This window comes from Bidens hawaiensis, unplaced genomic scaffold (assembly GCF_021521415.1).
Source record: "Bidens hawaiensis isolate Kalapana, Puna unplaced genomic scaffold, B.hawaiensis_p1.1 tig00018812_1, whole genome shotgun sequence".
Classification (NCBI taxonomy): Eukaryota; Viridiplantae; Streptophyta; class Magnoliopsida; order Asterales; family Asteraceae; genus Bidens; species Bidens hawaiensis.
This window is the reverse complement of record NW_027492858.1, coordinates 220104-292192: the sequence shown is the minus strand read 5'-3', so window position 1 is coordinate 292192 and position 72089 is coordinate 220104. Positions and strand designations below refer to the sequence as shown.

Genomic DNA, 72089 nt, shown 5'->3' with positions numbered 1-72089 from the left:
CATAGTTTCTGATGACGAAGATGAAAATGAGGATGACTTTGATGATGAAGCAGAAGAGATATTTGATTCGGTTTGTGCATTCTGTGACAATGGCGGTGAAGTTCTCCCGTATGCATCTAATTCCTTTTATAGTGACTTATTTTAGAACAAGTTTATGTATATCCATAGTGTAAGGTTTTTGGAAGGGTGTCTTTGAATCAGTAGCAAGAGTTGTGAATTTCCTAATGCTTTTAACATTTAGTTACTAAATCTTTTATATTAATCCACATGTGACAGTTGTGAAGGACAATGTATGCGATCCTTCCATCCAACCGTAGAGGCGGGAGTTGACACCTGCTGCGAGTCCCTTGGCTTTTTAAATGCAGCTCAATATGAGGTATGAACCCATATGTAACATATTTGTATTTTTTACTTGTTTTATGCATAATCATCTTTGAATTATGTATGCAGGCAATTGCAACTTTTCTTTGTGATAACTGTAAACACCAGAAACATCAGTGCTTTGCTTGTGGATTGTTGGGCTCCTCTGATAAGTCTTCTTCTGCTGAGGTATAGTCAACCTCATAACAAATAGAATATTATATGTATGGTCAATGGTGTTTGTCAAATATAATTAACTGACTGTTACAATGATGCACAACATTACCCAACATAATTGCCTACTACCAATACCTGAACAAATGAATGGTAATACAATGCCAATATTCTGCAGTTGTTATTGTTGATTTTAACATAAAAACTATTTCAGGTATTCCCTTGTGTTTCTGCAACTTGCAGGCACTTTTATCACCCTAAATGTGTAGCAAAGTTGCTCTACCCATCTGATGAAGCCTTAGCTAGTCAACTTGAAGGCCAAATAGCTACAGGAATATCGTTCACCTGTCCCATTCATAGGTGCCATCGGTGCGAACAAGGAGAAAATAAAGATGTCCATGAATTACAGTTTGCAGTCTGCAGGCGATGCCCAAAGTCATATCATCGGAAATGCTTACCCAAGTAATAAAGATTTTCCCTTTTAAGTTTATATTTCCAACAAAGCACCTGATACTAACTGATTAATAATACTACCCAGACAAATTGCCTTCAAGGCTAGTGATGATGGAACTATCCCGCAAAGAGCATGGGATGATCTCTTGCCAAAACGCATCTTGATGTATTGCAAGTGAGTGTTATAATGTTGTACTTTTTACTTCATTATCTAATTAATATGCACATATAATATGAAGTATTAAATAATACACTGCCAGGAAGCACATTATCATTCCAAATCTCGCGACACCAAGAAGAGACCATATTCTCTTTCCTTCTGTTGTTTGGAAAAGAGATCAGGAAGGGAGAATAAAAGAGATGCCAGAAAGAAGGAGCAACACTTTAGGAAATTTTAAAGCAATCGAGACTGAAATAATGCCAAAAGTTGTTGAAAGACAAGTTAAAACAGTTACTCGCTATGAAACTACATTAGATAAAGCCAGATCTTCTACCATGCACAAAATGACAACTTCCTTTGAGGTAAACAAACCAGTTCCTAGAAATTTGGAGCGGCCTTCAAACATTCTCAGAGTCAAGATACCTAAAAAAGATGTGCACCGAGAACCACAAACTACTTCTAAACCAGTGGAAAAGAAGGAAGTGGCTTCACCTCCAAAAGGAGATGCCGAAATGAAAGCTAAGTATGTTTTTTTTTAATTGTGTTTTAATGTTTTGTATCTTGCCACCATTCACGTGTCAACGATACTATATTGATGTGCAGGATTTTGAAATTGGTGGAAGATGTTAATTCTTCATTTGATGTTGAGGAATTTATTAAAGAGCAGAAAAGGCGATGCACCCATGAGATATACGCCCCACAACATGGATTGGAGAAGACAATTACCATGGGAAAGGTGGAGGGTTCTGTAAAGGTACTAAACTAACCAGACAATTCTTTAGGGATCACTGTAGCTAAATATATTTGAACTCACAAGGTGTGTTTTTTACCTCCACAGGCAGTAAAAGCAGCATTAAGGAAATTGGAGGATGGTGGCAGTATAGACGATGCAAAAGCTGTTTGTGAACCAGATGTTCTGCATCAACTGGTCAGATGGAAGGTATGATGAAACATTTATTTATATAAAAACTACTTGTAACACACATCATATGACATCCTTGTTTGAAAGGTGCATCTCTAAGCTGCAAAACAGTTTAGGATTTAAACTTAACATACCCTGCCCATTTTAAGTTTTTTATGATTTATAAAGGATTTATTGTGACCTTTTTTTGTTGCTATGCAGAAAAAGCTAAGTGTCTATCTTGCACCTTTTCTCATTGGGCCGCGTTATACCTCCTTTGGGCGTCATTTTACAAAAGTAGACAAGCTTAAAGAGGTATGATCCCCGTGTTTCTTACTTTCTTATATATTTTAATTGGACGGTTGTCACATTCTGGTACACAAATGGTTATTCATTATATAAGTCTGCTTTAATCCAAAATTAGTATTGATGGAAATTGGATCTATTTAGAAGGGATTAAACGATAATAATCCCTTGATCAGATGCATAGATATGTTGCTTGTCTAACGAAAAGCACAATCGGTCTCACTTACTCCTTCCATTAAGCAAGTTATTATGACAATTATTTATATTCTGTGGTGATAAAAACAATGTTAATGTGTTGATAGTAAAGATAATATATATTTAAGCAACTAAGCTTAGGGTGATGCTTTTGGTTTTGCTTTTATTATGCAGATGGTTGATAGACTCCATTTATATTCTGTGGTGATAAAAACAATGTTAATGTGTTGATAGTAAAGATAATATATATTTAAGCAACTAAGCTTAGGGTGATGCTTTTGGTTTTGCTTTTATTATGCAGATAGTTGATAGACTCCATTGGTATGTTGAAGACGGTGATACGGTAAGTATGCTACTCTGCTTCAACATGACTGAAAACAAATATTTTTCCAAATTAATACAATAAATGTTGACTTCAAAAGTTTAAAAAGCTGGTTTTGGTGGCTCCTTTTGCTATTTTTTTCTTTATTCTATCAGTTTGTAACAATTATAATTGTTAAAAGATGTCACAGTTTGCATTCTCATACGTACTAGGCACTTATACTTTCCCATCCTCTGTTATCAGATAGTGGACTTCTGTTGCGGTTCGAATGATTTCAGTTGCTTTATGAAGGAAAAGCTCGACAGCACGGGGAAGAAATGCAACTTTAAGAACTATGATCTTATCACCCCAAAGGTAGTCTAACTTCTCCATTACTTCTAACTAAATTTATATCAACTTTACTAGATAACAAATATAATTCTGTCTTTCCTTTCAGAACACATTTAACTTTGAAAAAAGAGATTGGTTTAGCGTCCATAAAGACGCACTATCTCGTGGTTCTCGTCTGGTAATAGGACTAAATCCTCCATTTGGAGTCAAAGCATCCCTAGCCAACAAATTTATCGACAAGGCTCTCAAATTCAGGCCAAAGCTCCTTATCCTAATTGTTCCAGAAGAAACTAAAAGGTATAATAACATAGATTATTTTCATGCTTGGATTTATTTTACATTAACTTTTTCTGTGTTGCTATAACAGGCTTGACTGTAAAAGGACCCCTTATGACTTAATCTGGGAGGAACATGACATGTTGTCTGGCAAGGTCTTATTATTACTACTCTAGTAACAACTAAATCTAATTACCTTATGTAATATTACTAATATACTTCCTCTTGGTCCTTTCAGTCATTCTACATACCTGGATCAGGGCACAAAAGCAACCAACCGTTGGAGGATTGGAATGTGAAACCGCCACCACTGTCACTCTGGAGTCGGCCTGACTGGACCGCCAAGTACAAAGAAGTAGCCCAGGAACATGGCCACATAGAACAAAGGCAAACCACACCAGACCAACAAGCTGAAAAAGTACTCTCCAATGACCTAATGGAAGAAAACCTTGACTGTTTTAATGATCTATCGAATATCATGACTCGCTATCCCGAACTGCTGGGTGCTGCTGAACCTAACTCTGAACACACAAATCTGACAACACATACCCTTCATGACATGGCTGACATGGACCTGTCAAGTCCAGTAGCTTCCTCAAGCAACTCGAGATCCGAACCGATAAGAGTCGACCCGTCGTGCATCCAGCATGAACCGCACCCAGGTTTTGGTCCACCACTCTATGCATATACAAGTGATCCATATGGGACAGGTGTTGGGTTTGGGTACCATCAGTCCGGTCATCATGCTAGCTATGGTTACCCTTATGGTCAATTTAGCCATGCTCAACCGGATATCACTAGTCATCATGGTCAATTTAGTTACCCTGGCAGCTCTAGCAACTATGGTCACCCAGATTCCACTAGTGAGGCGAATATTCGTCCACCGGGTACCACCCCTCCTGATTTTATGTTTAATTAGATATTGTTCTATCCTAACTTATGTTAAACATGTTAACTGCTCATTTTGTAAGAAAGAACTAGAACTACCATCTCAGAAGACTTAAAACGATATAGTTTTTAAATTTAGAAAAAAACTGGAAATTTAGTTGCATTTCACACTTTCAACCTTTGGAACACACTTTTTGTTTGGTTCAATGAAGCACCAGATTCTCTCCTAGGAACTATGGTCACCCAGATTCCACTAGTGAGGCGAATATTCGTCCACCGGGTACCACCCCTCCTGATTTTTTGTTTAATTAGATATTGTTCTATCCTAACTTATGTTAAACATGTTAACTGCTCATTTTGTAAGAAAGAACTAGAACTACCATCTCAGAAGACTTAAAACGATATAGTTTTTAAATTTAGAAAAAAACTGGAAATTTAGTTGCATTTCACACTTTCAACCTTTGGAACACACTTTTTGTTTGGTTCAATGAAGCACCAGATTCTCTCCTAGGAACTATGGTCACCCAGATTCCACTAGTGAGGCGAATATTCGTCCACCGGGTACCACCCCTCCTGATTTTTTGTTTAATTAGATATTGTTCTATCCTAACTTATGTTAAACATGTTAACTGCTCATTTTGTAAGAAAGAACTAGAACTACCATCTCAGAAGACTTAAAACGATATAGTTTTTAAATTTAGAAAAAAACTGGAAATTTAGTTGCATTTCACACTTTCAACCTTTGGAACACACTTTTTGTTTGGTTCAATGAAGCACCAGATTCTCTCCTAGGAACACAAAAAACAACTCACGGGGCTTTTTCCAGCCCTCGGCGAAGCGTAAGACAACGTTTCCACATATACTAATCTTACATCACAGGTATTAACTAGTGACACTTAATTTACTCGTGTTTAGTCGCCTTAGTCTTTGATCAAGTTCTGCCATTACCACCGTTTCTTGCTTCTTCCTTTGCTTCGATAAATTTGTTGTCATAAAGCTGTTGTTTTCAAAGGCAACCTGCAGTTAGTCATAAATGAAGGTCAGCAACTAGAATGAAACGACGGTATATAAGTACAACTTTATATATAAGGCGTTGACTTACAGTCAACAAGTCGTCGGGATCGAATAGATGATGGGTGGTATTCTGTATTATCCTGATTGCATCCCCAACATGATGTGCCATTAGCAACTCTTCTTCCTTCATCTGCGACATCAACATAACCCTTTAAAATAACCCATTTTTGAACCGAACCTGTTTACCAGGATTAAGTTAAATGTTTATATTCATTACCTTGAAAACAGCTAAAGCTACATTAAACAAGACTTTTGCCCCTTCATAAAAGAGAACATCCCACACTCTCATAGTTTTCTGCACAAGTATCACACATTGCAAACGGTTAAAGAAAGATGTACCGGGCTTTGACAAACATGATTATTATTAGTATAAGTTAACCTCTGAAGGTAAGCTCTTAGAAAACAGGCAAAGAAACCACTCGGTAGCTACAAGGGAAACATCGAACCCGATAGCTTCAAAATGAGCAGATAACCTGCAGTGTTTCAAAACCATTTAGTGTATGAGCATTGAAGAATTCATGACCATAAATACATTATTAGAAATTTAAAACCAAGAATCCATGAACATAAATACATTATTAGAAATTTAGAACCATAAATATACCTTGGGCATTTCTTTGTTACCATATCTTTAAACACCCTTTGATCAACGTGGCCACCTGATAAATTATCTGTGTAGCAATCATTGACCAATACGTTTTCTAGGAGAATCCAGAAAGCTTCTTCTTCAGTTTTCATCACGAGTAACAACAATGCTGCCACGTAATTTAAACCCTGTATGCAAATATACAATAGTCTATTGGTTCTAAAAAGAAAGGAACTAATTTCATGGAGGGATGGCCCAAAACCAGATAAGTATGAGACTTGGTTAGGGTTGTTTAACGAGCTCGGCTCAAAGCTCTTAATGAGCTGAAATTTGAGCTCGAGCTCAGTTTGAATAAAGCTCGAGCCAGCATGCGGTCCAACAAGGCAGTTTGCTTGCTTATATTTGAAATATTCAAAAAGTTTTAAAAAAATAATTTATTATTATTAATATTATTTTTTGCAGTGTGATTGAATATAGAAACAAAAAAAATAGTATTTCTGCCTATAAAAAGTTAGTTTTTTTTTCCCGCCAATAAAATATTGAGCTCCTTAAATGACCTACTTATTTAAACGAGTCAACTCGTCTTGGCTCGTTTATTTGCACGTTGATTTCAACTGGACCTTTTTCAATCTATTTTCAAGCCACAAGCTATTCAAAAAGCCCTAGACCGGGCATTCAATACAGTTTGAAAACCCCCGTCCCAAACCAGATCAATTGGCATCTTGATCAATATAATTTATGACACAACAAACCAACCAACCTGACAATAACCAACATCAGAATCCCGAAAAGAGTACCCGACAAGAACACGTCTCACCGCAGCATGTCCCTCCGGGGTGTCCAACCACGGATGACCAGGGAACGTCCGTGGCAGGTCCTGCATCAACATCAATATTCAAAACTACAATTTGGTTCCAAATTTCAACAAATTTAACAAAAATCAAAACAACAAACCTACATGATCAATCTGCTTGGTGGCAGGGGTGACCTTATCTTGAACCGCAGCGGTCAGATCATTATAATAGCTATCAGGCACGGTGGATTTCTTCTTAGCAGCCCCGGATAACGAAAACCAAACTTTGGGCCTCAAAGCGGGAGGGATACCCTTCCTAATAAGCTTCTTCAAGGCCATAGCATTAACCAAAACCGAAAAGCGTGGCGTAAGTCTGTAAATACCAATTGACCCCTTTGCTTGCTTCCATTGCCCACCAAACCTTATCCTGTTCCCTCATCTTTTCCCTCACATCATTCAATATATTAACATCATCAACATTACCTTCTACCATAAACCCATAAGGATCTTGAAACTTTAAAACAATATTTGCCCTTCTGGCATGAATACTTGGCCTCAGAATCAGGGGCAATTTTGTGCATCTTTGATGGTAGATATCAGGGTGGGTTCAAAAAGTGGAAGAAGAAACCATGAAGTTGTTTGTTAATCTTGAAAAATTCAAGAAACTGGAGGAAAAAGAAACAAGAACAGAATAATTGGTTGTTTAAATTCCAAATCATTTTTTTTGAGGGTTTCTTCAAATGGGTGTTTGGGAAAACTTGAATTTGAAACCATTAAAAAACACCATGTAACGTTAGATAGTGGCAAGCATAAACAACAAACAAAACAGAAGGTGGCATTTTTTTTATTTTTTAGTTCTTTGGAAAATTAATATTTTATTTGGGTTTGGAAAATAGTTGAAGAATGGGTCCGGTCCGCTATGCCGTTTCTCATTGGGTGAAGGCCCGCGTTTTTCTTTTACAAAATTAATTATTTCGATATATGTAAAGAGATGACCGTTACTCGTATATCTCAAAAATACTTTCCATTTTTCAAACTTAATAATTTTACAAATAAATAGTTAGTTTTAATAATAATTTGTTTAAAGCATTGGTTATATCTTAAAAGACTAGCGAGACAGTAGGCCAAAAAACAAGTTACACAAGAAGCCGAGAAGCAACATTATCCTGAATAATTAAAAGTACATAACTGAACTCTTTTATGACACAATTGAACAATATAAGCATGTGCCGTCTGGTGTTTTCATTGATGAACAAAGATTCCATGAATTCCTGTCTTTCCAAATTTGCCACATGGTCGTGCAAATCAAATCCGCCTTTAGCTTGTTTCATTTCTTCGGCCCCAAGGAATTTTGATGCAAATCAATACAATTAAGAGTGTTTGTTAAGAGGCGAGATAGACATGCCACACCATAACATAACCAGTTTCAAATCACAGCTGAGAAATTAAACCCGAAAAACAGATGATCCACTTCCCTTCTTCCTATATACCATAAAAGGGCATGAAGTAGTCGACACGGTCATAATACCCTTGAATCTTGATCAATGGATTCTGAGAAATATAAGTTATATTTGAAATCATTGTTTAAACAAAACCATTCATCTTAACAACTATATGTATTTTTAAGATGACATTAAAGAATAAATAATTTAAATTTATTACATTATTTTAATTTTTATATAGTAATTTTTATATAGTATATTTATGTAAAATACTATATTATTCTAGATATTAGTATATTACATAATTTGAAAATTTAAAACCCAAGTGGCATAAAAATAAATATAATACTTTATAAGACAAGGTGTAGTGAGGCGACAAATATGAGGTTTTTAGGCGATATGAAGCTACAACACCGCCCCGGAGCTACAAAAAGGGCGATTTGTGTGTGTGTGTGTTTTTTTTTGGGGGGGGGGCAACAAATGCATGTCGGCTGATTGTGTGTGTAATAATATTATATTATTTATGTGGACTACATATCGCCCCCTTTCTGACGTGGCTGGCACGTGCCAAAAATCCCTTCTTTTTTAAAATCATCCACCACACATAGCCTAGCAAAATTATAGTATCTGCTAATGATAGTATTAAAATCTATGCAAAACTATTTACAAATTGTACCCCAAATATTCATTTATTACACAATTAATCCACAAATTTTTTATATGTGTAAAGCCGGACAATAGATTGAAACAATAAGCCATCAAACCAACTGAACCTATCAAATTACTTTGGTATATGTGAGTGGTGGGTTTCCTTCTTGACTCTGTGTGACACCCCGTAAAAATTAGGTTATTATCCGTATGACATTAAATAATAATTAAATAAGAAAAAAAAAACAAAAGCATTTATGATTAGCTTGATTATAAGAAATTATGTTATCTTATGCATTAAAAAGTCCACATTTGATTAGATGTCTTGTATCGGTAATCATTTGAGGATTACTAGGTCACAGTAGTCTGTCTGACACACGATCGTTGGTGATAAAATATTTAATAGTAGCAGAATATAAAAAAATGAAAAGAATATATACACATTATTATTTATATAATTTAGACGGAACACAAAATAAAATATAAGTTCGAAATACGAATGCCTATTTTAAGAAATGACTTCTTGAGAAATTTGACCGACATATATAAGTTTATATTGAGTAATGAATGGACATAAGCAAGTATTTTATACACTAGTGAACTAGTGTTCCTCTATTTTTTAAAATATCAAATAATGTCGAACCGCGCCAATATATTATACATACATATATATATATATGTATGTATATATACATACATAATTACTCACGTCCATTGATGTAAATCTAATTAAAAAAATCTAAATAGCTAGAGATTTTAAAAACTTAAATAAGTTAGTTATGATTTTGTTATTCAAATTATTAAGACCTAAGCTTTTATGAAATTAAAACACACACATATGTAAATGGGCAATCTTAAATACTATTAATTAGCAATTATTACCCCTCAAATTTTATACCCAATATTGGCCGATGGTTATGTAAGCCCTCTTCAAAACCAATTTTCATTTTTTTTACATTATTCAAAATGTAGTGCAATCCAATCTGAATATATTATAAGTCAAAGATTTAGAATCAAACACCATCATCACAATATATATCTATTCATCACCAACTATTCTCATCCCTTCCTTTTTTTTCTACGTAAGTACACCACCTCCACTCTCTTTGATTTTATTTTGTTTACTTACATACTCCATCACTTATTTCATGTCAAGAATTATTACAATGAATGCTCCTCATTTCATATTTTTATATAACAAATTTCCTTGGTGCAATAATCACACACCAAACAAGTAATACACACTCACACCTGAACTCTTTTTCTCGGCTCTCTCTTGGCGACCATATATATCTCACACACATTTTTTATTTAAAACAATTCAAGCTCAAGTGTTTTCAAGGATGCCTAAATTGGTGTTGCAACCATTTCAAGTTCAAGTTTCTCTTCCTGGTTATTCGTCTAACTATCCTTGTTAAAGTGAGTATTTAACATACCACATGTTATTTTTATAAAAGTTTACAAATTGTTTATGCCTAAATTCTCACCCAAGTAGTTATGGTTTGTTTAATACTTGATAAATTTTGGAAACTAGCGTATTAATGAACTTGCTTTATTTTAGAATACACGACGTTAACTTAGGAACTCATTAAAAGTATTGCTTAAAACTAGCGTTGGTACTCTATATGCTATTCAAGTTATTTTATTAAAATAAACTAGTTGATGTGCTACTCTTTAAATATATATAATGCATCACACCCCAACCTAAGGCGGAAATGCCGGGGCGTAATCTGATTGCTTACAGCTCGAAGATACTATCATAATTATAAATGACAATATCTAATTAATTATTTTATTCAAATAATACACACAATAATCAAATACAACAAAACCATTCAAATAAACAAGTACAATCATTTAAATTCAAGTTTGTCTTCAATATAACACTAAGGTATTTTTAAGTGTTCATCCTTCAACTCAGGTAACCTACATATGCGTAGAAAATGAACTGTTGTCAACAAACATGTTGAGTGAGATGATCATCAATTTTGACACAACAAATAATAATATATATAAATAGATAATTGATAAATGTTAAATGCGCAAACCAATCTATGTGGTAATAATCAATCAAACCTTAACAAACCAAAACCAAGTTGTACTTGTGTGCTAATGAATCATTGCCAAGCGAATCGGGTATTGATTACAATGACTAAATTGTCGGTTTACCTTCGCCGAGCGAATCGGGCTCCGGTTACTAAGACGGTCGTATGATCATACTAATGAGAACCTTCTACAAGGGGATATGTTGAACCTCTCCGAAAGTTATCAAGTAAACAATTAAACATGTAGCAAATAGCAAATAGTATTCAACTGATATTCACACAATAATTATGTTCGCGATTTTGAGTATATATATAGAATAGAAAATATGAGTAAGTACGCATATGTCCCCAAAACGTTAGAAAACAGTGTATAAAAAGGGGAATGATCAAACTCACCTTGGATTAAAGGCAAGTGGGTATAATTAAGAATAAACGAGTCAACGGATAATCGAGTCGTCCAATACGCGCCAAACGAGATAACTGATCAGAACCTGAAACTTTGTGATATGAAACTATAAATAAAAACGAACTTAATGCCGCTGGAATCAATCCAAACGGATGAGTAGAACTCTAGTTATGTTGATTTTAATGTTTAAACGAGTCGAGTCTGACCAGAATCTGAACTATGAGTCGGGAGTTGGGTTTTGGGCAGAACCCTTAAAATTTAATTACGAGAAGAAAAGTCTTCTGAACCGAACATTGAATCCGACCAGAAGTATGATAAAACGAGAAGTCAAAGTTGTTGACTGTTTTACCCTTCATCGGGTTTTAAAGCAATTGACTAGTCAATACCCTTCAATCTCAGAGATTGATTGAAGGTTATTGACTAGGGAATGTTTATGAACGATTTTACAGTTTACAACTTACCCGGAAAGTGAAAGGATTGATGAGAAACGGAAGTCAAAGGTCCTTGAGTTTGCAAAGTCAACTAACAAGTCTTGAATCTTTAACGAACATGAAAAAACCGAAGGATTGGAGTATGAACAGAGGTAAGGGACGGCTGGAGGATGTTATTTAGGGTTAGATTAAAGTTTACAGCAGATGGTTATGACTTGTTTATATAGAAAAACATAAGACGAACTAATTATGGGCTTTTGGCCCGTTTAGGTAAGAATATATGATTTTAATGAAAGAATCACTGAAATAATCAAAGAGATTTGATCTTGACCTAGGGAAAACGAATTAGGAATGATATTTTAGTTATAGGATTGTTTCTTGGGGCTTAATTCACTCAATTATGTTTTTAAATAAACGATTTCATGCCTTAAACGAGTTTAGAAACGAACTAAAGTTAACAAATCTGTACAGGGATGCCACCACGCTGCGCGACCAACATGGGGGTGGCCGCTGTGCGGCGCTTCGGAGGGTAATGGTGGTGGGTTTTACAAAATGTCAATATTAGTCCCTGATGTTTGTTATTTGATCATTTTATGAACTATTTAGGTTATAATTAGGATTTAACCATACATTAGAGTATAAGGGCCTAAAGTGAACATATGAAAACTAAATATTTATTTTGGTTAATAATAAAGGTCCAAATTATTCCCGAGTAGGGTTAAATGTTAACGAATACGGGTTTGAAAAATCCAAAATGTTACATAATGCGAGTATGCTAAATCTTTTTAAACACAAGTATGCTTAAATGTTATTCGATCTTAGGTAAAAGCTACATGTTTAAAGAATTTTGCGTTGTCAAGATGTAGAGTATGTATTATTTTTAAGATATATATTTTTAAGATATAGTTTTCGATCTTAGGTAAAAGCTACATGTTTAAAGAATGGCCCCTTTTTAATTAAATTATTTTGAAACTTTGAGGGAGAATGCATGGAAAAACACATGTTCGGAAACGAGTAGAAACGCGGTCTCATTTTGTTACATGGGTTGAATCAATAATGCGGTCAAAGTCCCCTAGAATCTGTGATCATTAACTATTGTAGACGTGGTCGATAAGAATAGTACTATTTGGGAGTAACACGCCCCACCCGTGGTTAGTCGCACTAACTTAGATTGGAGGTCTAGCGGGTGATATTTGTCCATAGTTGTCTTCGATATTTTTCGCATTAGAACATAAAGAGGGGCGATAACAGAAACGCTGTTAAGTCTTGATCATAGAGCTCATGGTAACTGTTTGAGAAATTGGTTGACTCGTTGTCTAAGAAACACATATTTTTAGATGTCATATAACTCACCAACAATTTTTGTTGACGTTTTTATGCATGCATTCTCAGGTAATTGAAGCATTGGAAACACATATGGAGTCACACGCATGTAGAAGCATTTTTATGAAGTATTTATGGTATACTCTAAGAACAGTGACTATGATCCATGACGTCATCACACCCCTGCGTTTCGGGGTGTGACACTCTGTTCCTGGGTGAGTAGGTCTGGAGCGTCAAAATCAGTTTGGACGGTTGACATTCCATTATCCCGTCTCAAGAAGGCTCACTCGGGTATTGGGAATAGTTCTAAACGATGTTAAAAAACTAATAAAATTATTTAGCTTGAAATACAGTGTTGGAGCAGGTATATGATGTGACTATAGGTGGCAATCTTGACCGAAAGCATATCATACGAGTCAGTCTTAGTTGCTTTAAAAATTATATGGGTTGGTTTGGGTAAGATATTTTAAATAAACTAGTCAAAATGAATCACTTAAAATTCCACCTTGTTATTTTGGGTCAAAATGGTCGACAAATTTAAATAAATAGGTCGATCTGGATTAGTAACCTAAGGAAATGTGGCAGGTATCCTCCACTTGTGGCCTAGTGGTAGAAGGCTTGGGTTCTCCAGTGAAGACTCAAGTTCGACTCTCACTTGTGTCACTTTTGGGTGGATACTGGCAATGAAGGATTTGAGGTATGCCTTATGCAAAGGTTGTCAGTTCGAACCCTGAGCCTACCCAGGTTTTCGTCTCACCCTGTGTTACGCCAGAGAGTTCTGCTCTTGTGGTGGCACAACGGCTGTCAAGTGGCAGTCGGCGGTTTGGTTTCCCGGGGAACGCCTAAGCCAAACTCTGAAGCCAGTGTGGGCCCGGTTAAGACAACATAGTCTGACCAGAGTGGGGCATTGGGGCTCTACAAATCTGAAGAGTCTAGTAGCCAAAATACAAGAAAGTCGTCGTTCTAAAAAAAGGAAATGTGGTAGGTTTCAGATCGGAATAGGTTCGATTCAAAATGGGTTTCGGAGTGGCACAGATTTCTGTACCAGACAAGTTTCGGATTGGAACGGGTTCGGTTCAGGTTTTGGCTTAAATTAGGTTTCTAGTTGACACGAATTTTCGCACGGAACGGGTTGGGTTTCGATTTCTCCTTTTTTTATCCAGGACGACGGAGGAAGCATTTTAGTTTTTTTTTTTACTTTTTCGTTATTGATTTATATTTTGAGTTATGATTTTTTTTTTATTTTTTAATCTTTTAGGGGTTTTTATTTCAACCTACTTCAACCCAAACAAGTTCTGACCCGAACCAAAATAACATTTTTTTTAAAATTGACTCGTTCTGACCAAACCCATTTCAATCCATGACCTTTTTGATCTAACTCGGCCCATTTGTCACCCCTAGATGTGACAAAGTTCTTTGAATATCATCCCGGTGACAATGGCGTTTTGTTGTTTGCTACATCACCATTCATTTTGTGTTTACATTTCAAAATTGCAAGTTAACAACACATAAGTATAAATGACAATTAACAATTATGAGAAAATGATTATATTATATATTTAACCCATCTGTTATACTTGATTCTAACATGGTTTTTAAATATGCATGCATAATGCACACAGTAAAAATTGCCACCAATAGCAAGCTATTAGTAGGGTTTGAGAATGGTGAGATATAGGCAAACCGTATCTCTATCTCGAAAAATAAGAAGATTGCTTTCGGATAGACTCTTGGCTCGAAACTCATATGTATAAAACCAAATAGAAGATACACAAAGTTCAAACACTAGACCTCTAGACAACAGAGTAAGAAACAAACTATTACAGTAAATAAATAAAATATATAAACAAAAATAGTGCTGATAGTAATGAATAATAGGAAATCTATCTACATATCTACCTATTCTAATAAAATAAAATAAATGTGGACACTTGTTATGTTTTGGTTAATTCTCACAATTTTTTCCCTCCAAAACTAATATATGTAATAAATCAATAATTATTCACTTTTCTTTTACACTATATTTATATAGTATCTATATATTTTTATAAATATAAATGTTAACATATTATTTTACTATATATTTCAAAATACTTGGTGAATTCTAAAAATCAACAACAAATCATGTTTTTCAAATGAAAATTGTTTTGGGGTTTTTGTGGAACTTAAATTTGATTTTATGGGTCAAAAGTTGGTAAATAAATTGTTTGGTACAAGTTAACTACATTTAGGTCAAAATTTGTTACGAGTCAAAAATGAAAATTTTGAGTACTTTTAAAAGTTTGAGAATGCAAAAGAGATTTATCGTCAAAGTTGTTATGGGTTCAAAGTGTTGAATTTAAATTGTCGAAAGTATGAAAGTTAGAATTTTAAACATGATTCGGGTTTCAAATTTAAGGGCATTTTTTGAAATAATCAAAAGGCTCAGGAATTGGCAAATTGACTATTTTTCCCTCAACTATTAAAATTTAAGAAAAAATTGCGAACACTTTCGACATGCCAACCCCATGCCTATCAATGCTTCTAACTTTTATCAATTTGAAATATTTATGTCAACATTAATTTATATACACATTGGTATAGATATAAGCATAGATGTAATACATTTTTTTTTCATATACGCTATGTAATTATTTTTTTACTTATAATTTTATAATTTGAATTATCCCGTGTGTGACACGGGCTATAAAACTAATATTCTAATGAAGTAAAATCACTGTGAACACGCGTCAGTTTGTGGTTAAACCCCACAACTTTTTTTCCTCCAAACTAGTAACTATGTCTTAAATCAATAATTATTCACTTTCCTTTTACACTTTATTTATATTATTTCTATAACATGATTAAACTATTCAATTTCCTTTAAAGTCTATTATATATATATATATATATATAGGGGTGGGATATAGTGAAAACTACTCTTAAAGAGAAAACTTAAAAACTCTTAAAAAACAATTTTTAACTTTTTTTTAATTTTTTTTTGAAGTTTCTTTTTTTCCCATTATTCTTATATGTTGTTATTGGTTCAAAAAAAAAAAACCTTGTCAGTAACCTCGTCGGTATAGTGTGCATTGCATATATGCAAAAGTGTTTGTATTGCATAGAATACAACACTATTGCACATATTTGATACACACTATTGTATATATGCAATATAAGACTAATACACACATCGAATACACATTAGTACGTATGTGTAATACAACATTAACTCACATGTGCACCATATCGACTTTTATTTTATTATTTTTTTTCATATAATACAACACTACTACACATATACAATACACAAATATTGAATATATGCAATAAAACACTATTAAACTCAAAAATACATAGTAATACACATGTGTAATACAACGGTATCGCACAGTAATACGTATGTGCATTACAACGGTTTTATTTATTTATTTATTTATTTATTTTTATTTTTTTTCGAGTGAAATATAAAAAAATATAAGAATAATGGCTAAAACAGAATTTTGAAAATATTTTTTTATTTTTAATTAAAAATAATTCTTTAAGAGTTTTTAAGTTTTCTCTATAAAGGTGAGTTTTCTCTTGATCCTCTATATATACACACACACACACACACTATACGTTTTTATAAAAATAAATATTCTTATAAATTATTAATATATGCTTTAAATCTATCCATTTATTTTTTCAGTTAATTACTAAACTATATATATGTTAAAATGTAATAATATATATCATTCATTTTCATATATAATAAAGTTTATTATAGTCAGTTTCTTAGTTTTTTTATCAATGATTGTTTCAGGTTTTTTATGAGACTTAAATTTGATTGTTACGGATCAAACGGTGGTAAATAGATTGTGTGGTACAAGTTAACTACATTTGGCTCAAAATTTGTTACGGGTCAAAAAGGGATAATATAAGTATTTTTAAAGTTTGAGAATACAAGTAGATTTATTATCAAATTTGTTACGGGTTCAAAATTTTGACTCCAAAATGTCATGTAAGGCCCCTGACCCGGGTGCCCTACTTTCTCGCTGGTTGGCTTTACTCATTCACATAATTCGGAAAATCAGAGTTAATTAAAAATATTTCGCGGAATAAAAGTCAACCATTCTTACATAACATCAATACTTTGTCTTAAACGGAAATAACATAAGGCTTAAACATTAAATATAAATAACACGTGACTCCTTTTTTTCTTCGATGTCAATCTTTCTTTATTTGCCACGTGTCTCCCTCAAGCCACTTGTCTCATCCTACTCACCTGTGTGCATACTAAAAGTCAGTTACGCTGAGTGAGTTCTAGTTAATTAACATACATTGCATTCACCTGCTTACTAATACGCGTCCCAAGATACGTATTAATACTTACTTGTTCCTTTATTAATAAAACATGCATTCATACATTTATACTTCTTACTGACCACATACCTCGGATACTATAAAGATCCGGTCCTTACTTACCTTGGATATTATAAGGGTCCAGACCCTACATACCTCGGAATAATAAGGATTCGGTGTCCTACATACCTTAGATATCCTCAGATTCCAGTCCCTACTTACCTTGGATATTATAAGGGTCCAGTCCCTACATACCTCGGTTATTATTAGGGCTCGGTGCCCTCTAACATTCCATACCTTTCTACCTTCGTTACATTTCCTTTCTATTTCTTTCAATCATAACTAATATAACATTACATGCATACTAGTTAATCAATCCATAACATTCACATTCATACGCAAACATATATCTAATATACACTTACCATTCAAGTTAAGTGTATAAATCTAAACACATCGTAATATGCACACAGCCCCGAAAACATAACAAATAAAATGGGCTAGAACTCACCTAAATCCTGTTATGTTCACCGTTAATGGTAATTCTCCTCCTGAGTTGCGCGCGGCTAACTGTTTAACAACGCACACGTATTAGTTCTCTATATTTTTTATTATTTATTTTCTTGAGTTAACGTGGTTAACCCGTTAAATTAACCGAACCGACGGGTAATCTTCTCAAACTGTTCATGTTAATTTAATTACGCTTATATATATATATATATGATTTTCCCCTCGCTCGTACGTTCTTTTCAATTCATTCATTTATAACGAGCTCTTACGTTTAGGTGCTTCCAAGCGGGTCCCATAAATTATTGACTTGGCATGAGGCGGGTTATGGGTTGTTAGACGAGTCGGGTGATGTGCCTAAAGTGGTATATAAAAATAATGCTATAAATCAACCTAGCACAACAAGTAATAAAAACCTAGAATACCCTAAACCAAACCACTAGCAACAGGCAAGTGAACCTATAAGGTGTAGAATAGCTATGGGAAGTCCGGGAATATCGAACCCTAGAGACACTAATTAAATTAAAGAACTTAGATTCTAAAAGCTAAGTAAATTAATAATAAATAAAAAGATTCTTTTTGGATTTTTATTTATTTATATTATAAGACTAATTATTACTTAGACTAATTTAACCTAATAAATTAAACTTAAAATTCTAAGACTTAGACGAAAACACTAATGAGAAAGGCGTTACCTAGGCAAGGAATCCGAATTGTGATGACTCGGGCTTTTATCGGTTACGGGAAAATGCTATTGGAACCGGGAATCTAAAAATATGAACCCTAGGAAACCTAATGGATCCCTAATCACTCTCAAGGTGTCATCTAAGAGGAAATCCTAAAGATCATGTAAAAGTTATTAGCTCACCTGTCAGTTCACCAATTATGATTAATTACCCTAAAAAACAGCTAACCCGTCGGTTTCACTATCTCAATGCACCTAAGTACACGGGGTGGTCTAGAAGAGATCTAAAGGACACGGGTAAGCAGTGAAACTAAGGAAAACTAGGCAAACTTCCTGTCAGACAGTTTAACCTAAAACCCTAATAACAAAGACAAACCCGACAACTTATCACCCGTCGGGTATCTAAGCAAGTAAGAATATAAACTTCTAATAATATGCTAAAAAATCAGTTTCTATGGTGAATGAGCTCAATAAACCATAACAAGTTGCAAACACACAGTAAACAACCCTAACATGCACCTATAATCGAAAGACATTCAATCAAGCAACATGTGAAACATTCATTCAAGCACAAATCAGAAGTAAATACGCATAAATAACATCCAATAAATCTGATCAAAACTTTTAATTAACCAAAATCCAATAAACAATCCCCGAAAACCGTTTAAACCCTTAATCAATCACAAAACATCAATCCAAACCTAGATAACTAAAGAGGTTTAGCCAATAATCATGTTCAAGAAACTAAAATAAATAATTTTAACACCAAAGTTCATAATAAAAATTAATAGAATTAAAAACAAGATAACCGTGTTTGCCTGAGTAGGTATAACCCGAACCCCTCCAAAATAATTGAATTGCTACTGCCCTTTCTTGATTCTTATCTTCACCGAACAATAATATTTTTGTACTCTCCACAATGTATAAAGACAAAGAATAATAACAAGGGAATCAAGTGGATGTTGACTTTCCTCCACCCTTCTTCTGTTTCCACTGACCATGAAAAGAATTCTGTATGTGCTGATGATGGCGGCTCCTTCAAGACTGAATAATAATAATCCTCTGATCTCTCTCCAATCTGTTATATATATTGCACCTGCTAGGTTTTTTTCTTTTGTCTCCAATCCCCACGTGATGTGGGCCTGCCCAATACAAACCAACATCATAAACATAAGAATCATCAAACATTATTATTATTATTATTATTATTATCATTATTATTATGTTACGTAACCCCTTTTTTTTCTTTTTTTTAAATGCTATATATAATAGTTAATTTAATAATAGAAATTAGTAATATATAATATTTGCTTGACTTTTTGTTTGTCCGTTTCAAGTTTAGTAAACGTGTACCCTTTTAGCTTATAGTCTCAAAAAACCATTTAACTCACACATGAACCAATTATTAATAATATTCAATAAAAACTTGGCTCAAAAGTATCTAAAAATGTAAGAAATATTCATATATTTATATATATTTTTTAGACTACATCATCGGGTCTCGGGTTCGTTTAATTCTTCAAATCCATAAAACTCTTCATTATTATTATATTTACTATTACCATTATTATTATTATTATTAATACTTAATTCTTATTATTATTATTAATACTTAATTCTTATTATTATTACCCCCCAACCCCAACACACACACACACCCCCCAAACAACCCTACCCTACCCTACCCTACCCTACCCTACCCTACCCTACCCCTTATAAACCGTACCCCCTCCCCTCACCCACTTCTTATCTTCTTCTTTCTTTTCTTATTTCATGGCCAACAACCGCCGCCACCTTTGCTGCTTCAGGCGACCTTGGCCGACGACGAAGGAGGCTGGGGAATCAAACGTGACCCTACACCGGCTTTGCTTCCCATCCTTGCAAGCCGAGCCATCCTCCTTCCCATGTCTTCTCCAGCGAGCACGGTGGTGTGCACCGGAGGTCTAATTTCACAAAGATACAAATCTAATCGCATGAGGGTTCGGATTCAAGTCGCACGCATTCTAGTCGCATCAGAGGAATTTCGCACGGAGATTTCTCACGGAGATTTCTCATCGGGTTTCGCACACCGTGCGAAATTTCGCTTCGGGTTTCGCACACCAGTTCTTCAGATCTGGGTTTGTTTCGGGTTTTTCGTATGGAGAACCGGGAGCGAGCTGGGTTTGTTCATATTTGTATGTTTATGTGTGTATATGTGCAAATGTTGTTCAATCGTTTAACTCAAGTTCATATATTTTTCAGATTTGGTTCGCTTAGGGTTTACTCGTGTCGGCTCGTTTGTTACAGACTTTCCAATTTCGCTTATTGTTTATCGTAACAAGAAATGAGCATAAAATGTTTACCTTTTTTGTGTGATTGAATGAAATCTTGGATGGATGAGATTGGATTAGAAATGTTTGGTACAAAGATTTATGTTTGTTGGACTCGGTCTGCCCCAAGACACGTATTATAATTGATGTGGCTAGTACGTTATGATCCAAGTAGGGTCATACCCAATAAGCTAGACAAACACCAATTATATTTGTTTATATATGATATGATCATAAGTAAATAAATATTGACGCTTATGTTATTTGGAAAAGGGCTTCTAAATACAATAGACTTGTGAAATGAATAAATCATATGGATGATTTATATTTTGAGAGAGAACATTCCATAGTGTTATTTAAGATGATTAAAAAACAATATGTGAAAATGGTTACCTAGAATGTTGTCTATATGTTGTGTTACACTTATAAGTAATAAGTTTTATAAATGGAAGGTTTAAAAAATAATAATAATAATAATAATAATAATAATAATAATAACAAGGAAGGAATCTCTCTCTCTTATTATTTTATTGTTATTTCAAATGTTAGTGGAGACATGCAAGGTTTCTAATTGGTGTCATGGGTGGTGCCAAAAGAAACACACTTACTTCCTCTTTCACTCTCATTTTTTGCAAGTAACAAAAAAGTTTTCTACTCTCTAATTTTCGTCCAAGAGGAGGAGCCAATGGAGGAAGAAAATTTTTGAGTGCAAATCCTAGCTACAAGGTGTTTGCTTGAAGGCTTGAAGGGTATACAAGCTTGAGGAACTCCTATCTTGAAGTTCTAGCCTACCATTCATCATCCCTTTCACATTTTCTTGGTTTTGAAAGGTAGTCTTAACATGCATGGACTTATAGTGACATGCATGTGTTTGATAGTATGTATTTCGTATTTGAATCCGGGTTTGGGTTTATGTATAAAATTGGTTTTATACACTATAAACTAACAAGATTTAAAACATTTATCCGCTGCGTTTTTGATAAAAGTAAGGTTTTATCACTTTGATAATCTTGTTAAAACCCAACAATGTTGTGTGTAGGTGTGCCAATGATTGGAATGATGATGGTGGAATGATAAGGATTTAGGGTTTAGGGGTTTAAATAGGCTAAGCCCAAAGGCTTTTAGGCCCATAATTATTTCCAAGTCCATTAGCATCTCCTAATCCTATCCATATTCCACATATTATTTAATTAACTAAATTGACACATCTCGACACGTCCACTAAAATAAATCCAGAATATTTTATTTATTTATTTATAAAACGAGGACGTTACATGTCAAAAAAATGAAATTTAGAATTTTAAACGTGATTTAGGTTTCAAATTTGTTTTCATGGCGTATTTGGAAATAATGAAAAGATTCGGGATTTGACTGATTGACTATTTTTCCCAAAAATATTAAAATATAAGAAAAGACGGCGAACACTTTCGACATGCTACCTCCAGGTCTATCAATGCTTATAACTTTTATCAAATTTGAAACATTTGTGTCAGCATTGACTTTCCTTTAATGGTGATTAAAATGTAGTGTGTGAAACATGTCATACAAAATTATGTTCAAGCGAAGCAAAACATTCCCAAAATTGAACAGGTTAACGTGTTATTGTTATGTGTTGTCATTATGGCGAAGTCGAGAACCCCCTCAAAATTATAAAAAATCATTTTCATGGTATAGCTCTGAACTATTATTGTATGAAAAGTCTTTTTTGAAATTGGTTCATAACCAAAATTCTTTCAGTTATATATATATATATATATATATATATATATATAAACAATTTGTAAACTTTTATAAAAATACTTGGGTGAGAATTTAGGCATAAACAATTTGTAAACTTTTATAAAAATAACATGTGGTATCCTAAGAGAACCATTGGCAAATTGAGAACTTTGAGAACCATTTTTTACCACAAAAAAATTTAGACATAACTACTTGGGTGAGAACAATTTGTAAACCATAACTACTTGGGTGAGAATTTAGGCATAAACAATTTGTAAATTTTTATAAAAATAACATGTGGTATCCTAAGAGAACCATTGTAACATTTAAGAGAACAATTTGTAAACCATAACTACTTGGGTGAGAATTTAGGCATAAACAATTTGTAAACTTTTATAAAAATAACATGTGGTATCATAAGAGAGCCATTGGCAAATTGAGAACTTTGAGAACCATTTTTACATAAAAAAAGCCTCTAAAAATATTTAAAAAAATTATAAAACAAAAAACAAAAATTTTAAAAATGTAAAAAAACCAAAATTCTTATATTTCATTGCGGTTTCATTAAAAAAAACAATTTTTTTTTCTTTTTAATTCGTGTTATACCTATACACATATGTATACTTTCATTTAATCTCTTGTTACGTAATGTACACATATGTACATTATCATTTACCTTAAATTATACATATGTGTATAGGAAAAAACATGTGTGTACGTATTATACATATATGTATAATAAAAAAAACTGATTTTTTTTTCTTTTTAATTCGTATTATACCTATACATATATGTGTACTTTCATTTAATCTCTAGTTACGTAATGTACACATATGTACGTTATCAATTACCTTAAATTATACATATGTGTATAGGAAAAAAACATGTGTGTACATATATATACATATTATACATATATGTATAATTTAGCTAAATCAAGAAATTTTTTTTTACGTTTTTTTTAGAAATCAGGATGATAAATAAGAACTTTGGTTTTTTTACTTTTTTTATTTTTGTGTTTTTTTTTGTTTTATGATTTTTTTTATTTTTGGGTTTTTTTGTGGTCCAAAATGGTTTTTAAAGTTCTCAATTCCCAAAAAGTTCTCACATGATCCTGATCCTATATATATATATATATATATATATGAAATGGTTCTCAAAGTTCTCAATTTGTCAATGGTTCTCTTAGGATCCTTACCCTATATATATATATATATATGATCAAATATATTTTATTCTTAATATGAAAAAAGTGAGAACCAATTTGCTGTTATTATTAGGTTTATTTTTATAGGTGTTTGCTGTTAAATTTTGTTCGTATTTGCTAATTTTCGATTATGAGACGTTATAAATATTTGCTGATTTATATTTTGTTGTTATTATTAGATTTTTTCTTTTGCTGTTATAAGTATTTGCTGGTATTATTTTGTTCTTGATTTTGATTATTTTGTTGTAATTTTTAGGTTTTTTTCTTTGTTATTATAAATTATTGTTCATGTAGATTGGTATTGTTTCTTACGTTCTCATTTTTTTTATAAATTGGTATTTTTTCTTACGTTATCATGTTAAGATTAAAATGCACATGAACCTTCTCCTATATACACACACACGGAGAATCAAATTTACAATAGATGGACCGTTTTCAGGTATGTTGTTGCACTTGCGTTATTATTATTAGGAAAATTGGATTTTAATAATCCCAACTTTGTTTATTCCCACCAGTGGTCCCAAATTTAAAAAAGTTGGTTTTCAATGGTCCCCCGTTAAAAAAAACCTAACGGCGTTAAGTTTTTTCCAAATTTCAAACTGCTTTTTTAGGGCTTTTGATCGGAAGAAAAATACGAGTCGATTGATATAAAACTTAGCTCGAAACGATACTCCAAAGAACTTAATTTTTGTTAATTTTAATTAAAACACCCGATTTGAAGCACTAATCAAGCCATTTGAAGCATCATTTCGAGTTAAGTTTTACGCTAATCGACTCGTATCCTCCTTCCGATCAAAAGCCCTAATAAATCAGTTTGAAATTCGGAAAAAACTTAACACCGTTAGGTTTTTTTTAACAGGGGACCATTGAGAGCCAACTTTTTTAAATTTTGGACCACTGGTGAGAATAAACAAAATTGTGGTTATTATTGGCCAATAACAGAAAGTTGGGATTATTAAATTCCAATTTTCCTTATTATTATTATTAGTTTTTATTAAATTCATTTTTTTTGAAAAAAAATTATTTTATGATATAAATAAAATCAATTTGTGTACATATAGTATAGATATAAGTATAGATGTAATCATTTTTCCATATGCAATATATATGTACTTATTTGCTTTATTTATAACCTTATTATTTGAATCATCTCGTGTGTTACACAGGCTCTAAAGTTAGTATAGTAATAATTAAAAAAAATGTTACAATAATATATAGCATTAAAAAAAGATAAAGCAAAATTCCTAACTAGAGCTAGTAAACAGTTGTAACCAAAAACTATACATTTTCCTAAAATTCTTAACTTTAATTCTACATTTCCTCTAAAAATCCTTAACATAGGACATAAGAGCATTCTCATTCTGTTCCTTACTCTATATCCATATATATCATATAATTACATTAAAAAATACTGTATTTTCTCTCTCATGTTTAATTAAATAATATTTTTTATACCTTTATTATCATATTTTCTCTATCTTTCACTCACAACTACTTTAAGAAAATATTAAAAAATTATATAGTATCTACAGTAAAACCTCAAATTTAACTTTCTCATATAAATTTTCTCTCTCCTCTACTCACAACCACTCACAATCCTACCCTATAATTTACAAACCCTACTCACATAATTTTGAAGAATGGGTTGGAAATGCTCTAAGTGTTCTAAGCATTTATTGATATTTAATTATTTATCATTGCATGTGCTAAACAACTATTTAGTAAAATATATACGTTAAACTTCTTTAATATACGGACAGAAAGAATAACATCCTATTATACAGAAGTATATATAGAACATTCAATAGGGTGTTTCTCTAATTCTCTCGTAGGTCGTGCACAACACTAAAAATCGCCTCAAAATGAGAAAAGTCAAACTCTTTTAATATTAAAATATATTGTTAATTTATTTTAGTGCATGATCGATCTCAACTAATATACGTTGTGTCAAACCTCTAGTATAAGTTACTTCTCAAAAAAAACTCTAGTATAAGTTATATAGGGAAAATTCCCTAAATGGTACATTTTTAAATAAAGAAATCTCAAATGGTCTAAATTATTGAAATATGTTATAATTGTCCATCTAAAATCGTCAGAAAAGATAAGTTTTGAATCAAATCCGTCTTTGTCGACGGGTTTCGTTTGAGCCTATCAAAACCAGTCACATGTTCCAAATCCGTCAGCTCATGTAAGTTTTGAACCAAACCCGTCGTTTTTGAAATCCGTGGAAGACAAAGTTTGCACCAAATCCATCTTGTGAAAACTTGTCTCCCTCAACCCCCACCAACTCTCCACCATTCAGCTTCAAGCTCCTCCAACGGCACCATTTTTTCTGACCACCTGCAAATTTCGGCGAAGACCATAAAACATTGAGTATGGTGCTTCTGAATCTGAAGTTACGTGTGTTTCAACCGGTTAGATCAGTATAAAACGTTGAGTTGAGTATACGTCCTGGTGCTTCTGAATATGAGGTTGCGTGTATCAACCAGTCCGGAACATGTTAGATCCGTATAAAACTTTGAGTATACCACCTGGTGCTTCTGAATATGAAGTTAAATGGTGTCGGGAAAAATGGTGTCGCCAGAAGTTGTAGGCGGTCGGAAAAAATGATGTCGCTGAAAGAGCTTGGAGAGGAATATTGGTGATAGTTGGTGGTGTTGAGGGAGACAAGTTTTCACAAGACGGATTTGGTGCAAACTTTGTCTTTCACAGATTTCAAAAACGACGAGTGTGGTTTAAAAGTTGTCTGAGCCGACATGTTTGGTTCAAAAGTTATCATTATCTGAGCCGATGGATAGAACACGTGACTGGTTTTGATTGGCTTGATGGATAGAACACGTGACTGGTTTTGATTGGCTTAAACAAGCCCGTCGGCGAAGACAGGTTTACTTATAATAGTTGTCTTTTCTGACGATTTTGAATAGACATTTATAAAATATTTGAATACTTTAGTTCATTTGGGGTTTCTTTCTCAGATGGACAATTAAACGAATTTTCCCTATTATATACAGTAACTAACACAAGAGAATATGGATCCAATCTCAAAAACAAAGTATTGTTATTCATGACCCTAATAATAAGACATAGTAACTTAACTTCATCTTACAAACGTAGATTCATCACAATATCATATCATATAACATCACACACTGCGTACATTAATTAAAACTAAAAATAGCTCACTCCACTTAATTATTTCACATGCATGCATGCACACACAACCCTAAATCTTCACTTTATGCATGTCCCTCCACCTTTTGCTCCTTTACCTCCTCCTTTTGCTTCTGTTCCTTTTGTTGCTCCATCCGCGGCGGACAACCACTGCATCCGCCAGGAACGCCCACTCCCGGCTGACCACCACCCCATCCAGGCATACCGCCACCAATTCCAGGGCCACCGCCACCCCATCCAGGGCCACCACCCCATCCGCCTCCAGGGCCACTACCACCACCCCAACCAGGGACGAGACCACCCAATCCACCACCACCAAGCCACCCAGGACTACCACCACCACCCCACCCACCTCCACTAGTACCACCACCACCAGGACCACCAAATCCACCAACACCACCAGGACCAACTCCACCAAATCCACCACCTTCACCACCACCACCTCCTGGACCACCACCATATCCACCACCCGCACCCCTAGCCCTATTACCTAACCCACCTCCCCTACCCACCCCCCATCCTGCTCCAAAACCAGCAACACCTATTTGCTCCGGCTTTGAACCTCCACCACTTTCTGAAAAAGAAAAAAAAACCAGTAATTTAATCCAATTTATCGAAATATTTATATTTGCATTCAGTGTTGTAAAAATCAGTCTAGGCGTCCAAGTACTCAACAAGTATTCCCGCCTAAGCTGAGTACTCGCAGCTGACTGACTTGGCAATGCATCGTGACTTTTGACTTTCGAAACCATAAATTAAGTTAAAACAAAATAAATAAAACCAAAAACATACTTTTAACCGGATCTAGGGTTTCTTTATTCTGAACATCAGAAGAAACAACAACAGCTGCAAACAAAATAGCCAAGAAGACAAAAAGACCTTTGGAAACCGCCATTTCAATCCAAGTTTGGATTTGGATATGTTTTCATCATTCTTGTGTATTCTGGCCATGCTTTTATATCAATTTGGCGTGCAAGAAAGCCAAAACCGCATTGAAGAAGCCATTAATGGAAGGTTCAGAAACAGTGGTGAGTACATGAATTAGGGTTTTGACTTTTGACGGAGTGATCTATGTTAGCACAGGTGGCACGCATGCAAGCTATGTGAATACATGGAAATCATGCCACGTCTGTTTGTAGATCATGATGATATATGGTTTGTGGGTGTGTATCTAAATCTATACGTGATGAGTTTGCATAGCCATTTATGAGTATCTGCAACGATGCAAACACAATTATGAACTTTTGACGATGACAGATGAAAACTTAGGGTTGGATTGAAGCGGTAGTTTTAATGTTTTCATCTAGTATATACTGGTTTCAAGTCCGTAGAATTGGATGTGTGTAGTGTATGTGTGTATTAATTTCGAATGAACTGGATATATATAAAGTACTACTGTTAAGTGTAAAGTTGTATTATAAGTTTCACAGTATTGTGTTATTCGTATAGCTTTCAAATGATAAACATGGTACATCATTTGGTTAAAGGTATTGTGGGAAGGAATATTTCAGACTTTCAGTTATACTTATTATTTTTGTAATCTTTTAACGTGAATTATGATCAAACGAAGTAAATCATGTTTTTAAATGGAACGAGGATTAATAAGATATCGATGCTTAAGGTGATTAATTTGAAATAAAAAGAGTGTGAGAAACTAGGTGGGAACTTGTCCTACATGAGTAAACTGGAATATCACAACGAGATATAAGTTTTTTTAACGGCTAACGCACATTAATCCTACTCCTAAATCAACATTACAAGACTCGAACCTCATTATAGACACGTTTAACACACATTGATACCACTAAACTATAATTAACCATTTGACCACCACGAAGGAGTATTCCTTCAATATTTAATTAGCCATCTTAGGAGTACTCCTAACACGGAACACCCAAGCACCGATATATATCGAGCGTTAATATGTCTGGGTCAAGTTATTCTATAAAGGGGGGCGAAAATAAGAAATATGAGAATGATTTATAGCCACACGAAAAAACGTCTTAAAAGAATTAATAAAAAAAACCATAACTGGAAATTTAATAAAACTAAAAAAAGTAAAAACACAAAAATGTTTGCACCGGCTTTCTCGTTCTAAAAAAAACAAACAATATTGAGTGAAAAACATCATTGTGCCTTTTGTTTTTCATTGTGTTTTGTGTTTATTTTCGTCATTGATTGTGTCTTTTTTTCCTTGTGATTTGCTTTTGTTCATTTTCGTCATTGTGTCTTTGATCTCGGTATTGTGTCTTTTCGTCGGGTTTTTTTTCTTTTAACGGGAATGATGGGGGAAGCATTTTAGTTTTTTAAATTTTTTCGTTTTTTATTTATATTTTGAGTTATGATTTTTTATTGTTTGTTTTGAATTTATTTTTAAGGGGGTTTTTTGTGTGGTCACAAATCCTTCTTAAACTTTTCATTTTTGTCTCCCTTTGTATTTTAACTTTACCCTAATATTTCTTACTATGTGTTAAATAAGTTTTCTTCTATTATACTAATCATTTTAGGTGTTAATGACTGAGGTTTAATGATACATTCACTAGGGGGTGTTGATCGGATTCATGTTCGGGCTTTGGATAGTTCTGTCAGGTTATTATTATTATTATTATTATTTTTGTGATGATATTGTATTCGATAACCTATGCGTATCACAATCAGGATCGTGGGGTTTGGATTGTTTGGTTATCACGTTCATCAAGTCGGGTTGTTCAAGTTTCTATATATTTGTTACTTTTATTTATTTTTTTATTCTTTTTTTTTGCATACTCCACCTTTGGTACGAAAAATTCCAGCCTTCTTGTTGCATGTTTGGAAAGTTAATTAATTCAAACAAGAACATAACATAATCCTTATACTATTTAAAAAGTTAATGTGTATTCACAGATTGTTGATAACATGCCAAAATTTGAACCGGTGTAGTTTGGGTTAAATAGGGTTAATTGCGTTTTGGGTAAATCATTTTGATGTTTAAAAGTCTACCTGACCCCAATAACAATCGGTTTAATTGGTTTTTGGGTATTCGTGTAACAAATATGTTGGGTCAGGTCGGATTGGCCGATTAGGTTCATCGGGTATACAAGTAAATTTGGCATGCCTAACGTTCACTAATTCACCTGCACGAGCCTTAATAGGCCTTATTATCTGTTAAGGTGTTATTTTTATGTTACACCAAGTCATTTTGAGTGTTAATGCTTGATGAAACGTCAACTAATTTAAGTTATGGGCCTTCCTGGACCTTTTATGTGTTAACGGGTTATTTATGTTGCATCAAGCATTTTAGAAGTTCATGACTTATGTTTGATGATGTGTCAACCAATACATTTTAATAAGCCTTATTATGTGTTATGTACACTAAGTCATAGCACCTGCTAATACGTGACGTTTGATGATAAGTTCAGTAAATCACCATTATGGGTCTTAATAGGCTTAGTATGTGTTAAATACTTAAATGCTAATGAGTTGTTTTATAGTTTACACCAAGTCACTTTAGAATGACTAATATTTGGAGGCATGCCTATTAATTCAATTTGAGGGCTTTGTTATATGCGATGAGTCTTAATGGGATATTATGCATTAATAAGTTATATATTAGGTTATGCTAGATTATACTAGGTCATCTTTGGTGTTATTGACTATTGAGTTATGTTTGATGATAAGTCAACTAAGTCATCGTTATGGGCATTATTTTATGTTAATGTGTTAGGTTATACCAAGTCAGTTTATGTTACGTTAAATCATGTTATGTATTAATAAGAAATGCTTTATAAGATTATGTGTAGCAAAGGGGCTACATTAGAGGACGATTTTTGACACGTGACGCCACATCAACAAGGAGGGCAATTTTCATTTTAACGTGTAGTGGTTTGTAATCCAATAATGTCCCATCACACACGGTCACACCCACCCACACACACATAATAATAATAAAATAATATTATTTTCATTTTCAAACCAGGCGACAAATGCATGTCTAACTTTTATATCTAAGTTTGGGCATATTGAACCTTTAAAACACTGTTACGGGTCATATTGTGCTAATGATTCATCAGTAACGGATCATATTAAGCATAAATAAACTAAGTTTGGGGACTTTGAAAAGAGTTTATTACTCAAGGATCCATATTGCAAAGGGGAGGAATTGTGATCATGAGCCAGATGACTAACCATCAAAACATATACATATATCGACTTGCAACAGAAAAACACGTGCTGTTGCAGGGTTTGATGAGTTATCATGCACCAAGAATGAAATCAATAGCAGATGACCACATTCAAACCTGAACAATCCAACTCTTAATTTTGTATTATTGTACATATTTCAATTCATATCCAATTATACATCACAAGTAGCAATTAATATGCATACAGATGGGATGCAGTCACACCACCGCCACGTTTTATATCATGAAATATAATTACCACCCACATTTGGAATAATCATGACTTAGCAAAAAGATAAAAGAATGGTGGTCATTGCAATTTGCAACCCTTCAAAGTTCGACCAATCACATATCTTTGGCAAATGACAAGCCCATCGTGTACGGCCTACTGAATCTTGATTTAGATTTATCTTGATCTTTGCTTACCTTGGTGCTGACTTTGGTCAACACGGGCTCTTTTAAGCCTGAGTCGCTAGCATCTGTAAGAAACTGAAGACCCTGAACAAGTGAAGTGCAAAGCGTTAACCACGAAAAAATTATGTACAACTAGAATGAGAATAAAAAATACATTCAAGCACGCATCGCAAACCTTTAAAGATGTCTCCTCAAATGTAATTTTTGATTGTTCTCCTATATTAGCTTCAATATCCTAATGTCCGTTAAAACAAGATATGAGATTAATTTATTTATCAAACCTAATCACTAGATAATAATAACAATAATAATATAAATTATAATATCTGACCTTAAAGAGTTTAGCGTTTATCCCATCTTTAATACCTCCGGCTACTTGCATCAAGTAGTATAGACCTGAATTGGTCATATCCTATTGATAAAAATTAAAAACATTAGCCTATAGATCGTCCATGAAATAAATATAACAGAACAAGATACATTCATGGTTGAAAATTTTAAAATTCTCACCTGTTTTCCTTCAATAAGATCAAGTTTTCCTTCCTGTTGAGTAATAAAGAACAACATAAGAGCAAAGTTACAGATTTGTTAATATATTAGAACAAAAATGAGAAAACTTACCAAACCAGCCATCATTTGATGAATCATATCGATGTCATAACTTATCTGATTAAGATTTGACTTCACGTCATTTACCTAAAATAAAATCGGAATAACAAGCAATACTTTCAAAAAGGAATAAATTTAAAGGTGAACGCATATCATAAACACCTAAAAAGGAAGTAACTATCTTACATCATCTGCAATATGATTACTTATTTCCTTCTGTTCATCTAATTTCCAGTCCAAGTTTTCAAGTCTTTTTGATAGATGTCTCTTTGTAGACTGTATATTTCAATGAGAAACGACAAAGTGTCACAATATAATAATAATAATAATAAGGCAAATTGGAAATAAATAATCCCATCTTTTGTGTATTGGCCGATAATAATCCCACCTTTAAAAATCACTATCAGTGGTCCCAGCTTTCAACTATTTTTCTCACAATGGTACTTTGTTAAAAAATACTTAACGTCGTTAAGTTTTTTCCTAGTTTCAAATCGATGTTTTAGAGCTTTTGAACGGTAGAAGGATACGAGTCGACCAATGTAAAACATATCTCGAAATAGTGATCCAAAGTCCAAACGACAAAATAATGTTTCAATTCGGGTGCTTGAATTTCCCATTAACAAAAATCAAGTCATTTGAATCACTGTTTCGAGATAAATTTTACATCGACTCGTATCGTTCTTCCGATCAAAAGCCCTAATACATCGGTTTGATACTAGGGAAAAAACATAGCGACGTTAAGTATTTTTTAACGGAGGACCATTGAGACAAAAATAGTTGAAAGGTGGGACCGTTGCTAGTGATTTTTAAAGGTGGGATTATTATCAGCCAATACACAAAAGGTGGGATTATTTATTTCCAATTATCCTAATAATAATAATAATAATAATAAGCCAGGAATAAATAAAGGAAAGAGACTGCAATCTATAAATGAGGAGTTACTCACAGCTAAGGCATCAGATACGTTCTCTAATTGCTTTGAGACTGTTGATACAGCATTTGCCATATTGTGCTTAGTTACAAACATAACATCAGATAAAGACAAACCCTGAAAAAAACATCAAAAATTGAAATTAAATGTGACAAAGCATTCGTCAATGTGGTTATAAAGGAATACATCCAGTCAAACAATTTGTTAACTTTTGTAAGCAGTACTAATCACTTAATGTTACCTTCCACCACATATAGCAATATCCCATTGCTCCTATTGCTGCAGCTGGCATTAAGTAAGATGATAGGCCTGCCAAATTTACAAGTAAAGTTTATTTACAAGCATATGGAAAGTTCAGAAAAAAGAGATCAAACTCAAAATGCACATAATCAGTGAGTGTCATTGCGGTTTAATTAACAATATTTTAGCTCAACTGCTGAGGCAAATGGTTTTTTTATATTTCACAAGTTGGCAGTTACATGTGAAATATCATGGATCTTGGTTTCAAACATATACCAAGTAAAAAACATGTATCACATAACATTGTTTTGTTCACATTACAGTTTTATTTATCTTCATCACAGCTTTTATAACATAAATGTTTAATTTCATGCACATTAGAACTGATAGTAACAAGAATGCAGACAGTAAGTAAATATTCAACCACATAGATATAAAGAGTTTAGGTGTTGAAATAACTAAAAACAAGTCAAGTATCCATTACTTAAGGGGTGTTTTGTTTGTTGTAATAAGAAAACTATGGTTACATATTTGATTGCAAGGTGTGAAATGCAGACGAGTATGAAAACTTCAAAACTGTTGTTTGGTACTTTGGCTTATAAGTTGTGTGTGATGTTATTCTAATATTTTGAATTTTGATTTACCTAATCATTAAACACATACGAACAATATCAAGCTATAAGCAGTGAGAAAAGATCAACATTTTTATCATATGTGTTCTTACATGTTAGGCATTATCCAGTAATAATGTTCTATTATATCATACCAAGAAAGCAAATTCAACGACAAAAACTAAACAACTCCAAACTAAAAAGATATCAATCCATATATATATTCTTTTGGATTATATTTTATTCGTCATCACCATCCTCAACTTTAAACAGGAAGTAAAAAAAATGCATAAAAAACTAATACAAAAGAGTTCTATTCCAAGAAGGCAAGAATGAGAACTTTGGAGCGCAGATAATTGAAATAGAAATCTGGGCTTATTCTGTTACATGCATCAAAATTATTAATTTATCATGAAATATAGTGATTATGTATTGATGTATACCTCAGCAAGGATTAAGAACACAAAAGTAACATTGTAAATATCTATCAAGAACATCTTATATAAAGCATAAAACAAGGCTAGAGTATAAGCCCAAAGAGGTATAAAAAGAATTCAAATGTCTTACCACTAGAACTAGAATTTCCTTTAAAAATGGTAACAGGCCGGGAGAGGGACAACTCCCGGATTTCTTGTGCCAACTGTCGAATCTGAAGTGAAACCAAAAATAAAATGAGAAAGAAGTAGGCACATAATGTATAGCTCGGTACACTTTATAAGCAGTACATATTATTAACAACAATACAGCACAGTATTCTTAATTCTCTAAATAGCTTTTCAAATACCTGTGCTGAAAGAGCGGCACTATCGTACTTTCCAGGTTGAATTTCAATTTCATTAACGCCCGTCATTAACTCCTGGAGCTCTGATAATATATCTGAGAGTTTTCCACTCCTTAATATAACAGAACTTGTCAGACCTAATCAGCACAAAGAACATCATTAAATACAAAAATGAAAACATAGGCTACAAACAATACTTCAAGAGCCTCTATATGGCATGCTAAATCAATAAGCCAAGATTAGTATTAAGTTAAAAGTGTTTTCAGCGGATTGAAAAACAAATACAAACTTATCATACTTGTTTTCAATCCTAGCCTCTAATAGCATAGCTGCAGCATATAACACTATAAGTGAATCAAACAAGACACTTAGAAAGTTGTAATTTTGGTTTCTGAAGGCTATTATACCAAAAGCCCTTCGGGCGTGCACCTAGGGCCTCAGGCAAGGCGCTTTCCCTCATCTAGGCAAGATTTCGGCCAAATCCTAAAAGTTAAGAAAACTGGTCCGTAACATAAAAATATGACCTGGAATCACCCTAAACTAGCTCTAAAAAATCCTAAAACCTGGTATTATAACTACACTATGTGCCTTGCTTATTATCTCAAGTTTTGAAATTGCATTTGAATCTTGACTATTTTAGACCTTTTGGTACTAATTAGATTATATTAAATGTTATTTTTCATATAAATAATAATATATATTTGCATTAAGTGCATTTTTCTTCTCATGCCCTTGCTTTTTTTGCGCCTGGCGCATTGGATAACTATGACTCGTCTGAAACATTAAAAAAAATAAGACCTGTAATCAACCTATAAAATATAAAAACCCCAAAAACAGGTATAACATTAACTGCGGTATGCGCCTTGCTTATTATCTCAAGCCCTCGGTGGCTAATTGCACCTAGGCTCAAACTTTGACAAGGATGTGTTATACAGTCATGACCTCTGACTGAACAGAATTTATATTATAACCATTAGCAGCAGCAGCAGCAAATTCTTGATAAGGATTGATAAAGACGCTTAATAATTAGGATAAACCCTAAATCTTGAAGGGAACAAATTGGAATCATATGAATTTAGGGTTTACCTGCTCCGACGAGGATGAGAACTTTGGAGGTGCTAACTCCGGTTTGCATCGCCATCTTTCACGTTCGATCGATCGGAGATGTGTTGAATCAAGAATTACCAATATATTATTATTTTTATATTTTTATTACAGACGATATCTGCCGAGGTGCCCTCTAATTTACTTTTTAAAGGGTTCCACGTAATTTGTTTGACTGCGGTTTGATGTTTGTGGAAAAGAACTAGTACATAGCGGGTCCGGTTCACGTTTCTAGTTTGACGGGGGAAGTAAAGGTGTCGGGATTCCTTTGGATAAAGAATACATCAAGTATAGGCGTGTTACGTTTTGGTAGTTGTATCGATGTGTCTAGTTTTTTGCTAGTTCTATTAATAAGAACTTTAAAGATGGTTTTAAATAAAAGTATTTCACTTTCATTTTTTAAGTTATAAGTGTTTCTTTTGTTTATTCTTTTAAGGGAAATCTAGTGCTACTCCATAGACTAAACCATGATGGTACCATCAGACATAAACCTTATCCAGTAATACTGTTAGGTTTCGAACCCTATGATCTTTTCTTTTATTGATGCATCATGTTATAAGACTAATAGTCTAATAGCATTCACAATAGACTTACATCTTTATCAGTTCTATAAAATTCTAAGATTTCATTATTTTACATCTCCAATATCTTCATCTCAATGTTTAAATGATTATCCAAATATAAAGACTCATTATTCATCGTCATCACAAAAAATGTGAGTATCTAAAAAAAACAACTGACATAGAGATGGAGAATGAGATGTGGTAAGGTTAAAAATAGATCAAACCTTAAACTTTTAAGGATTAAAGAGTTATTAAATTTTGAAAGATAAAATAGTACGGAATCGATTAAATTACTAATATATACATATCGTAATTAAATGTATTTATACGTATTATAATTGTTTAATTTCAATAAGTGATAAAAGTTATATTATTTATTAAAGCTATATTATTTTTTCAAATCTCGTAATTAAATGTATTTATACGTATTATTTTTTCAAACCATAAGCTGAACCATAAAAACCAGGTTTTCGAAACCATAAATCGATATGGTTCACTACTAACTCTGCCTAGCCGGCATATTTAGTTTGGTTTAAGCTAGTTTTTTTTACCCGGCGCGTTGCACCGGGCAATTGTCAAAACCCGAGCGTTACGTTGGTGAATCGTCACGAATTGAAATCGTTGGTAAAATTTGAGCGTTAAAACTCAAAAAATTAATGCGTCAAATAACATATAAAAAGAACAAAAATATTTAAAACGATGTTTATTTGGTCGGCAAACCCGGGCGGTGGTAAAATCCAAGCGTTATCGGTCCTAGGCATTGAGGCGATAACTCGACACGAGTTCAGTCGGTTTCAATTACGTTTGTAACTAAAAAGGAGCTAAAAATGGAAAAAAATATTAAAAAAATTGAGGTGGACAAGTGGCCAATTGGAGGGAGGGGGGGTGTCGGCCGGCAAACTTGTGCGTTGGTAAAACCTTAGCGTTGTTGGTCACACGCATTGAGGTGGTGAGTCAATGCCAATTCGGTCGGTTTTCGTCTTGTTCGTTTTGGTACCAAAAGTAAAAATAAATTGACTTTTTCCTCTATTATGTTTGATGCTATCTGAACTAAATAAAAAAAAATTCACGGATTAATATGATGCCATCAAGTGGCCCAATAGGGCAGTTGCACCCCAATGGTGGATGCCTTCGGGGGGGGGGGGGACGCTAGTCGGTAAATTTGCATGTTGTTAAAATCCGAGCGTTGTCGGTCACGGACATTGAGGCGGTGCGTCTAGGCAAATTCGGTCGGTTTCCGCCATGTTCGTTATGGTGCCGAAATAAAAAAAATGAGTTTTCATCGGTTTTCAATACGTTAGTGATGGTAACTCAACTAAATAAAACAAATAAAAAATAATAACAAAATTCATGAACTTATAAGGTGCCGTCAAGGGCCACTTGCGAGGACATCAATTCGGTTGGTTTCGGCTACATTTGTTACGGTATCTGAGCTAAGGAAAGGATAAAATATGAAAATTAAGTGGACCAATGGGGTGACGTCGGTTGGTAAACTCGGGCAATGGTAAACCGAGCATTGTCATTCCCGGGCGTTGAGTGGACCAATGGAGTGGCGATGGTCGGTAAACCGAGGCATTGGTAAAGCCCGAACGTTGTTGGTCCCGGGCGTTAAGACGGTGAGTCTATTCGAATACAGTCGGTTTCCGTCACGTTCATTACGATATCAGAATTAAAACAAAAGAAAAACATAATTGGCGTTCGATTAGCTTCCGTTGTGTTCATTACGATACAAAAAACGAAAAAAAAAACAAAAATACAAGGACAAGTTAGGTGCCGCCAAATGGCCCAACGGCGGCTTTACGTCACCAAACTCCTTATTTATATATAAATATAATAGATAATAGATAACGGTTCTAACCGTTTCAACAAATATTAACACATCATTTGGATTAGATTTAAACTTATAGACATATATATATATATATAGAGTAATGAGAAAGCATCATTGGATAATTGGATTTGTGTTAGTCAATAGTCAACAATTCGTTAAACCGACATAAAGGGTATGTTTGGCAAGGAGCTTTTAGGGGCTTCAAGCTTCAAGCTTTTAAGAAAAAGCTCATACCCAACAAAAATACTTGTTTGGTTTAATGGGCTTGAAGCTTTTATATTAGGAGAAAAAACTCTTTTTCTAAACGCTACTACTAGCGTTTGAGAAAAAGCTAGAAGCTTTTACAATTGAATTTATAGTTTTGGTACCTGAACTTTCATCAACTTTTGTTAATTTATATAATAGTTACATATTTTACTCTTATTCAAAACTAACTACCCCCATGACTCTTTAAAAGTCCATAACTTTTTCACACGTTAATATTTTTTTAAACACATTACATCATAAAAAAGAGCATTTTATTCTCTTTAATTTATTATGATATTGATATACTTCTTTACCGGTTATGATTAGCAACAGGTCGAGTCAGACGAGCTCGAGTCATGTGTAAGACTAAATTAGGGTCGGAACGAGTCAATAAAAATGGTTAATTTACTTCGGTTCATGTCGGTACGGTTTTGAGTCGAAAGGGGTCAGGTCAAAACATGTTTCAGATTAAAACGGTGTTGGGTCGGAAAGGGTTTCAGATCAAAAGAGGTTGGTTTAAAAAATTATTTATTTGAAATTACTGTATATTTTAGCTTTATTTCTTAATTTTCGCCACCGATTACACGCTTACTGCCTTTGCACGAAGTACACGTCTGCATTCGGGTTATGCGTGCACTAATATCAAGTGAATCACGTACCGACATTAATTATGCGGTTGATGTCATGTTGCGCGCGCACTCCGCCGCACCGCTCTGGCACCTGATGCTAGACTGTCGCTATCTAGTAAAAAACTATTAATTCAGTATTCCTAATCACCTAAGCAAGCTAAGGTAAGTAGGGTGTCGAACCACGAGGAGTATGTGGTCAGTGTGCAGTGAAACTGATTCCTAACATTATGAAGTAGTTCAAGTAAAGTGCTGATCACACTAGCAAACAGTTTGGTTTTATAGTAAAACGAACAAGTAATCAAGTATTCAATCAATCAGACAAAGCAAATCACACCCGGGAATCCAAGTACGTAACCTAACAGCAAACTCATGCACCTTAACAGATAAACTATCCTGTGTCAACTACAGACTGACTAACCGGCTAAACCTTAGGCATCCACGCTCGCTAACACACGGCACTGGTTATCAAACGGTCTCTGCCAGTGTGACTCAACTAAGGGCAAACGTATGCTTTCTTGCAATTAACAGGTCAAAACAATCCTACAAGCAATTATCATAGCAACTGGCACACTAATCGTTCTGATCGAAATAAACCTAAACTGACGTTGTGCATAATCATACTAGACATCAATACTTATAGATTAACATCAACGATAGTTACAATCAATTCGTTCTTAATACATGAGAAAAACTGAAAGATACAATACTCTACATCCCGGGTATGACTCGAAGGAACTAGCCGCGCATCGGCATCTCTCGGGCTTCGGTTATGATGTAATAGGACATGGATGATGCCTAGAGATGATTAGAAGTGATGATGGCTCTCCTTGCTGCTCTAAAAATCGCCTGGAAGGTGATGAATGGCGTCTAGGGTCGTCCCAATGTGATATCACCATTAATACTAGTAAGGTTTAAGGTCATACCCAGTTTCTCAGACTGACACATTCTAGATTGACAACCCACAAATAAAGTTAATTCTACCATAAAACTATAGGATCGCCCAGACAAGTGTACTTTGTTTCCGGTTAGGGCATACATGTTCACACCCCTCACACTATCAACACTCCACTCGGTTTAATATCTGGAGTGACAAAAGATATGCCAGTATATGTCTCTGCCCTCAAAAGACCTAATATGAGTTACAACTTAATATGCTTGCAGGTCAGTCTTATCTCCACCCATTAACCACCGGTTGCATAAAGACTCGGACTAAGGTTTTTCTGAGGCTTAGGTTTGGGTGCGGATTAGGCATATTTAGTGACTCAGGTGGATGAAACCCAGTTAAACAAACCAATATACAGACTCACGAATACAAACGAACTAATTACACAATCAACCGCTATTTATATACTCAACTGTTAATAACAACTGGAATACTGAACTGATAACTTCTTTTTATCTTTTTGCTGATTTTTCAAAATTTTTTTTTGATGCAATGACTGAATTAACTGATAATTACAACTCAGAACTTAACAACTTTACAACTCGATATATATACACTCGACAACGAACTGGATTTCATCACACGGGTAAAAATAAAATAAAGGCCAAGGCTGAATGGTGTGTAATGTTCAGTTTAACAAACGAAAAGGAATATGGTCCAAACGAGCTCCTAGGAGATAATGTCGGGTAAGGAATTTATTTAGTGAGGAAAATATGTACGGAATGGATTTTCTAAAGTCCTAATCTCCATACAAGTGGTGATATTAAGATCTCGAAAAGCATGTAACAAGCAAGTTCTAATTCTGTAAAACATATCGGTTTCCCTCAATAAATGACAAGACATGTTTTATATCTTACAATATGTCTGGAAATATGGGCTGCCGATATGAAACATGTATACCCGTCCCCTTGACTCATTATCCCGGCCTAAACGATTCCATTTTCAACTTCTCATTTTAAAAACATTTGTCGGGAAAACTATCGAGAAGCTGAAAAACCAACCATTACCAAAAACCTCTAACTTGGCGTTAATAGCAATAAGTGACAGTTAATAACTTAAGATTCTGACTACTGTTCGAGGTACTATCAGGCTAAAAATTTCAATTTCCCCCCATCCCCACACTTGAGGTTGACATTGTCCTCAATGTTAAAACAATAAAACAATTAATAAACATTTAGGGACGGGGTTGAACTGACAGTTTGACTACTTAAAAACTCGGGGAACAAATGTGATGAACTTAAGCAAATTATACAATTACAAAAAAAACAACTAACAAAATAGTTTATGAAACTGAAATCACCTGATAATAATGACAATGAAATGCTAACTCGGCCTACAACTCTTAACACACTCGTGACACACGTCTCCACCACTGACCAATATTGTCTAACCAAATCTGCACAAATCTCAAGACATGTATAAGCAACCACTCACAAATATAAGACTTAGGTCTTTCGAGAGTTAAAATTATTATTATATTATAAAAGTCATTACTGAGCCGAATTAGTCAATTTCATAAAAATTTTGTTAATTAATTAAAAATAATAGAAGACCTTACTCACTTTCGTAGGAATCACGGTTGCATTTAGCGTATGCAACAAGCCCTTTAAACCCCACGGTAGCCCGGGTGGACGAGTGAGGTCTCGTGAGGGTTTATAGTGAACACACCCACAAAGTTCCAAAGCAATACAAACAAATATACAAATATACATATCAAATACAGCAGACAAACATCACAAGATATATACAAATGTTACCCAACCGGTTACCCATATATGTTTTTCTAAATATAATATAATATACAGACCATATGAATAAAAATAAAATAAATGGAAAACAACCCAAAACGGTAACCGACGTCTGCTGCCAGCTAATCTCCTCCCACGGGGTCAGGCTGATCAGATGCCTGACCCGAGCCAGATGCCTCCGCTTGATCTCCAGCCTGCTGATGTATCTATAAAGATGCTGGGATCGGTACCTGTAGATGAGTAAATAGAATACGAAAATACTCGTCCTGGCGGGCCATGTGAGCCCGCATCTCCATCTGCTGCTGATGTATGCTCTCGAGTGTGAATGGCGTGGCTGGCTGCTGAGGCTGGCGTGGCTGGCGGAGAGGGTGATGCTGCTGCGGTCTCATTATATGGGGGACATGGACGGGCTGTCGATGTGTCGGGATACCCATCTGAAGCGCGAAGCCGCGTCCGTCCCCAGAGGTGGTGGTGCCTGAGGACCCTGTCGGACCGGTACGAGCATGGGTGGATCATGAAGCTCACAGTACCCGGCCCTCCGGGCGTCCTCCAAATCATATGGGGTCATAGCAGGCCCTCGGGTAAAATAATCAAGCAGGTAACGGACGAATACCCCGAGGCGCTCTGCAATACGAGTGATATACGGCCCCAAAGCCAACTGGGCTGAGCAGCCCTGCCAACTACGGCTCTGGGAGAACGACGCAAGAAGCAACGTCGCTATATTGGCCTCCCGGCCCGTGATAATCGACAGCAAAGAAAAAAGATCAATGTTGCTGCACTTATCGTGGCCCGAATGACGGCCCACGATAGAGTAAGCAACAATGCGATGAAGGTAACGGTGGACGGGGTCCCGAATGGACGACTCGACAACGGTGCTCGAGTGGGCCCCGTCCGCTATCATGGCCCAGAACTGGCCCAACTGGGCCTCGGTCAGCCAAAACTCTTGGTCAGTTTGTGACCGAAGAGTATAACCCCGGACGCTCGTAAGGAACGCCGGGGTCAGCACCTCCTCTGCGGTGTAATACCCGGTGGCCATGACAAACTGTGGTACAGACATCTCGAATGTCTGCTGGCCGAGGGCAAATGACACCGCATGGGGCTCGGAGAAATCAGTGGGCACGTGTCAAAATGTAGAAAAGAACTCACGTGTGAGCTCGACATACTGTATCGAGTCACATGTGAGGACCTATACCCACCGGGCACTCAACATCGCCCTGACGGCCCCTTCCTGGTCTACTGATCGAAGTAGTCCCCAATCGATCGTCCGATGCCGGAGCAGCTGCATCGCCATGAAGCGGCGATACGAAGTCTACTCCTCCGACAAAGGAGAGAATCATAGAATGGTATGGCAGATCAGGCGGTCGTCCCCCACGATCGACTCCTGATCCGTATCGGGAGTGATCGGGATCTCGTCCCCATCGTACCTGATGACCCGTGGTGGGCGCACCACAGGCTGTGGGGGCTCTAGAGAACCTCTCAGACGGGCTACGGGACCACGTCGTCCCGCTCCTGCCGGTCTCTGTCTCTTGCGCCCAGCGGCGCCTGATGAAGGTCCTGGAACGTCTGACATGCTGCACGACAGAAATATAACATCAATATAAGACACGAAAAACGAGAAAAAAAATCAGGATAACCTATTTACATCTATAAGAAATCCAGGTATCTCCGCCCGAATGGAGATTGAGTACGGGCGGATAACCTAAAAACGATTAACGCTCAAAATCCCGAACACGACATGACGCACGACTCGACTCGAACAAAACTGACTCGAACGAAACTGACTCGAACGGACAGACACGACCGACAATTGTCTCGGAAAACGCGCACACAACGAACTCTACTCGGGACTCACAGAATTAGGCGGATCGGGTCTCGAAATCCATTTATATATTATTATAATATTATTAACTTATATTAATTTAAATTATTATGTTATATTAAAATATTATTAAATTTATAGATTCATTAATATTATATATAAATTAAATTATTAAAATATTAAATTAATTTAATTAGATTTTATTTGTAGTATTATTAGTGGTAGGTAAAATTTTAAAATATTATTATATTAGATTATATATTATTATAATATTAAATTATATTAATATATTAGCAAATATTATAAATATTGTTATTATTATTAATTAAAATATTAAAATAATTTTATGTGATATTATATATTAAATATTAAAATTAATTTTTATAGTTTTTATATTAAAATAATATTATACTATTATAATACATTAAAATAATAATAAAATTTTAAAGTTTTTATTTGTCTTAGTTTAATTTACTTCTATTATTATTACTATTATTATTAGTATTATAGAAAATCGAAACCCGGCCCAACATTTAAACATAACCTGACGTGAAATCCATCCTGCTAAAACTCCAAAACTACCCAAAACCGACAACCAATATCCGAGATACTAAACTCATATATCAAATTCAAACCAATCACCCCGACACCCAATTTAAATAGCCACAATACTCAAGTCAAACCACAAACGACTTAACAATCAAACTACGAAACGACTGAATCCCGACAACCATAACAATCTACTCCGGAATCGAAATTAATTCAACAATAATCACTTAAACATACCTCGGGAAACATAAAATCAACCAAAACAGAGAGAGTGACGATGATGATGATGATGATGGTGGAGTGGTAATGACGAGCGACAAAAGTGGTGGTGAACGGCGGTGAATGGTGGCAGTGGAGTTTTGGATGGATGGAGACAGAAGTGGCGGTGAACGGCGGTGGATACGGCGGTGGGAGGTGGTCGGAAAAGAGAAGGAAGGAGAGAGAGAGAGTGGAGGTGGCGATGAAGCGTTGATGGAGGTATGGTGGCCGGCGGTGGTCGGAGTGAGAGAGAGAGAGAGAAGGTGGAGGAAGTGAAGGGACGGTGGTGGAGGTGGTTTATATATATATAAATATATTATTATTATTATTATTATTCTTATTTTTCGGATTATCCATGGCCCATCGCATAGCGCGATGAGTCATGGTGATAAGGATCGCGCTACGTGACCCAATTCTGGTCTGATTAGGGTTTGACCACAATCGCGTAGCGCGATGGCGGCTGGTCTGGCGTCATCGCGCTACGCGATGATGTTAGACGTTTAGGATGCCAAGTCAACCATCGCGTAGCGCGATGGTTAACCTTCCAGGGCCATCGCGTAGCGCGATGGTCCCTAGAGAACAGAAAGTTTTTGCCATTTATGCGTCGGGCATTTTCCGACCCGGTCACTTTTCGACATCCCGACATCACCCTGAACACGTTTCCAAAATCGAAATTTGCAATGCGTACCTGGATTGACGTGAAATTGACCAAATGGTTACCGAAACTCCAAGATGCACACTTCACCAAAAGCCTCCCCACACTTGGGATTTGCTGCACAAAACTCGAGACAAAAGTCAAACAACGACTCGACAAACATAAAATAAAATTGAACACACTTACAAACCCGGGTTGCCTCCCGGTCAGCGCTGAATTGTGTTTCTACAGCTCGACAATGGCTCCAATGCTTCAAGAAGTTCCATAAACCGATGAAGTCACTATGGAACTTATCGATTCCTTTTCTCTCCATCCCTTCCTTGCTGTCGGTTTTTCTCCATCTTTCATCTTAACGCCTTTCTCATGCCAATCTTTCTTTTCACTGCTACCTTCCAGCTCGTTCCTGTCAGTTACAAAACACCCCTTTCTTGCATGATTTGTGCACGATGGTACACACTTATCAACAAGAGGGTTAGTAGCATTTTCAAACAATAATAACCGCTTAACACGGTTCCTACACTTAATGCCCAAAAATCCCTCAGCACAATCAATTACCGCATGTGCTGTTGCAAGGAATGGCCTACCCAATATGACTTCAGATTGTTTAATATTACCATTAGCATAATCAAGTACAAGGAAGTCAACTGGGTAGCAAAATTCATCCACTTGAACCATTACATTAGTGACCATGCCCCGGGCTTGTGTATGAATTTGATTCGCCAACACCACGGTGGTGTTTACACTCTTTAACGGGCCAAACTCATACTTATCATATAAACTGTCGGGCATGACACTAACACATGCTCCAAGATCTAGAAGTGCCCGATCAGTTTTAAAATCTCCAATTTGAATTGATAAAAATGGCACTCCCGAGTCTTGGAGTTTACATGAGGTGGTATTATCCTCCACCTCCCCATCTCCCGTGTTGGTCAATTTGGCGCTTAGACATTTTTCACAAGTGCAGTTTTCACATAAAGTTAATTCATCTGTTTTTAATTTCACTTCTTTTTGGAAAACCATTTCATTTTGACCAACACCTTCATTCTCATCACTAACATCATTCACCACCGCTTTAACAAACTGTGGTGGCGACTCAACTTCAACACAGGTAATTTCAAAATGAGGTACAAGACTTACCGCGTTAATGTGCACACTATTACCTTTCTTCGAGCTTGAACTGGCATGTTGCGGGTTTACAGTGGTATCGCTTGGTAGCTGACCCGCGTTCTTCTGAAATCTTGCCACGTCTGCTGCGAGCTGACCAATCTGCTTTGACATCGCTTCTGCTGACTTGTCTCTCAACTCGAACTGTCTCTGCGTTTCCTTCTGATTATCAGTCACGAGCTTCAACAACGCATCGAGTTTCGAATGAATTGACTCGTCTGAATTTCCTGAACTACCCTTCTGCTGGTCCTGATTCTGATTACTCGACGAACTGTTACCCCGGTAACCATCTCTGTTATACCCCCGACTATTATACTGACTGTTCGAACCACCCTTACGGTAGCTGTCGGTTCTGACTGGACCCTTGAAAGTTCGGGTTCGACTGATTCGACGCGTTCCCGTATTTGAAATTTGGGTGATTCCTTAGGCCCGGGTGATAAGTATTCGAATTAAAATTTTGGCCCTTGGACTCCCCGTACGCATAACTGACTTCCTCCTCATCGGTATACTCGTCATCATCAACCCCGGGGCAATCTTCAACCTTATGCCCTAACTCGCCACAATCTGAACAAACCGGGAATTTAACCCCGACTTTACCAACCTCTTTCTTCTTCTCTTTCCGATAACTCACGAGTTCGCGTTCTAATTCTGCAATTCTGACTGACTCGCTCGAAGCTGATTTAACTGTTCGAGTAACCCCGACTTTTCGTCTTCGTTCAGCTACTGCTTCTGACTTGGAATCCTCACACATAAACTCAAGGAAATCCCAATCATCCTCTTCTGGTTGGTTCAACAACACCCCATTACATGACAATTTCAAGTACTTTCTGTTCACGTAAGTCAACCCCTTAACAGAACACTTCACTAACTCCCACAACTCAATCTGGTGGTGCGGGCATTTCCTGATCATCTCCTTATAACGAATAAATGCCTCATGAAATAACTCACCTGGTGACTGTGCAAAATGTCGAATCTCCATCCGGGCTTCGTTAATCTTTGACTGCGAATAATACTCGTTAAGGAAAACCTGCTGCATCTCGGCCCAGCTCTCAATATTGTGCATCGATAGCGAGTTGAACCAGTGTTTTGCTTTGTCTTTTAATGAAAAATGGAACAACCGTAACCGAACCTCATCCTGATCATAAGTACCATCACCAATAGACCCGCAAATAGCTGAAAAATCTGACAAGTGTGATACGGGTTTTCTGATCCCAGTCCGTGAAAATGGGGAACTATGTTGATGTAGGACGGACGGGATTTAAATGTCGGCTGTCCCTGAACACGTACCTGTGGGACAATCGGTGATGCACCATCTGAAATAGCCGGTCTGAACCGACTGTTAACACCCTGAACCGGAGGCCTGTAATTCCTTTGTCTGGCCCTTGGTTCCTCAAAACCTCCCCGATTAACCTGAATTTGCTGTCTCTGTTCCTCCCGATATCTTCCTATACCACCTCGATCAAGATTCATGTTCCTCCACCTGTTACCTCTCACCCTAACTGGTTCCTCAACCTCTTCAACACGCAAACCTGCATTGTCATTTCTCGGCCCAAATTCCTCCGCATCTCCCCCTTCTTCGTCTTCATTGTGAATACTGACATGGTCAAAATCTTGAATAATCGGCTGTCGGTGACGAGGGGTATTGTTCGGGGCTGATGGCCCGGGTTTGTCATGGTTTCGGTTTCGGTTTCTAGAGTGTCGGGCTGAATTTTGGGATTGTTGATTGGTGTGTATTGGTGGTGGTAGGTCATTATTTGGTGGGTTTTGATTATTCGGTGGGTTTGGTTCGGGTTGGAAAACATTAATTTCGGGTGGTGAGTCTTGGTTTTGATTTTGGTTTTGGTTCTGACCTTCCATATCTGGCTGTCTGATCTGAGCTCGGTTCTGCCGAGCTAAACGTTCGATTTTTGGCTCGTAAATCAGTGGAGACCGTCTCCCTGAATGGCGGGTGTGCATAAACCTGCTACATGCACAAATAACACACCCCGCGTAAAATGGGAAATTAAAACTAAACTAAAATTAAAAACAAAAACTAAATTAAACTAATAAATCAATTAACACAAAACACTAAGCACACTAACTCCCCGGCAACGGCGCCATTTTGATGCTAGACTGTCGCTATCTAGTCAAAAACTATTAATTCAGTGTTCCTAATCACCTAAGCAAGCTATGGTAAGTAGGGTGTCGAACCACGAGTAGTATGTGGTCAGTGTGCAGTGAAACTGATTCCTAACATTATGAAGTAGTTTAAGTAAAGTGCTGATCACACTAGCAAACAATTTGGTTTTATAGTAAACGAACAGGTAATCAAGTATTCAATCAGTCAGACAAAGCAAATCACACCCGGGAATCCAAGTACGTAACATAGCAGCAAACTCATGCAACTTAACAGATAAACTATCCTGTGTCAACTACAGACTGACTAACCGGTTAAACCTTAGGCATCCATGCTCGCTAACACACGGCACTGGTTATCAAACGGTCCCTGCCAGTGTGACTCAACTAAGGGCAAACGTATGCTTTCTTACAATTAACAGGTCAAAACAATCCTACAAGCAATTATCATAGCAACTAGCACACTAATCGTTCTAATCGAAATAAACCTAAACTGACGTTGTGCACAATCATACTAGACATCAATACTCATAGATTAACATCAACGATAGTTACAATCAATTCGTTCTTAATACATGAGAAAAACTGAAAGATACAATACTCTACATCCCGGGTATGACTCGAAGGAACTAGCCGCGCATCGGCATCTCTCGGGCTTCGGTTATGATGTAATAGGACATGGATGATGCCTAGAGATGATTGGAAGTGATGATGGCTCTCCTTGCTGCTCTAAAAATCGCCTGGAAGGTAAAGAATGGCGTCTAGGGTCGTCCCAATGTGATATAAAACAAAACCCTAAGGTAGCGTTTAGTATGCAAGAATGACAGTAGGAATGGAATGATTCATTACATGGGAATGAAAAAAGTGGTGTTTGGTTGCTTAATGGAGTGGAATCATCCATTACACATGGAATCCCATTCCATCAAAACCATTTCTTCCCACCCCCGCTTCTTTTTTTTTTCATTCCATTCCTCCTTCACCATACTTTCTCAACACACTACCACCTAACAACAACCACCACCACCACCATTGGCACCACCACCAACTGCCGACACCACCACCGCCGCCGCCACCATCGCCACCGCCGCCACCATTTTCGTCGCCGGAGCTACCACCGTCGCCATTGTATTTTTTTTTTGGTTAAAAAGTATTTTGAGATATGAGTGTTTTTATTATTTCTATTTCATTTCTACAATTTTTTTGGATACCAAACAATAAAAATTAATAATTGATTTCATTCCCATATGTTAACCAAACAAGACAAAGGAATGGTAATGATCCATTTCATTTCATTCCCTTGTTCATTCCATTCCCCCTTCATTCCATTACCTCCAACCAAACATACCCTAACTTTCACGATTTTGGGGACCATCGCGTAGCGCGATGGTCTCCTCCCCAGGTCCATCGAGCTACGCGATGGATCAAAAGTCAACGCCTGATCAATATTTCCAGGGAATCGCATAGCGTGATGCCCCACCTTTAACACCCATCGCGCTACGCGATGGGTCTTTTCAGTCAGCAAGCCCATTTTAATATCTCGGTTTGCGTGCTGGACATCCCGGGTCTTCATTTCATGCTCGTACAGGTCCAAATTAAGCGCGTTAAGTACCTGCGACCTGAAACACAATAAACATGTATGAAGTACCATAATTTATAAACTAAACGACTAAAACGACTAAATTAGCAAACTAAAATATGTACAAATAGACCGAACATCAGCACCCAATTAGTTTTATTAAAAGCTCCAATTACTCTCCCAAATACCTAAATATATATCTAAAAAGCTCCAGCTACTCTACCAAACACTTAAATATATCTAAAAAGCTACAGCTAACAGCCACCAGCTAGTTATGCCAAACATACCCAAAGTATGCTTGCTTCTTAAACAAAGTTTTATAATCGTCTAAACAATATTTTTTTTCTTAATAAATCACCTCTAAATCTTTATCAGACTAAAAAGTCCTATATCACACTAAAAAAAAGAAAGAAAAAAGTTCTTTTAATTACCTAACACAATCCGGTCAAAAAATTTTGGTAACCCCACTGGAGTAAAAAACATTCTTAAGAGATTGTGTGTTGGTAAAATATACTTCTAGATCCGCCGTAACTTGTTGGTTATTAGGAGTAAAGAATAAAGATAGGCGTAATTGATTGGCTTCTTTAAATTTAATGTCTCAAATATATTCTGGGTTCTTGTCTAGACTAAAAAAAGGATGGTTTTCTTCATGTTCCATAGTATGAAAGTAGAGGTGTGACTCTTTATTTTGTTTCATTTCTTGAGAAGAGACATGTCACTCTTTTTCACAAAAGATGCTATAAAACATCAAGGCCTATGTACTTTGTAAGGTGGACGACTGCATATGGCCCAAAATTTTTAACAGTACAAGAAAAGATTTTCTTGTATTCTATATAATATACAAACACAAATAGATCAATATCGCCAAGAGTCTTTGAAATCTCATACATGTAGAACAAAATATGAACTCTACTTATTCGGTTGCTCTAACATTAAACATTTGCCGTTGTACTAATAAATTGTTACATATATAAGTTTCTCTTTTAAGGGCTTGTTTTTAGGTATCACCTAAGAGTCTTTGAAATCTCATACATGTAGAACATCGTCAACTTCTTGTTGAGTTCCATGAAAGAAACAATATAAAACCTGGATGTGATTTTCAGGTAAGTTGGTAATCTCGGCAGACGTTTCATCATTAGAAATGTATGTGAAAACACAATACTATTTGCAAGAATGTTTGAATATAGATGTATATATTTACACGTTATCATACAAATTATATTACACATAAATCATCCAAGTATTTGGCCATTATCAAATAATATCATCTTTTGTAAACACGAGTTTCATCCATCTTTCGTAAACACGAGTATTACCGACTTATCGTAAGACTCGCCACTATAAACGTGTGATGGTCTACAAAGCACTAGTAAATCTACCAGAAAGAAAAATCATTGAATTTGAGTAACTAATTATATAACTATATCTGAACAACTTGAAACAAAACTATGGCATTGGAATTGTGTATTCAAATGTGTTCACATAATTCAAAAAATGAAAATAAAAACAAAAATAAACGGCGAAAAAGGGAGAAGAATGCGTATGCATCAACAGACGACATGAAAGCTAAATTAGTGACCAACTACAACAATTTCAGGTCTGCCGTCTTTGTCTTTTATTCTTTCAGCATATGCGTCGTCTTTCGTGCCTTCGACGATTCTGGGTTTCTTTCGGGAGGGAGTAATCACACAATTGGGGTCTGTCGGGTCGCATGCAGGACTCGCAGCTTCGATTCCTAGAATCAAGATTGAAGATATGAGCAGGGCTGTAAGACAAACAAAACTCATCTTTCCCATTGCAGTTTGTTATCTTTTTCAAAAGCTATTGTTTTTAACTTTTTTTCTAACTGTCAAGAAACTAGATAGGAAATTTATAAGACTGACTTATGGCTGAAATGATTCAAAATTCTGATGGTTATTAAACTTCAATTCAATGGTTTTCCTTATAATATGATACCAAACTTTTTAACCATTAAATATATATTAGGATCAGTTACATGGTTGGTCTTTGTAGTTTACCCGTATCATATTATAGATTTGATGTATTGTTTTCGGAAATTACATTTTTAGTGTTATCTTTTATTGTTAATTGAGTGTCAAGTGACCAAAATACCCTTACTAATAAAAATAGAAAATAAAAAACCTTAAAATATCTAATATATTAAATTGTGGACCGCTATGAATATTTTAGCTTTAATGTTTTTTTTTCCTATTTTACAGTAGATGGGTATTTTGATCATTTCACACTCAATTAAGAAAAAGATAGCACCCATCTGGACCAGGGGACATCGGTCTTACCCGTCTGAAAATTATTGGACTAAACATGTAATTTCCAAAATGTATTAAATCCATAATGACCAAACGTGCAATTAATTCATATATATAATAGAGACAGAGGGAGAAGAGACTCCTTTACCATTTAAAAAGATTTCGGAATGTATAATCCAGCAAATGCCTTAGGCATAAAGTTTCTCACTGCGATGGTATAAAACCGTCCGAGCTGCTATCAAACTTGGCGAGTTATCAAAACTCGATTCCTTGCAATCCAAGTCACCGCCACCAACTCGTGCCAGTGGTGGAGATAACAGTTGCCTAACCTTCTCAGCTGCAAAAACCAGTTCTTCCCGAACTCCTTCATTATGTATTAATTTCCTAATCATTTCATTCAAGAAATTAGATCATTACTCTAACAATATAATTGCTATAATCGTATTTGACGTACTAATTATTTATAAAAGTTTTAGATAATATGTAACAGGATTTACATTAGCAATGATGCAAGTCTTGTGGGCGTGCATTCATGAAACAGGGCTTCAGGAATTACTGGTGAATTAAGAAGGATATTAGGGAGGGAAATGTAAGGTATTTTAGCTTTGTAACGTATTACCCATTCTGTTAAGAAATGGGCCCGATAAGCTACAACACATGGTAACCGTGAAAGATGCAGCTCCAGTGCAGCCGTTCCTGATGTGCATAATGCAATCGTGCTTGCCTGCATAACATAATGTTCACATTCTAATATTCTATTACTCAAAATTAGGGTGATAATTAGGGGTGTAAACGAGCTTGTCAAAGCTCAAGCTCGACTAGTGAGTAGTTTTTTCAAGCTCGATCTCGGTTTGTTTATAAATTATAAGCTAATTTATATACATTTATTTTAATACTTTTGTATATATTTATATAATTAAAATATTTATATGCAACATAATATATATATTATTTAGTTATTATTATCATAATTTTAAATATAATAATTATTATATAGATATACATTAAATATAAATTATATATAAATAATAAGCTCGTTTAGGCTTGCGAGCCAGTTCAAGCTCAATAAGGGAAGATCGGGCTCGTTCATTATACAAGCTTATTTTTAGGCTTGAATTCGTTTAAGCTCAGCTTGATTTGAGCTTTTAGCGAGCCAGCTCAAGTAGCTCATGAGTGACTTGGCTTGTTGACACCCGCAGAGATAATTCCTGACGAGACACAAAAATAATTAGGTTTTGGGTTGTCTATCAAACCTGCTTAATGAATGGATCCTGTACTGTTCTGGTTGACATGTTTAACCCATTTAACTAAACAAACTGACCCACCAGCCTGCGAACAACCTGTTTAACCCGTTTATTACAACCCTCCAACCCGTTTAACATGTTACAGCTTCATTATAACTCATTCAGATAAATATGGCTGAATGGGGTTGTATTAAGTGTGTTCGGGTTACGATTGATGTCTTTGACACCAATAACATATGGGTCATGTTCAGGTTTAAAATTTAACTCACCACAAACACGATTCGACACCCATACTCAAAATCAGCTTATGAGACTGATAAAAAGAGTGTCCATGAAGTTATACATGTTAATACCATCTTACTGAGAAAAAAAGATATGTTTTTGTATATAATTTTAAATAAAGAAAAGTACGACTTACAGTAAATGCATTATACTTTGCACGTAAAGATCCTCCAGGAACCATTACTACAGGCACAGCCCACTCATTGACGGCTTTTTGGATGTAGTTTTCCACATGTTGGTTTGGTGCCATGTGGATCACTGTAGTGGGGTCTTTAACAGAGTCTTTTATAAGATCAATGGTTTTTGAGTAAATTGGAAGCATACGGGTTACTTCTTGTAATCTGCTCCCAGGAAGCAAGGTAAATATCGTCGAACCTTGTGTCAAACGCATAATAATATCAAATAATAGATCAATTCAAGCATTCCCATAAAAAATGGAATCTTTTTTTCGTTCACCTGAAGAGATTCCATTTTCCCTCCGAAACAAGTCAGCGTTTCCTTGCACCTTTGACATTAAAGTCAAAGCCATGGATTATGACACTACAAACCGAATAACATAATAGGCTATACAAGAAATAATAAACTTGAGATAAACGTGTACCAAATTTGGTTCTTGAATATCTTCTAGAACAGGATGGCCCACAAAAGTTGCAGGTACACCATGAGATATACAAACTTCCGCTTCAAATGGTAGAATACACAACACATGATCCACAAACTCAGAAAGCCCGTTAAGTCTTTCTTCACCCCCTTTCCAGGCCCAAAAAGACGGTGCAACATAATGAAAGTGCAAAGGGGCGGTAGTAGATCCTTGTTGAGAATATCTAGCTGCAAAAAACATTTCCCCATTGTCCTACATCATAAATATTATGATATTAAATTTTAAGCGTGTATTTGAAAAAAAGTTAGATGGTTAGATGAATTACACTTCAACTGTTTTAGAAGACGAAACGAAAATCCCTTGGAATCAATTGTCACTACAACATGAGGACGAAACGAGGTTGCAGCTTCAACTGTTTCCTTCAATCTAACCTGCAAATTTGAAGTTTAATATCATTTAATAAACTATATAAACAATTCTATATTGTGAAAAGTACCTGCAACTTTTTTAGATGTGGTAATAATTCCCAGATCCCCATAACTGCAATATCTTCCATCGGGAAAATGGATTTTAATCCCTGTTTTTCCATCATTGATCTGATAAATGACAAAATCAATTTATGTGCTTAATTATCAATAAGTGGCGGTAAAGAATAAATGCAAGAATCTGATGCCTATGAAGCTTTACCCTCCAACACCACTGATGCGTATAGGGTACGGTGAAAGCTTCTTCAGTGCAGATATGAGACGAGAACCAATAGCGTCTCCAGAAACTTCTCCTGCGACTAAAAAGACCCTCATTTCACCATCTTTGGAAGCCAGATCAACTGCGGATTGGCTAGAAGTGGAGAAATATTTTCTAACTGTCGACGAGAAGAGTAACGGGGCTCTTCTGTTTGAATTTTGAGTCATTTTATGCAACATCATGATGTTTACTGCATAACAGAACTCAATTGATCAAGATTAACATCATGAAAACAAAATATTGGAAGCTAATCATGAAACAGGAGTTATCAGCATTGACATATTTAACTTACACGAAAGAAATAAACTATGAACAAAGGGAAACTAGCATTCTTTCTGGCAACAGATAATACAAATAGATCAACATAAACGACATTTACGGCATTCATGTTCATTTACAGTTACAGGTGTTCTTTATGTATATTCTTGAACAATGTACATATGTTCTCATAGTCAAAACAAATATTGAAAGCTGAAAATTAACCTGTTCTACACCTAGGTCAAGTTATGCCTGTTTTTGTCATTTATAACTTAAGCCTTCCTCCATTTTAATGAGATAGAAGGACGTACTACTACTACTACTACATCGACAACAGATCATATTATATTTGAACTATTTTCTAACCTACACAATTGCATTCAAACAATTTCATTAATGTGCTTATTTCAGGTTTTCATGAGTCAATTTCAGCTCAATTTTAAATTTGCTTTGACATGGAACAGTAAAAAATATATACATGTTTTTTCAGAATGAAAGAGTTAGGCATACAATTATTTAACAAAGTGCACTCTATCTTCATGTGAATATCTAATGAAGTTGTGGTTAACAAGATGCACCCTGCATCATCATACATTTTGTGTGTGTGTAATTATAAATTTTGCAAACATATACACACACACACACACACACATATATATATATATATATATATATATATATATATATATATATATATATATATATATATATATATGAGAGAGGAGAGAGATCGGAGGTGATACAAACGACGGCGTCTTTGGTTGCGGAGAATGGAGGTGAAGTCACCACAGTGTCATATTTATTCGAAGAGTCAAATTCAGTCCTTTACATTGAACTTAATTTATGATTTCATACCCATAAGATATTATTATGTTATCTAGGGCGATAAAGGTGAAATGCTCGACGAGAAGTTCTTTTATCTTTGTATATTTAATAAATGAATAAATATGAATGTATTTTCGTTTGTTTATTTATTTATGTTTATTCATATATGTTCATTTAAGTGTGCTCATTTAATTTTTTTTTCTTTTTGTTTGTTTAAGTGTGTTTATTTATGTTTGTTTGTGTCCATTTAAGTATGTTCATATATGTTCAATTATCTTTTTTTTATCTTTGTTCAATTATATTCTTTAACAGTTCATTTAGATTTTAAATAAACGAGCATGAACATGCTCATTTTTTAAACAAACGAGCGTGAACACCAAATATTTTTTTGATTAAATGTTCGTGTTTGTTCGGTTTGTTTACAGACCTAATGCTATTTTATTCTACTCCTTTTTTTTGTGGTTGATGACGTACAAAGTTAAATAACTTTTTTTTTTCAATTTTTTAAAGGCACAAAAATAACTAACAATGTTTATGTTAACTTCCTCCAACAACAATGGAAGTTAGTGAATTAGCTAAACTTATAACCTGTTTATGAGCTTATTGAGTAATATTTAAATGTGAATGTTGTTAATTAAGTGAATATAAGAGCATCTACAACAAGCTTCAAAGTTTGAATCTAGATGGCATCAAACGGATAACAGAAACACAAACTTCATTGTTGTGGAGTAAAGTTTGTGTGGTGAGGTCGGTGGACAGCATGGTGGCCCCACTTTCTATCTATTTCTCTCACATACACACACACACTTAATATTTTTAATAGGGTTTGTGGAGGATTGTTGTTGTCGAAGAAAATGGAGTTTTTGAAAGAAGTTTGAAATGCGATATGACGATTATGTAACGGTTTGTATGAGTTTGTTGTTGTAGATGCTATGAGTGTTGATTATTAGTGTTCGGAAATCAATACCAGGAATAATGTGTGTATTAGATAATATTGTAAGATTTAAGGTTACATCATAGTCCTATTTGTAGATACACAGTTACATGTCTAGTACTATGCCATCCTATTTTAGCTAATGGTCTGATACAGTTAAAACTCCTACCAAGTGTGTGCGAATGATGATGTACTGTGATAGTGTGATACTGTATTGATATGGTGTTACTTAGCCCATATTTACATAAAACTACCACTAAATACATTTGTGTCTATCATCCGACAACGCATATACTAACGTTTTGACACCCGGTCAGAACAACAAACCCACACCAGTTTTTAGTTTGTAGAATGAATGAATCAATGGACTAATTGATTACTTCGATTATGTTACGCAGCACAATCCCCTGTTTATTTGCATTCCTTAACACCTTGGCTGTTTCTAGCTTCTTGATAACAACAACAAGAAGCATGGAACCATTTGTCATATATTTTTGCTTTTTATGCAGACTGTCTGACGAGTAAACCAGTTCGACAGAAGTCCAATTTTCAAAACTAAATGTGGTGTTGCTTATTTTTTCACAGGTTGGTGTGCATTTCCTTTTAGGGCTTTTTGCCCTGTATTTTGTAGTCAAAATGAGAAAGTGATAAACTATAACGGGTCATGCAGTTGGCCAGAATATCGATCATGGCTGTGGATCAAGGTTGGGGGAATCAAACAGATAAAACAATAACGTGACATTTTTAAAGACACCACTAAAATTACCAGCAGAGTTAACACGTTACAAGTTTGATATTGCTTCAACACAATAACAATTGAATCAGAAACTCTGTCAAGTCAAAAAAGTCCTTTTTAACAAATATCCTCCCTCACTCTCTAACCTCTCACAGTTCATCATTGCCCATAAGTTCTTCCAGAGAAAACTCATCTTCTTCTAATATCTCTCCATCTTTACCATCCCAAGCTTCTGTTGTCGCTATTGCCGGTGTCCCGTCTAGTGGCAGAGTACCCTTTCCTCCCAGTCCAGCTGCTTTCACAAATTCTCTGCCAATTCAAACAAATAATCATAAAGCGGGTCAATGCGCATTCTACATTGTATCTAACGGGTCAAATGAATAGCGAGATTACAAGAAAAAGAAAAACATACATGATTTGGTCTCGTTCAAATGCACTTTTTAGTGGGGCGTATGCACCTTTCTTTATGTTCAAAGCCACCAAAGCTGGGTATCCGTAACCACCAACACCAACGTGCTTCTCAAGTTCGGGTTGCTTACCTGCAGCAGCCCATACGTAGCTGCCACACGTTTTACCAGACCGATAAATTTATTCTCTCCCAAAAATATATAACCAAATTTAATAACTTTGAAGAAATGGAAGTTTTGTATTTTACCTGTACGGACTCCTTTTGAACTTTTCTGCAATTGATAGTAGTGTATCTAAATACTTGTTCCTTCCCTCTGCCTTTGAGTCCAAAATGTCAGGGAGGAAGGCCACGAAACAAATGGCTGCTGAACCGCATTTCTCTTCCATTACATCCTACAACAAGAATATTATATTTTAACTTTAAACCAAGCCGCATACTACTTGTAAAAGCAATGAACTAAAGCGGGATACTAATTTAATGAATTGTATACTTAGGCATGTAAACGAATTGAATGTGAATATTCAAAGAACGTTCAGTGAACTGTTCAGGCGAGAAGTTCGTTTATGTTTGTTTTTTATAAACGAACAAACATGAACACATAGTCGTTTATTCATGTTAGTGAACATTCATTCATATAAATCCGTTTCTATTCGTTTGTTTATGTTCGTTAATTTACGTTTGATCAAATTCATTCGTAAATATATTCATTTAAATTTTGAAGGCCTGTTACAATTTAGTCTAGTTTTAATAACTTTTTAGGCCCAACACATTGCTCTGTACATTTACTGCTAATTAGTTTTAGCTCATTTATGTCCGCCCGTATATGTTCGTGAACCGTTCGTTTATACTGTTAACGAACAAATAAACGGACATGGACATGTAGACAAGCATGTTCATTTTCTTAATGAACAAACACGAACAAGAAAACCACGTTTATTAATTGTTGTGTTAAAGTTTTCGTTCGGTTTGTTTACAAGCCTAGACTATAATTTCAATGGAGGAGGGACCCTCAATATATAGGAAACAAGCCAGAATCGATATATAGGAAACAAGCCATAATTAAACCCTAACGCTAATAATCTAACGTATATTTAACCCTACTAATGCTGTTGTTTCATATTTTTTTAAGAATGAAAAGCAAGAATGTGACATTAACTAAAGATTTGACCAACTTACCGGGCCAGTCAACTCGGTCACTTCAGGAGGGGCCACATTTGTTTCATGCTGAACAAGCGCAAATGACTCAATTGCTGAGGCAGTTCTTGCTCCTTCATAAGTGATTGGATTCTCTTTGTCTGCACCAAACACCAAAATAGTGGCGAAACCTTGCACCTTGTATCTGCTCATTAAAGACTGAAAACCATAATCCATCAGTACAAGATAACAGAGTTGTAAATGGTGATAATATAGTATAATATTGGTTTAAAACCAAGAATCCAAATTCAAGATTACCTTCTCATCATCACAGTTGACATGACCAAGTTTAACCTTCCCCTGCAAGTTCTTTGCAGCCTTCTTCCATTCGGGAGCAAGCTTCTTACAGTGCCCACACCTGAAAGTGTAGCACTTATTTTAATGTGTTACAATAACTAAATAAGAGCATTTAGTAAACACAGTGCTAAAGAAACAACTCAAGAGCAGAATAATTACCAGGGTGCAAAGAATTCCACCATCCAGAGATCTTTGCTTTTAACAACCAATTCATCAAAATTACGTGCATTCAGTTCAACTGATGCACTTGGTTCTGATTTCTCACTTGATCCTGATCCTGTTGTTGTTTTTCCACTTAACCTCTCTTTGAGGAGTGCCTTGACCTGCGCATTATAAACCATCTATGAATACTTCAAACAGTACAGCATGCATATAGGAATTACAAATAACAGGCACAACTGCACAAGATGAGAGTTTAATTTCTAACAAAATGGTTGTGAAGGATGGTGATTGGTGAGGACTTATATCAATCTACCAACATACAAACTCTTGTCAAAATTTAGCGAGGATCCTAACAGTTTATTTATTCGATAACATAATCTTCGTACAGAAATAGAGAAAGGTAAGGGTTTCTATAACGGATGTCAAACTTTAATTTCAATATGATGACCTGTTGGAGTGCAAATTCTGCTATAGGCTTTGCTTCCCTAGCTCCTTGGTAATCAATAGGTGGTTTTCCAGGTACAAATACTTTAATTGTTGGAAATCCTTTGATACCATATTCCTGCACAAAGCAAATATCAATTGATCATACCAATAGATACTTAAACAAAGGAAATTTGAAACAAAAAGTTTCTCGCTGGTAACAAGAGCCAATCATAAAATGTTAATTGACAAACACAGACCTGAGCAAGAGCCTGGTGTGCATCAGCATCAAGAGCTGCCACAGTTGCCACACCTTTCAAGACGGTGGCTGCCTTCTCCCACTGTGGGGTCAAAGCTTTACAATGGCCACACCATGGTGCAAAGAACTCAACCAAAACAACACCATTCGAATTTAAGACCTGAAACATTAACATCACAATTAGTTACCAATCAAAACAGAAACACATCTCAAATCCTTTCACAGTCCGAAAATACTATTAGGCCATGGGGTAGATTCATGCCCTTTAACTCCACGTAGGTGCCACATCACCACGTTTTACTCCATCTCACCTCGCTTAACACCCCTCGGTTTATTTTGTGCAAGTGTAGAAGATTTTAAAGCCCGCTAACACTTTAACCCAGCTTGCCTTTAACGCCCCTTAACCCATGAAGGGAGTGGTGCCCCACTCGTTAACCTTTGCCAAATTAGCTTTAACGCCTTGGGTGTCAGTGGCGGAGCCACATATAGTCCGCCGGGTTCGGCCGAACCCGGTCTTTTTTCGGTTTTATATATAACATATAGCATCGAATTAACGAGTGAACCCATTCTTTTTCGACGTTCGAACCCAGAATCATTTGAAAAATATATATTTGAACCCATTGATTGTTATAAATTTAGTTAAAAAAATTGGTAATGAATATTTCTTTTATAAATATAAAAAGTTTTTAAAAAAACTATAAAAATTACAAACAAACATTATAAATTGGCCAACAGCACATATATAGATTATAAAAAATAGCCCAAAATTATTCATATATTGGGTCAATAAGCCCAACCCAATTAAGATACCTAGCTAAAAGTTAAACAAAACAAATACAAAAACGACCGATCAATTTATGTTTCCATCGATGAGTACGACTCTTGCCTCGTCCAATTGCCTTTGCCAGTTCACCTCAAGGCTTCAACGAACGCCTCATGGCCTTAGCCCTCACCTGTCAGACTTCAACTAGACAGCAACGATCGACCGACTCTTTCTTTTTTATTTAATATAACTTTGTGTTTTATTGAATGTTAACGATGTAGTTTTGTTATGATAGTACTATTGCATTTTATTTGTTTAACTGAATGAGTGACCTGACCCAACCCATTTGGGCCCAAAACTTTTGACACAGAAAAAACCAAGCATCGAAAAATCCCGAACCCATAGGAAAATTTGTCTGGCTCTGCCACTGTTGGGTGTTAAAAGTATTCCCCAGGGCCTTATAGCAGCAAAGATATATGTAATAAGGTAAATGATCCAGCATAATTACGCATGAAATAAACAGATTACACATAAAAGTTAACTAAATTAAGCGTCCTTTGTACACTAACTAGCCCCTATAGAACAAATATCACAAGTACAATTTCCAAAAACACCTGATCAGATCAGGCGATGTAAAACATTTATTTTACAAGTATAGAAATGGCCTGTGATATGATAATATTATTAAGAGCTTGACGATATTGCTAAGTAACGTCGATTCTCATCAAATTTCAAGTGAATTCTAATAAAATCATAAAATAAAATAATGAAATTAGAAGGAGTGAGCTGAAGAACCGGTGATGATGCACCGTATAATGCATCAGCCAGATTTAAATTTGAACTAATTGATAACAATAATAACAACGGAATCCAGATCAACGCTTTCGATGAACGATCCATGCTTTTTACACGCGCACAGTGGAGATGTGATGAACAGAAGACGAAGCTAAAAACCTCTTCTTAGTTTGCCATCGTGGACGACCAATACGCGGTTGGGCCAATGAAAGTGAGACACGTCAGATTGACATGTAGTTTTTGAAGGGATTGAAACGTGGACGAGCGAGATTGGCTGATGACACATAATACATGGCTAATCTTAAACGTGTACGCAGGTGATTTAGTCTACTCAATCCAGGGGATTCCAGATTTTACCCTTCTAGTATAGTATGTTAATTAATGTTTATTGATACATAAAATTTATGTATGTTCCCTTCACGCGTTTCGAGGAACTCGGTCGCATCATAATGATTATCACTTTCGACACAACAAAAAAGGGTTTATTGATCGGTATTGGTTCGATTAATTACGGTATCGACGTAGTACTGACACTAAGTAATAGCTTGCAATTACATTATATAGCTTGCAATACAGAAAAGATACTTTATTTCAAATACAACTCCGTTTTCAACAAAACTTATATAATTTATTGTGAATACATCTTTGTTTTAAGGTATAGATAAAATAAGCATGTTGTAATTGCATACTAAAAAATTGTAAAATTTTTATAAGTTAACCATTGAAAAAGAATCAATAACTTAAGTATATAAATAATAACAAAAAGAAAAAAAATTAGAGAACAAATTAAAATGATGAATACTTTAGGGGGTTAAATTGCAAAGTAAACAAAGTTTATCAAAAGCAAACGTTTAAAATCAAATTAAAACAGTTTAAAACTTGGAGGGAGCTAGTTTGGAACAACTTAAAACTTAAGGGACTAAAATTACAAAAGTATATAGTAGCGATAGGTTTCACTTTTTATTATTTGGTTTGTTAAAAAAAAGTTATAAATAGGTTTTCTTTAGCAAACATTTACACAAGTGTATTAGATGTCTCAATTTCCAATCTTATAATCAACCAAATGAATATTTCCACAACAAAATACTCGAAACCGGTATAAACACTGAATTGGTTCACCAGTTTAACTAACGACAAAACGAGCCGGTCTAACCGTGTATATCCAATTCATGTCAAGAAACCAGTTAGAAGACACAAACAAACATGTAGTCTGTACTTGTAAAAATTAAGTATATGAAAGCTAGAAAATAAACTTGTAAAAGTCATTTACGAAGAATAATATTACTGGTGGTCATTTACACAAGCAAACTTGTAGTCTGTACTTTTTATTGGATGATATATATATAGATAAATATATATATTTTTTTAAAAAAAAGCGTCATTAACTTGCATTAAAATAAATGTATGTTACACATGTAATGATCCTAATGCATCTTAAAAAACACCATCATAGGATCATACACAACTTCTTTAGCGTTTACACCAAATACAAAATCAGCATGTGCATAATTCTCCCTGTATTGCACAACAAGCTTATCCGGGCCGTGATCTTTGACACTTTCGAGCAGCGTCTTAACGTCTTGCACGTCCGAGAGCTCATCCTCCCCTCCATAACTCAGGTACATCGGGAAGTCTTTTGGGATGCTTCCCATGTCGTATATAGGAGGAGTCGACTGATGGTAATGATTTTTGTTATCAACAGCATTCCCATAATCATACATTGTTATAGTCCCCGTACGAATCACTGCATAAATTTTCATTAAATAAGCAAATTAGTTTAGGAATGCTTAGTAAATTCTCATCAAATAAACAAATTAATTGAGGAGTGTTCATAAATAGTTGAAATGGATTGAACCGCATAAACCAAAGTAAATTGATCGGTTCATTCAGTTTGACGGCTTATTGTTTCATTCTATAGGTTTTGTGTGTTAATGACCACTAAAGACTTGCGTAATATGCTATAGGCCTATAGTAGAGAAAGTGAATTTACTTTGAGCGAGATGGATCATATTCTTAGTCGACGTAGATTGTGGTTCATGCTCGAGAAACTTTTCGGTCATAGAAGAGTTCACACAACAGTTTTGTCCTACATTCACCACAAAACATATACTTATGTTGTTTTTTAATGTAACAAGCATATAGTTATATAAATGTTGGAAACCAATACCAGTAAACGATGTCATTAAGTCACTGCAATCATTGCCAGGGATCTTGCAAATATTACCTAGAAGACCAGCAACTGCTTCCCTGTATTCATTATTCAATCGAGTAAGAACGACACGGTTATGTTAAATATGTCACAAATAAACTGGAAAATGATGCATCTCTTACCCTCTTGGAGCAAATTCATGAAGACCCAACCAATATAAAGTCTGTTATAAAAAATAATACACTTAGCCGTTAAAACGTCGTTTTAATTTTTAAATAAGAAAATGCGACAGATTTAATAACCTCGCCTAAGAAAGCATCGGCACCAGCTCTAGCTAGAGCTGATGACATTTTCCCCAAATACGCGATTGGGCTAAGTAACACGGCTGACCTCAACATGTTCAACGTCTGGTCTTTTGAAAATGCAGAAAACGCAATCAAAGTTCCCTAATAAATCATCATTTTTCACTTTTATCATCACATTTTACAAAATATTTAAAAAACCTTTTTGACACTCGTTTATCATCATATACTTACCAAGGAATGACCAACATAATGTAGGCTTTGGCCCGTTTGATCGTGGACAAATTGGATTGAAGCCGGAAGATCATATGCTACTAATTCGTCCCATGACCATTCCCAGTAGGCCTACAAAATAAAATTCAAAGTGATTGAAAATATAACAAAAAGTGATCGAATAAAAAATGTGGCATGATACAGAAAACGGACCGGATCGCTAGGACTAAGTGATGTATGACCACGACTAAAGTTGGTTCCACGAGTGTTCACCATCCATACATCAAACCCGTTATCTGCCAAAATAAAAGCAAGTGATTCGTCTGGAGAGTTTAGAACCCACGTCCCACCATCCTACCAAAACCAAAACATCAGTTTTAGCTCAAGAAAACATTGATGTTATGTTTGGGTTACAAAATTACCATTAGAACCCCATGCTGTAACAAAACTGGTGGCTTGTTTGGCTTTGTACCACCATGCCCTCCCGGAATATGTTGCATGCTAAGTATATAACCATCTTTTGTGGTTACCTAAAAAGAATGCACATGGTATTATCAACCATAGGTATCGAACATAGATCAAATTAAATCATTAACAATTTCAACCCATTCACCATAAGGATTAAGGAATGATTGTAGGTGTATAAACGAACCCAACGTTTAGTAAATCGGTTGACACAAAGTTTATTAAACAAACGAATGGCCATGAACACAATGCATATATGTTCGTTAACTTACGTCGTTATATATATGCCCATATCTATTTGTTACTGATAGTACTTACAACCAATTTGATTTTTCGATTTTAGAACCCTTATAGATTTCAAACCCTTTAGGTCGATTTATCGAAAATTCAGATTTGTGCATTTGTGTTCGTTTAGAATATTAACAAACGAGCATAGCTGAATAGTTCATCTTTTAATGAACAAGAAAATACAATTTTTAAGTGTCCCTTCATTTATTCGATTAAAGATAAACCAACGAAGATACATAAGACTATTCTTGCGTTCTATATGGAGCATAGCTAAAAGAAGTTGCAAATGGTTTAACATTCATGTAAAGTTTTATTCAAAAATTTGAAGTAGTTTTATATGTAAATACTAGTTATTTATGAAATTGAAGTTTAAGATAAAAAGACTATAAATTTATGTTTTTAACATCTTACATAATTGTTCCTATCATTGTCATCGATCACATATAAAATGAACATAGCATAATACGTACCTTATGTTCTTCGCACTTGTAGCCTTGTGTCTCGATTAGCAAGCTGCATATCCCAACCTGATCCACCAACAATGACGATGACTCGTCTTGATTGTTGACTGAATTCAGGTTGCGTACCGCTTTAGAGATTAACATTAGGTATAGAAAAATAACAAGTGTAGTTGTAATTGTATATGCCATGTTTGTTTACTTGGGACAACATAGGATTGAATGCCCATATGTCTTTTATAGGAAAGGTTTTGACACAAGGACAAAATAAAAATCTATAGATTAAATCCTCTTGGACCTTATGTTTAACCTTAACCATGTGTCTTCACTCAAGATTTCGTTGCAGCCACGATCAAGAGGTAAACTTTAATAACAGTTTTGAATATAAATTAATTATTTGACGTTGACTATACATATGTTTTATATGGCATTATAGCATCTTAACCCATACATAAATACCTATATTAACTCATTACCCAACTCGTTTAACCCGTTCATATTATCCTATATTCATCACGGGTGACGTTCCATATATACGCATGAATCAGTTCATCTTATTTTTACCTTTGGATGAGAAAAATATGTAGTAATTAAAGTTCGAAGGATGTTAAGAAGGTGCTACGTTCTATGTGTTGCATTCTTATTAACTATTTTGTTTGTTCATATGCTACACGTTCAAACTAAGATAAATAAAAATGTATTGACTGAAACAAGAATTTAATAATTACTAACAGATTAGTATAAACTTAGAACAGAACAAAAAAATCATTTAGGAGACGAAATAGACTATTCGTGTTGGGCTTAGTTATTGACTCAAAACAAGACTGTTTGGGTTGGGCCTACTTCATAAACAAATTCGTTGGTGAATTAAAAGATTTAAGCAAATTTTGTAGTTAGAGTTCTTCCAAGCTAGGGTTAGGCCATACACACACATACCGTTTCATGATTAAGTACGTGTTGCGATCAAGTTTTTGAGTTATATTTTCTTGATTAGAATATATAATTAGGAGCTATCAAAATTAACATGTTCTAATATCATGAACTAGCTTAAAACCCATGAACTTCACAGGGTAGAAGATATTAATATATAAATTCATCGAGTTTTACAAAAAAATAAAATAAATAATAATATATAACATAGTTTAGAAAATACATTATTTACTATTTAGTGTAATTTGACTTTCATTACTATTTCATTGTTTGATTGAAAACAAAACTTACATAACTAGATTTAAAGTTTGTTAAAATAAGAGGTAATTTAAATTATATGTGTATTATTAGTATAGTTATTATTTTCTTTACAAATATATTATTATTAAAAAGAGAAAGATGTATTTAATAAGAGAGAGAAGTAGGGGTGCAAACGAGCCGAGCTGCTCGCGAGCTACTTGAGATCGGCTCGTTAAAAAGCTCGATCGAGCCGAGCTTTGTCAAGCCCGAACCCGAGCTCGAGCCTAAAATTAAACTCATTTAATAAATGAGCTCGAGCCCGAGCTTCACTTATTGAGCTCGAGCCGGCTCGCGAGCCTAAACGAGCTTGCCATTTGTATGATTTTGTAGAATATATATTTAATAATTATTAATTAATATACATAATGTTATAAAAGAATAAATAAAAATAACTAAATAATATATATTATTTTATACGTAAACTTATAAAGGAAAAAATATATGTAAAAGTAATTATAATTATATAAAAAATAATTGATAAATAGTAAACGAGCCGAGCCTGAGTTGAGCTTGAGCTTGAAAATCTACTAACGAGCCGAGCTCAAGCTTTGAAATTAGAGCTCGAAACGAGCCGAGCTCGAGCTCGAGCTCTGTGTAAGTTAAACGAGCCGAGCTCAAGCATAGTCGAGCTTGGGCTCGGCTAGGCTCGTTTGCACCCATAGAGAGAAGTAAGGAAAAGTTGGCGCGAAAGGATATGAGGATGAATGTGACACAAGAAATTCAACTTTTAGATTGAGTAGATAGATAGATTAGCGGATTAGGGACTTGAATTAATATTGGAAATGCGTTTACCATCAAAATGTGGGTATTATGATACAAGTATATGAACACATGCAGCACATTAAATACACAAACTAATGCCTATCACAAGAGATTGTTCTCAATAATAAGTTAATATATAGTACGTATAATATAACCAATCACAAGGGAAATAAATCCTCAATGGTATGTGAACATCATAAATTTTCCTTTCAATCGGATGAGAAACAAGTCCTCGATTAGGTGAAGATCATGCATGCACTCTCAAATTCAATTTACTAGAAGCAAGCCCTAAAGTTGATGAATATAGTCCATTTTCAAATTTAACTTCATAAGAAGCCAGTTTTCAATTATGTGAAAGCCATGAGGCTTAATTTCATTTTATAACCTCAATGACACTTAAATGAAAATCACATTTTAACATTCAAACTATTGTGTTTGATAACGTAGACGGTAGCGAGGAGGGTGGTGGTGGTGACTGGTGACAACGAATATGGAGGTCATGGGTGGTGGTGTCAACGGAATTGGTAAGTGGCAGCAGTGTAAGGATAACACTTAGACGGGTATTGATAATTTAGTCTCATACCCGATTGTAAAACCTTGTCTCATATATTACCCGATAAGTGATAACCGTCAGGTGTTAAGCATACCCACAAATATCAGGTTTGACTTTTAGTTTGTTAAAAAACCAAGTTGAGTTTTTATGGTACAATTTTTCTTACCGTCTCATATAATATTAGTTTTCTAACAAATATAACAAAAATTAAATATGACAAATTATATATATATATATATATATATATATATATATATATAGGGTAAGGATCCTATGAGAACTATTGGCAAATTGAGAACTTTGAGAACCATTTTGGACCACTAAAAAAACCCTTTAAAAAATTATAAAACAAACAAAACCGAAAATTTTAAAAAAGTAAAATAACCAAAATTCTTATATTTCATTCCGGTTTCATTAAAAAAACCGGATTTTTATTTCTTTTTAATTCATATTATACCTATACATATATGTATACTTTCATTTAATCTCTAGTTATGTAATATACATATATGTACATTATCATTTTCCTTAAATTATACATATGTGTATAGGAAAATACATGTGTGTACATATTATACATATATGTATAATAAAAAAAATTGATTTTTTTAATTCGTATTATACTTATACACATATGTATACTTTCATTTAATCTCTAGTTATGTAATGTACACATATGTATATTATCATTTACCTTAAATTATACATATGTGTATAGGAAAAAAATATTTGTATACATATGTACATATTATACATATATGTATATGTATAATTTAGCTCAACCGAGAATTTTTTTTTAGAAACCGGGATGATAAATAAGAACTTTGGTTTTTTTACTTTTTTTATTTTTGTGTTTTTTTTGTTTTATAATTTTTTTTATTTTTAAGTTTTTTTGTGATCCAAAATGATTCTCATAGTTCTCGATTCTCAAAAAGTTTTCACTTAGCATATATATATATTACTATATATTATTATTATTATTATTATTATTACAAATAGGCAGCCTTTCCCCTTCGGATATCAGACGCCGTAACATTAATTTCCTTGACTTCCGACCTCGACTCCGATACAATCATCCCGGCCGGCCACTCAGACTTCAATGCTTTCTTTTAATTCCTCTCCGTACGTTACAGCCTTCAACAATCAATTTCAATTTCTTTTGACACTGTCGGTTATAATGATGGATCGATTATTATTCCAATCCCTATGCTATTTAGTTATCCCAGTCGATTAGGGCAAGAAATCAACGCATCTACTATTCTTCAGTAAGTTCCAGGTTAGTGATTTGGAAATCATCTATTGTGATCACATGTTCTGTTCAATTAAAGTCCAATAATGATTGACACACCGTAATTTTGTATCTATCCTAAACAGTGGTGCGTGAGTTCGTGAAGATCGACTCCTCCAAACACAGTCCAGGTCTCTCTTGTTCAATCTCTATTGAATTGTAAGTAGATTTTTAAATTGTTCATGTTTTCCAATTAAGCTTTACAGTTTAACCAATTTGGATGAAGAAGACGGATTTAGTTTTTTGGTCAGGGGTATAACAGTAATCTCATGCTCTTCTTTTTTTATTTGCATAGAATCTCATGAATCTGAAGATATGTTAAATAAATATAAAGAAACTTCGGATAAGATTGATAGGAAAAAGAGTCTGAATCTAAAGTGGGAACTAGAGGCAGATATGTTATCGGATTTTGGTAAAGATCCTAAATTGTGTATGAGCGCGGTTTGTGCTCTTTATAGGAAACAAACAGATGACGAGAAAGACTCTAAAGTAACTATACACCATAACGAGCAAGGGTTTAGTCAGCCCGATGCAAACAGGTGAGTTTTTTTTTAATAAAAAAGTCAATACATTTAGTGAAATTATGTTCACTTGTACTATGTGATTAATGTTGTTAAATGTACGCATGTGTGATCACGTAGGGATCGTGAGCTGGTTGTATTTCTCATGGGTCGAGATCCTGATGGCGACCTAAACAAAACAGTGGAAGAACTGAAAGAATATCATGCAAAGGGGGTCAAACGATGCAGGAATCTTGCACTTAAATACTCAAAACAGTTCTTTAAGCTTTACGAGAACAAAGAAGATCCTTATTTCCCGCCAGCACCATACGGTTAGTTTGGTGGTTTGTTTTTCCAATATTAGCTAAGATTATCTAGACCGGTTGACCGGGTTAGGTAACTTGTTCGGACCTGTGAGTTTATGGATCCGGCTGGATCTACACATGAACAACTCTTTGTTCATGCTTTTCTTATTTTAAAGTTATATATATTATCTTTAAAACAACAAAAAAATTGCTTATTTAAAAAGTTTTAGTATGTATAAAAAGTTAATTAAAAATGTCACACTACAGTTTTATACGTCCTGCATGACTGTGCCACCGACAATGACTGACACCATTGTTATCAGTTTTAGTTATTTTGTCACCAGATGCGCTGCAACTAAATTCGCATAGCCAGCACTCGTGTAATTGTAGTTCGTACGCACATAACCGATAGTCTTTAAATCGACTAGCAACCATCTCCAGCATTAATCATACTATATTTTAGTTTCTAGAGGCAACCTTTCTATTCCAATATATTTATGAAAAGATGTAAAAATATGATTATGAATCTTATTTGCTTGCAGGGAGTGTTTACATGGTTGACTTTGGTATGCTCATGGTGCTTGAATCACTATCCATTAGAGGTGTGCAATGGTCTTGGGATGCAGTAAGCAAAATGCTTCACTTTGCAAGTGAAGTTAAGCATCTTTATATGGAAATCAAATTTACTGGAGATTTTGAAGCCCTTCTTCCAATCCCGGAAATCAATTTTGTTGACTTTTTTCAAAAGTCATCCCAAGCTAAAAACTTTCGATATTCATGGCGCAATGTTTGCAGCTCTATTCCATAAAAACAGTCTAAAGAGTGTAAGTCTTATTACATATAATTTATCTTGTTATTTAATATCACAACATAGAAATGAATTTTGTTTATATTTCAGGTGGATTCGAGTTTTGTGATTCCGTGTCTTGAAGAGGGTTGTGATCACTCTGAGATCACCGTTAAATGCTGAACAGAAATGAGCACGCTCGAGGCGTTTGCAAAGTTTGGAAAGAATTTAAAGTTGGAAAGAATTTAAAGAAGATGAGGAAGATTCTTCAGATGAGAAGCGGGCATTGCAGCGTTGATGATTTTTTTGAGGAGATTTGCAAGTTTAGATTCATGAATCACAAGTTAGTCTTAACAGAATAAGGCCAAAGTCCATGTAATTTTTGTATTCAATTCTTTGCATAATTGGATCATATATTGTTGTTGACTAGAGAATTTAATTACCCTTAACTTGTGATATCTTTCATCACAAGTCACTATGTTAGTCTGTTTTGTTATGTTTTTTGTTTCTATACGGAGTTACAAGTAGTATCTAGACCAGTTGGCCGGGTTAGGTAACTTGTTTGGACCTGTGAGTCATATACATTTTTCTTTTTTGCGGTAAGACATGATTAGTG

General features: G+C 35.0%; 5 protein-coding genes and 2 pseudogenes across 7 annotated transcripts in view; 2 read left to right on the top strand and 5 right to left on the bottom strand.

Annotated features, from left to right (window-relative positions):
• LOC143557097 (protein ENHANCED DOWNY MILDEW 2-like) overlaps positions 1–4396 on the top strand; it is a 6126-nt gene extending 1730 nt beyond the window's left edge. Inside the window, exons 4-17 of the mRNA XM_077046254.1 lie at positions 1–108; positions 277–376; positions 451–549; positions 749–996; positions 1073–1162; positions 1248–1670; positions 1751–1901; positions 1986–2087; positions 2271–2363; positions 2851–2892; positions 3115–3225; positions 3308–3498; positions 3569–3632; positions 3716–4396. The exon at positions 1–108 is cut by the window's left edge and continues 29 nt beyond it. Coding sequence (XP_076902369.1) covers positions 1–108; positions 277–376; positions 451–549; positions 749–996; positions 1073–1162; positions 1248–1670; positions 1751–1901; positions 1986–2087; positions 2271–2363; positions 2851–2892; positions 3115–3225; positions 3308–3498; positions 3569–3632; positions 3716–4396 — 2503 coding nt within the window. The remainder of the gene's footprint in view (positions 109–276; positions 377–450; positions 550–748; positions 997–1072; positions 1163–1247; positions 1671–1750; positions 1902–1985; positions 2088–2270; positions 2364–2850; positions 2893–3114; positions 3226–3307; positions 3499–3568; positions 3633–3715) is intronic.
• Positions 4397–5071: 675 nt separating this feature from the next.
• Positions 5072–8149, bottom strand: LOC143557106 (uncharacterized; annotated as a pseudogene). Its single transcript, XR_013139512.1, has 8 exons — positions 7959–8149; positions 6984–7399; positions 6786–6902; positions 6044–6213; positions 5819–5912; positions 5657–5734; positions 5468–5569; positions 5072–5382 (listed from the first exon to the last, which is right to left on the bottom strand). The product of XR_013139512.1 is annotated as an uncharacterized LOC143557106 (transcript).
• Positions 8150–31322: 23173 nt separating this feature from the next.
• On the bottom strand, positions 31323–35923 carry LOC143557096 (uncharacterized). Its single transcript, XM_077046253.1, has 11 exons — positions 35867–35923; positions 34784–34917; positions 34567–34648; positions 33390–33457; positions 33164–33265; positions 32404–32493; positions 32230–32304; positions 32119–32151; positions 31940–32020; positions 31784–31843; positions 31323–31692 (listed from the first exon to the last, which is right to left on the bottom strand). The coding sequence occupies exons 1-11, from the start codon at positions 35919–35921 to the stop codon at positions 31540–31542; spliced, it is 933 nt and encodes a 310-aa protein (XP_076902368.1). The 5' UTR covers positions 35922–35923; the 3' UTR covers positions 31323–31539.
• Positions 35924–51432: 15509 nt separating this feature from the next.
• LOC143557095 (putative lipid-A-disaccharide synthase, mitochondrial) lies at positions 51433–55297 on the bottom strand. 2 transcript variants are annotated; one of them, XM_077046252.1, is made up of 9 exons: positions 55062–55297; positions 54871–54970; positions 54700–54805; positions 54375–54601; positions 54230–54278; positions 53910–54148; positions 52745–52971; positions 52456–52631; positions 51433–51715 (listed from the first exon to the last, which is right to left on the bottom strand). In XM_077046252.1, the coding sequence occupies exons 1-9, from the start codon at positions 55295–55297 to the stop codon at positions 51552–51554; spliced, it is 1524 nt and encodes a 507-aa protein (XP_076902367.1). In that variant the 3' UTR covers positions 51433–51551. The 2 variants fall into 2 exon arrangements, with proteins under 2 accessions (XP_076902367.1, XP_076902366.1); XM_077046251.1 differs by lacking the exon at positions 51433–51715 and having other exon boundaries at positions 52389–52631.
• Positions 55298–57897: 2600 nt separating this feature from the next.
• LOC143557102 (protein disulfide isomerase-like 2-3) lies at positions 57898–62278 on the bottom strand. Its single transcript, XM_077046258.1, has 9 exons — positions 62147–62278; positions 60617–60784; positions 60382–60495; positions 59931–60094; positions 59733–59832; positions 59457–59633; positions 58527–58672; positions 58284–58430; positions 57898–58180 (listed from the first exon to the last, which is right to left on the bottom strand). The coding sequence occupies exons 1-9, from the start codon at positions 62276–62278 to the stop codon at positions 58021–58023; spliced, it is 1308 nt and encodes a 435-aa protein (XP_076902373.1). The 3' UTR covers positions 57898–58020.
• A 1319-nt stretch (positions 62279–63597) lies between these two features.
• Positions 63598–66242, bottom strand: LOC143557100 (triacylglycerol lipase 2-like). The gene is made up of 9 exons (XM_077046257.1): positions 66061–66242; positions 65260–65367; positions 65051–65191; positions 64859–64969; positions 64625–64768; positions 64505–64545; positions 64341–64420; positions 64164–64259; positions 63598–63917 (listed from the first exon to the last, which is right to left on the bottom strand). Exons 1-9 carry the CDS (start codon positions 66238–66240, stop codon positions 63598–63600), a joined length of 1221 nt encoding a protein of 406 aa, XP_076902372.1. The 5' UTR covers positions 66241–66242.
• Positions 66243–68530: 2288 nt separating this feature from the next.
• Positions 68531–71835, top strand: LOC143557105 (F-box protein At1g10780-like; annotated as a pseudogene).
• Positions 71836–72089: the final 254 nt, after the last annotated feature.

What these genes read in the sequence shown, in the direction of transcription:
- LOC143557100 (XM_077046257.1), bottom strand. Translation starts at nt 66,240, where the DNA reads ATGGCATATACAATTACAACTACACTTGTTATTTTTCTATACCTAATG. An exon ending in TACAGCATGGGGTTCTAATG is followed by an intron (nt 65,192 to 65,259) that starts GTAATTTTGTAA and finishes TGGTTTTGGTAG; the next exon opens with GATGGTGGGACGTGGGTTCT. An exon ending in CCGATGCTTTCTTAGGCGAG is followed by an intron (nt 64,546 to 64,624) that starts GTTATTAAATCT and finishes TTTTTATAACAG; the next exon opens with ACTTTATATTGGTTGGGTCT.
- LOC143557095 (XM_077046252.1), bottom strand. Translation starts at nt 55,297, where the DNA reads ATGTTGCATAAAATGACTCAAAATTCAAACAGAAGAGCCCCGTTACTC. An exon ending in CACATCTAAAAAAGTTGCAG is followed by an intron (nt 54,806 to 54,870) that starts GTACTTTTCACA and finishes TCAAATTTGCAG; the next exon opens with GTTAGATTGAAGGAAACAGT. An exon ending in AGACTTGCATCATTGCTAAT is followed by an intron (nt 52,632 to 52,744) that starts GTAAATCCTGTT and finishes TGAAATGATTAG; the next exon opens with GAAATTAATACATAATGAAG.
- LOC143557096 (XM_077046253.1), bottom strand. Translation starts at nt 35,921, where the DNA reads ATGGCGATGCAAACCGGAGTTAGCACCTCCAAAGTTCTCATCCTCGTC. An exon ending in ATTGCTATATGTGGTGGAAG is followed by an intron (nt 33,266 to 33,389) that starts GTAACATTAAGT and finishes TGTTTTTTTCAG; the next exon opens with GGTTTGTCTTTATCTGATGT. An exon ending in TAAACGCTAAACTCTTTAAG is followed by an intron (nt 31,844 to 31,939) that starts GTCAGATATTAT and finishes AACGGACATTAG; the next exon opens with GATATTGAAGCTAATATAGG.
- LOC143557102 (XM_077046258.1), bottom strand. Translation starts at nt 62,278, where the DNA reads ATGGATCGTTCATCGAAAGCGTTGATCTGGATTCCGTTGTTATTATTG. An exon ending in TGACCGAGTTGACTGGCCCG is followed by an intron (nt 58,673 to 59,456) that starts GTAAGTTGGTCA and finishes TTCTTGTTGTAG; the next exon opens with GATGTAATGGAAGAGAAATG. An exon ending in TTCAAAAGGAGTCCGTACAG is followed by an intron (nt 58,431 to 58,526) that starts GTAAAATACAAA and finishes AACGTGTGGCAG; the next exon opens with CTACGTATGGGCTGCTGCAG.